General features: G+C 40.2%; 3 protein-coding genes across 5 annotated transcripts; 2 read left to right on the top strand and 1 right to left on the bottom strand.

Moving 5' to 3' along the window:
- Positions 1 to 18,190: 18,190 nt before the first annotated feature.
- On the top strand, positions 18,191 to 26,947 carry SLC24A5 (solute carrier family 24 member 5). Its single transcript, XM_050903131.1, has 9 exons — positions 18,191 to 18,268; positions 18,599 to 18,778; positions 20,189 to 20,272; positions 20,364 to 20,467; positions 20,789 to 20,889; positions 21,702 to 21,985; positions 22,738 to 22,944; positions 25,880 to 25,981; positions 26,537 to 26,947. Exons 2-9 carry the CDS (start codon positions 18,712 to 18,714, stop codon positions 26,857 to 26,859), a joined length of 1,272 nt encoding a protein of 423 aa, XP_050759088.1. The 5' UTR covers positions 18,191 to 18,268; positions 18,599 to 18,711; the 3' UTR covers positions 26,860 to 26,947.
- A 239-nt stretch (positions 26,948 to 27,186) lies between these two features.
- On the bottom strand, positions 27,187 to 45,811 carry MYEF2 (myelin expression factor 2). The gene is made up of 17 exons (XM_050903438.1): positions 45,627 to 45,811; positions 40,883 to 41,112; positions 39,616 to 39,668; positions 38,347 to 38,354; positions 38,144 to 38,237; positions 37,079 to 37,270; positions 36,237 to 36,390; positions 35,768 to 35,817; positions 35,618 to 35,681; positions 35,366 to 35,467; positions 35,117 to 35,167; positions 34,974 to 35,042; positions 34,589 to 34,687; positions 31,151 to 31,222; positions 29,709 to 29,917; positions 29,547 to 29,598; positions 27,187 to 27,734 (listed from the first exon to the last, which is right to left on the bottom strand). Exons 1-17 carry the CDS (start codon positions 45,809 to 45,811, stop codon positions 27,571 to 27,573), a joined length of 1,848 nt encoding a protein of 615 aa, XP_050759395.1. The 3' UTR covers positions 27,187 to 27,570.
- An 8,832-nt stretch (positions 45,812 to 54,643) lies between these two features.
- CTXN2 (cortexin 2) lies at positions 54,644 to 59,725 on the top strand. 3 transcript variants are annotated; one of them, XM_050903439.1, is made up of 3 exons: positions 54,644 to 54,698; positions 57,530 to 57,585; positions 59,408 to 59,725. In XM_050903439.1, the coding sequence occupies exon 3, from the start codon at positions 59,465 to 59,467 to the stop codon at positions 59,708 to 59,710; it is 246 nt and encodes an 81-aa protein (XP_050759396.1). In that variant the 5' UTR covers positions 54,644 to 54,698; positions 57,530 to 57,585; positions 59,408 to 59,464; the 3' UTR covers positions 59,711 to 59,725. The 3 variants fall into 3 exon arrangements, with proteins under 3 accessions (XP_050759396.1, XP_050759397.1, XP_050759398.1); XM_050903440.1 differs by lacking the exon at positions 57,530 to 57,585 and having other exon boundaries at positions 54,652 to 54,698; XM_050903441.1 differs by lacking the exons at positions 54,644 to 54,698; positions 57,530 to 57,585 and adding an exon at positions 55,960 to 55,992.
- The last annotated feature ends 5,969 nt before the right edge of the window (positions 59,726 to 65,694 follow it).

Genomic DNA, 65,694 nt, shown 5'->3' on the forward strand with positions numbered 1-65,694 from the left:
AGTACCTAGCATTTCAGAGGGACAATTTGAAACTTGCAAGAGAAAACAGACCAGCATTTACATTGCTAGTTACTAACCTCAATGCATGGGTTGGGCTCAATGCCCAAGCATGCACGGGTTTTCCATTTAAAAAAAACAATAATAAAAAAATAAATTAAAAAAAACCCCACCACACACAACACAAAAGCTTTAGAGCTACTTTCACCTGCTTGGATACTCAAGTCTCCCTGACCACAGAGCAGTTCAGGGTTTTTCAAACTCAGGTAAGACCTTGTAACAGAGTGAGGCTGTTTCCTCAAACATACACAACTACTATGTAGGTAACTAAGTGCACTGGTACCACTTTGGCCTGTTGTTCAACTTTACAAAAGAACGAAACTTGTCCATATGTCTACTGTAAATATTTACATAAGACGCACATTCTGCAGGCAACAGAAACCAAGCAAGATAATTCTGTAATATGGAACTCACCAAGGCTGCACACGCTTTCAAAGCAAGATTCTGAGAATACAATATTTTTGACAGATATCAACAGCCATTCAACTATTACAATTTATATTACAAGGGAAAAGAAATGCAAATAAAACAAAAGAATTACTTACCAATACTACTGACTGCTTCTGCCTTAAAAATGAATTACCTTTAGGATCCAGAAAGGGTATTAGGCAAGTTCTGGCACGTATCCACTGTGCTGGCCAACTGGGAATTAGCAACACTTAGTCATCTACATAAAAAGCAGAATGTTTTAGTTTTTTTTTCCAAAGGTAAAGCCCACCATTTAAACAAACTACAGTCACATTTTAGGTAACAGTACTGCTGCTGCTATTTCTGCCATGAGATTTTAATCAGTTCTTAGCCACTTACATCTATAAGGAATCCATAAGATGATAACAAGCAATGCTCTCCTGGACGTGTAATTAACAAAGCCGTGGTCCATCTAAGTTACAAATACAGATTGTACAGAATAGAGAGTGAGAGTGTGTGAGAGAGAGGGAGGGAGGGGGAGAGAGAATGAACTATAAATGCATCTAATTTGGCTATAATACAAGCTGCACATGTGGACTGAGAAGAGTCCATGGCCCACAGTGTGTAAGCTGTCACCAGATTGCATTTTGCTAATAATTCATATCTGTAGCCAGCAAATTAAGCCAGCCAAAGTGCCACCTACCCATGTAGCTATGCTGACAGTGTTTAGATATCAGTTAAACAGCTACAGCTTGTTTTTGCTTCATATGGTTTCTCTTAAAATTTTGACAGCTGGCTGAATGCTCTAGTAGTTTTTAGCCAAATTATTGCAAGGTTTCAATTTTCATCTTAAACCCTGCAGATAGGTATGTAATTATATTATGCTAATAAATAACCAGTGCTTTCAAGGTCAACAGAGGAAAGGGATCAAAAAATTGTACAAATCAAAAATATAAAGAAAAGTCTTAAGCTGGCACAAGTTCTAATTTATTTCACATTGATGTTCAACACTGTTGGTCAAATAAATGCTGTTTTGCTTTCATTTCTGCCATTCATTTTGATATCCTGAGGTATTGTCACCAGCAGGAGGAGAACATTGGTTGTGATGGAACATTTGCTTTCTGAGAGCTTTTAAATTCCCCAAATGTCTTCACTGTGTATTTGGGTATGCAATGGTAGAGATATACCTGAAGTAAACAGAAACCTCAGAAAAACATCATCTGTTTTACATGCACAACCTTACTGTCTATTCAAACAAGCTAGTCACCTGAGAACAAAATATTTAAGAGTATCTGGCTGTGATCGTTTCTACTTCAGAGTATTATGGTAGTAAGTATCATTTACACACATAGATAAATTGCTAGATCCACCATGACCTAGAAACTTAAGTATTTTATTAACAGAGTAGATTACATCCCTTCAGAACTTGATACAACATCAGAGCATGGTTCTTTCTGCTGGAAACGCACAGGACCTATCACTTCAGTTAAAGGTGGACGTTCTCATAATGTCAGAGTCTGATATACACATGTAGTATAAGATTCCAGGCAACAGAGGAGAGCAGTATTCCCACACTGGTCAGCTTATAAATCATATTAATGTCCAAACGAAAAAAAAAAATAATGCTTTGCTACCTATATTAATCCAATGTGGTTAAAAAGTCTGATTTTTTTACTACTTAGGCTTAGGCAAAAAAAAAAAAAAGGAATAACTACAGATGTTCATAAGCATAGCTGCTGATTAATAACCACTCTGCTTGCACCTGAGATTTGTCTGCAGTTGGATGTGGCTCCCAGACATCTGGATCTCTATTGGCAGCTTTGAGATTAGGAACTAAAGGTCACCAGGATTTGGTTTGTAAAATCTTCTCTCATGAAATATTTTAATTATATAACGTATCGCTTTCAGTGCAGAAGAAAATCGAAGTAAGGTACTCGAATGCACGAACCTGATCATCTGATCATCTTTTTTATCCACTATGTATATTGTATCTCTAAAAATATACATGTATAAGTGTCCGTATCTATACAGGTGTATCTATCATCAACATTGGTATGGAACTAAGAACTTAATTTTTTCCTTAAAACTGTTAGCAATAATTAAATATAATTTGCACACTGCACTTGTATGCACTCCAGTAGGGAACGCAGAATGAGGCAGCATGTGACAGCAGCAAGCTCTAGGGAGACAGGGTTACTCCACTAATAAATCCACCCGGACTTCAACAGATGTCATCTCCTGTGAAAGCTATTAGAAAACACTCGATCATTTGCTCCTGTTTTGTTTGCCATGTACAGCATAATCAAGAAAATTACTTCTCAAGTAACACATCTTTAGATGTTTTTTACCCCTACACAGGACATTGACACTGTACTTGCTTTAAAGGCCACGGATATGGGAGGGAATTGCTAAACTCATCCAGCCAGGCATTAGCAGAGCCAACTAAAATGCACCATTACTGGATGGGACCTAGGAGCATAGTGTTTGTCACACTGCTCTCTGTGCTTTGCGTGGTCAGTCTCCAGGTATCTGTGAAGTATCCACCTGCACACACGTACAGCCTCACACAGCACATATCTGTGTAGCCGTTGTATAACAAAACACACAAGGAAACAGTGGGGTGAGCTGCTGAAAGGCAAGGGGAAAACAGATCTGCTCAGGAATAAACAAGATAATACACATGTGCCTGGAGCAAACACCAAATGGCTACTACACCACTTCAGAGACCCACTTCCCACCATTCATCTGCCAAGTGAAGGCTGCTAATAGCACAAACCCTAGAAATCACAGTGGATGTAGAAGAGTCACAAAGAATAGTATGAATGCTTTTTCACCCCCCTCCAGGTCATCACAAATCTTCGATACAGAAAACTCTTCCCATCTTATGAAAGTCAAAGTACACTAATTACGGTTACAGAAACATTCACCCCACATTGTTGCTTTACCTGTCGTAAGTCTACTCCCACCACTGGGTTTTAAAGACATGCTTGGCATGACTGCTCAACAAGATCTGGCTCAAGATCTTAACACGCTCATTCTGCATGAGTACCAGCTGAACAGAAATTGCAGCCACAGCACTCAGCCAAGCATGAGTCATGCCCATCACACTGAGAGCTTGCTGCGTTGAAAAGACAAGACTGCAATAACCTTGGGCCTTTAAGACAACAAATACTAATCACCAGCTGACACCAGCAAGTCCTGCTTTCTAGCAAAGTGCTTTCATTTTTGTACATGTCATCTCAAGAATCATCACATTTTTAATTGCTTCATACACTGCAAAGATGGTGCCAAGGACCCTTATCTTGAACTTGTAAATCACTGGTCTTGCTATGCAATAACATCACGAGGAGACATTGCTAACCATGGCTAAACACTACCCACAGTACACCTGTCAGACAGAAAAATCACTTCAATTTTTTATATGAAGCAAGAACAAATTTATTGAGAAAAAAGGAAACTGTAGGACTTTATTGCTTCCATAATAATTTTCTGTTATCTGATTCTTTCCTGTTTGACTGCACACACAACTGCCTATAAACATCAATGGGAAGTACATGACAACAACTTGGGGAGAGGGGGGAACAACCTTCCACTAATCTTCCCAACAGCATTTAAAGTAACCCTTTTTTCCCTTAGTTTTGGATAATCTATGTGGACATAAATTATCTGAAAAATAGCTGTAGCCTTTAAACTCTCAAAGTGTAAGCTGGTATGTATTTCCTTATAGCAATGCATACTACCTCATTTAACTAGTTTTTAGACCAACATACATTAATGCCAGCAAATATTACAAAGAAGGCAGATGGTGTAGTCAGTGACATTAATGGGCATTAGGGAATTGTACAACATAGGGAAAGCACAAGTGCTCTATGATCAAGTTTGCACCTAACCACAAACACCTGGATAAGAGATTCTCTCAACCCTGGGAAAAAAGGTCACCAAAAAAAACCCCGAACCCAGCAAAGAACAGGGCAGCTGTTCTACATATGAATTAGACTCAGCTTGATTTATCACAAGACACCAGAGGACGGTGGCATCAAAAACGTGTAAAAACAGTCAGAAGTGGAAGAGTGTGGTTGGCCTGTGTTGCACAGATGCACAAGGTGTCATGCACTAGCTATGCAAGATAAAAACATGCACAGGACACTCTGAAAGAGCACGGAGCTCACAGATGATACACTAAGGGCATCCACATCACTGGAAAATTACTCCCCAGTTGGTACAATTTCAGATTGATAACACAGCCAGCTATAAACCTCTCTCAGAATTAGATCTATCTTTTACTTCTCAATTCCAATACAAATAAAAATTACACTGTTTTCTATCCCTGTGACTGATGTGGGTTTCACATGGGTCTAACGCTCTACAAGACTTGACAAAGTGGGAAATATCTGTATCACTTTATGAATGTTTTGCATAGCTCTGCTTGACTGTTTGAGACAGCTTGCTGTAGGTAAGATCAAAGAGCACTGTAGGAGGAATCTGACAGGAAAGAAAACTATGACCTAGATAAGGAGCATCCCAACAAATGTTCAAACTACGACAGGCTATTAGTTGTGAAGAAACAACCTGCCTGCAGCCAGCAGTTACATGGCTGTTTTTCCAAAGCTAAAGGAAGAGATACAAGATAAATAAACAAACAAACATAACATTGGTCTGTTAAAGGAAGGGATGAGCACGGCCAACACACTGACACTTTCAGAGAATGTAGCAGTCAGCAACCAATCCAACCTGCAAGAGCTGGAGTCAGCTGGCATGCAAACACCACAAAAAAGGTCAAAGATGCAATAAACGCACAGAGGCCCTTCCTTTGGTTACTTTTTACTATTGGGTGAAGAAATAAATTAATGTTTTAGGCTTTGCATGGATAAATCACTTTGCTCACCCTCCTAGGAACAACTGCTCTAGCAACAGATGGCAAGGCACCTAGGCAGATGAGAAAGGTAGTCTTTGATACAATGCAAGAGGATATTAGCACTACAGACAGCATCGTAACAGAACATTAGCAACCAGGCTTGAGACCCAGAGGCAGTCCAGCCATGCAGAGCAGAGCTCAGCCACAGCCAGTTAATGTGAAATACCACCCTCACGTGCACCAAGGCTAGACTGTGCAAGCCAGTCCAACCCACAGCATGTCCCATGAGCCCGTCAGGAACCAAACCATGGTTGTAGGCACTCGGTTGAGTCCTTGTAACTGTCTCCATAGAAGCTGTCACAGAAAGGGGAAAGCAACATTAATCTCATTTCTTACACATTTCCAAGGAGGTGTAAGAAGCATACAGGTGTTAACAGCTCTCTTCCCTACCTGCTTGCCTTCTGCAATGAAAAACACTTTATGCAATGATCACTTCATGCCTCCCTCGGCACAGAAGCAACACGATGACTGTTATCTGACCAACAGGATCAGTCAAACACATCCTAGAAATCTCTAGAGTACTTCTCAATGCAGTGCAGATTGATGCTGCCCAGGACAGTCAAATGTTTAGCCAGTTTTATTTGTATTCAAGCTTGCATAATACAAATTTTATAAAATGAAGCGTTCTTTTTCCCCAAAAATATATATATGAAGTTCTATTGGAATGTGCTTCCTTGTCATGTACCCCCTTACCATGCTCTTTGCTGCTGGGCCCAGGGCTGTTCTGCTTTCCAGATTCCAATCTTGTTTTTCTCTGGATGAATATCGGAGCGAGCAGATTGACAAAGAACAACGCAGTGAAACCCTCTTTAGGAGGAATGAAGGTCAAAGTGTTGCACGGCAGCAAGTTTGCTGCTCCACCAGTGGTAGTAGAAACACTATGACATGTTCTGCATAGATAATGATTGCAGTTTTTATTCACATACTCACATTTGCAAACACTGTCCTGGTAATACAATGAACACCGCATGCGGTTCCTCTCAACGAACGATGTTTTGAAAGTTGTCTTCTCTGAACAGCTGGAGGAATGCTGGTCTCCCAGTCCTCAGGCAGACCATAAAACATAAGACTTATTGACAGCCTAAAAAAAGCTCTGTTGCAGTACTACACAACAGAGCCAGCTTCTTACAAGCCATTGCCAGCCCCATGTTACAGGGAGATGTTTATGCTGTCAACTTAATAATGCAATAAAAGGCAGGGGAGAGCTTTAGTTATAAGTATCAAAATATAAAATTCTATCACAGATAGTGCTGGGAAGATAAAGTCTCTTCTCGCAGACTAGAAGTGACAGCATTGCATTAGAAAGCAGCAGTAGATATTCAAAAGCTCCAGGAAAACCTGTAGTAAAGACACCAAAAATCAAAGTGCAGCTGCTCTTTTTACTGTTTAAATCATTATATATTAGCAACAAATCTTGTTGTTGGCCAACACTCAGAAATGGCATATGGCCAATAAAAGGTTCAGTGGAGTTTTCCATCTGTCACTGAAATCAGCTATGGCTCCAGCTCATACATAGTAAGTTTAGTGTCATAATTATTTGTGTACTAGACGTCAACCATTCAGTCTAACATAATCATTTGACTACACAATTTGCTAAATATACTGCCCAAGCAAAGCACTACATAATCACATAACTGAAATGCATGAGATGCATTTAGAGTATATAACGCTAGCACTAACAAGAGGTAAGCATGCGAATAGAGGGTGCTGTCTTGCCACAATAGGTTATGCAAATAGAAACACACTAATGTATCCTCTTGATATGTAACAAAGACAGTAAGAGGCAACCATGCTCTTATTAAAATCAAAGTCAAATGCATGCAAGATAGCAAGACGGTGAGTGATCACCACATCTTTTTTTGTACCCCTGCTTGTTCATTACAAATACTAAGCATATGGATTTACTTTGCTGTCTTCACTGTTCTGCCAGCACAAGAAGGCAGACAGATTAAACTTTAAACTATTTTGTTTCACTGTAGATTCAGTAAGTACCTTAGTAAGAGCATTGTCTGAGTTTTTTTTAAATTCTTCCTACCGCGTTTTCCATTAGTTTTTAGAAACTATGGAAACAACAATGATATTTTTTTCTCCCTCCCTCCACAGCACTCCGGTGCTGTGAATCCTGCACTGATAGGTCTTTAGGGCTGTATTTAGATCTGGATTTTCCAGACACTGGGATTTATATTTCAATCAGCCAAGAGTCACAGTCTGCTTGGCCCCAGATTTGGGTGCAGGCACAAGCATATTTCTACTTTCTAGTTCAGTCAGAAAAATGTGTAACATTCCCAAATGCAGAACTTTAACAAAGTGAGGGGGAAAAAAGTGTTCTAAACTGTGCTGGAAGTCAAAAGCAAGAACATTTTTGTTTGTGCAAGTTTGCAACAGTACCCTTTCTCTTCCCGAGGCCTCACTGCTCTGCATCTGCTCCAAGAGAACTGCCAAAGTAGTTTAGAGCTACTGGATCTGACCTGTGGCTGGCTTTTAACATTTAGAACCTGGGAAGCTGAGAGCACGGTAAAAAGGGATGCAGGAATTCACTCAAACATTTTATAATATTTAGTAATCCCTTTGTGGTTTGGTCAGAGCTGGCACAACTTCACAGCAATAAACTGATTTGCACAGAAATGGGATCATGGCTCCGACAGATGATAGCAGTTCACAAGAACAATTTTCTGCTGCAAACCAGGTCCTATCCGTAGTGCTGTTTTGCTCATCAGAACAGGGGGGAGAGTAAAAACAGATTATCTTTTAAAAAACAACAAAAAACCCACCTCAAATAATGACAATAACTTAAGTGCTCAACTCAGATGCCTAAACATTAGTTATCTTGATTAGCAGTGGAACCTTAGAGTACCCAAGACACTCATGTGAGGCTAGCAGACGTAGCAGGACCTATTTCAGGGCAGCAGATGGAGAGCAGGTAGGATACCCTCGAGTATCCAAAGGTCAAACACCCACAGTTATGGAACTGGAGTCTGTAACACATTCAAATTCTTGGACAGCAGATATCCCATTAAGCAGACCCAGTATTCAATATCTCAAGGACAATTAAATTGAACATTTTTAAAGCCTGTTTAAATTTGCATAGTTATCTTTATTGCTTCTGTAAAATTGAAAGAAATACTTAAATCAGAAAGCATATGAAAAAAGCATTTCCAAGCAGGGCTTTTAAAAGCCTTGAGTCTTATATTGCCAATTGTTTGTCCTGTCTTGAAGGTTAGAGATTGTGCAAGGTATCTTACCAAGAACATCAACTCATTAGACAGGCAGGAGGTTAAACTAGAAAAAAAGTTCAAGGAAGTCCTTCAGGAGGATACAGCTTTAAACAGATCCCAGAAAGGAACCGAAGAATACACAGTTCATGCTGTAAGGACAGTGTCCCTCACCTTGAATTAGAGGGGTCTTCAAAACTAGGAACTGTTAAACTGAGTAGAAGAATCAGAGTGAGCATGCTCAATGGTCACTTGAAGAGAAAAAGGAGGAAGAAAGAAAGAAAGGAAAAAAAAAAAAAAAGACCACACACTTTATTTGCATAAAACATACATAAATGCACCAATAGTAGAGAATTAAAAAAAAAAAAAAAAAAAAAAAAAAAGGCAGTTTCCACTGCCTAGAAAGTGACCAGTTCTGGGACAGCTGAATATTGCCGAATATTCTTCTACACTTCGTTCGTTAGCAGAATTCAGGTTGGTGTCCCTAAATTCCAAGGGAGCACAGATGTACACATTCAACTCTTCTCTAGGAGACACTGCTTCCTCCTTCATGTTGACCAGAGGATTGTATTTGATCTCTCAAAGTTTTCACAGGAAAACACAGGAACCCACCTAAAGCTATTCCTTGATTTCAAGTGATTTTGCCTTGGCTTCAGTGGACTTGAACACCAGAAAAACACAATGAGAGGCTCCACACAGTCTTAGCCCAGCCCAGCCCAAGCTCTTCAAACACTAACAAAGAAAGATGTATTTCCAGCTAATGGAAATCATATAGTTGGGGAAAGTGTGGCGATAGTTCACAAAGCTGAAGCTGTCATCACTGCTTCTCCTCAAACAGATGGGAAAATACAGTGGAAAAAAAATCTGTCCATTTAACTACAAATTTCCCAGTGTGGCAGATGAAATTCAGCAGCAACAGACTTGAGAAAGGAAAATACTAGCTTTACATTTATAATGACCTCTGAACCAGCTATTCTGATTCAAGTTGAGAGTGCAGAGGGTCAGGGGTGGACATAACAGGTTAGAGCCAAAGCACCTGAAAGCAGATCCACTGGATTCACCAGTTGTCATTAACAGAGTGTCTATTCCATTTCTAGCTGACCCGCTTCTTTATTTCCCCACCATTTTTTAATCCCTGCTGGTGGCTTCCAGCCTGTTATGCTGAATCAGCTACTCCTTCAGTCAAGCTCTAGCTGAGAAATCTTTGGCAACGGATGGGAACATCTAAAAAATGATCCAGGAAAAGATAAACCAGGAATTGTTTGTAAAAAATATTTATCAGTAAACCAGTCAGTACTGAAATAGCTTTCTTGGAAAGCAGGAACAGGACAGCAGCTGGAGACCCGGCTGCCATTTCCATCCCCTGCTTACAAGGAGAATGGTCCATGGAAGACGTCGTGCAAACTTGCATATACTATGCACATCGTCTCCATGGTTGCTGATTATTTTTATTAGTGACAACTGACCACAACAAAATGACGCTTCTAGTGGCCAGGGAACAGATGCATAAGCTAGAAGCTTTTAAAATGGATGAGAAAACCCTAAATCATAGAGAATTCATGATATGTGAGAACATTAGAAACCAGTTTTAGTGACATAAGGATATAATAATTGTTCTATCCTGAGGGGAAAAAGCTTCAGCTCTATCACATCAGTTCCTCTGTCAGCACAACACGCTTCTCGTGAAAGATACGGTATTATCTATATATTCTGTGCTAGCAATTAAGACGTCAATATGTTCATTTTTTAAGGTCTGATAAAAACTTAAAAGTTGCCTTAGAATATTAAAAACATTATGTTCCAGCATATACAGCAATGACAGAATTACTATTAAATGTGTGAGGTTTTAAATATCCTCCATTTTGCAGTGGAGCTTTTTAAAGTTAGCATTGTGAAGGAATAATCAGTAGTAACTCACCAGCAGTTTATGCGAGCTTGGGAGAAGCTAAGTCCTCTGACAAAACACAAACTGCATTTCTGGTGATGAGATATCTCATGAGGAAGCAGTGGGGGCCTGCACCAAAGCTCTCTAAAGAGACACATTCTCAGAGTCTGCAAGAATTTTATGCTTCAGTTGTCTGCACTGCTCAGTTTGAGCAGTAATAGTTCTGTCATCTCCTCAACAGAAGCACAGAATTGATTTTGTTCCTTCATCCTCATGTAGAGCTTACAGTGTTTCCGGAGGAAAGGCAAGCATCTGCACACATGTATAACTTGTATATTAGTCTGGATATAATTTACATGAACTCTACCCAAAGTATAAACTGGGAGAACCAATTTATCAAGAAGTTCCCGCTGAATTTCAGCCAGTTTTCTAATACCCCAGGTTCACAGAGCTATCTATCTAGACCATCTTTTTGGCATGCAGCCACTCAGCTATGTTTTACCAGAAGTTTCTGCTCTTCAATTTGTTGCCCCCCCTCTTCACTGCAGAAGACACAACAGGCTTATGCTTCACTGTCTAGCCAGGCTGCCACAAAGGCCCCTTCTCCCACTCCTGAGAAAACTGTTCTCTACTCCCCCCTTTTCACTTGCTCAGCAAAAGCACAGCCAAAAAGCAACCAAGCTATTGTTTTCCCTGCTGGCCTCACCCCTAAGGCTGCACAGGGGTGAAGGGAGGAAGAGAGAATTTCCAGGAGCATATCACAACATGCACAAAGTAACAAAATGTTAGCATGACAGATACTGCACCAAAACCTGAATGTACTTTAAAATGCAAGGAGTCTCCTCTAGACTGATGCACAGTAACATAACCCAACATACACAAGTAGTATTTTGCAACACACTGTCTTTTAGCAATCAGTTTCTGAAACAGAGAAACATCCTCAAATCAACAACACCTATTACATTGTAAATAATGTTAGTACATGCTGATGTTATCTGGTGAAACAACTTGGTAGCCTATAAGATAGAATTAAATGTGTCTCTTCTCTAGTATGTCAATAACAATTATTTTTCTAATGCTTGTTCAGTTATAGAAATACATGAAAAGAAGCAATTGCATTGGAGAAAACATGATTTGATGTTGTTTATATACAGACACTTATGTACCGAGAGTTTGTTTTATCTCCCAGGATATCACTGAGGTTAGAGAACTTGCAGGCAATAACCATAAGAATAATATTATAGTCATAAGAATAATAATTTCCATTTTATTTATGTAGAATGTAAATTCCTAAGTACTTGCAGACTCAAGGTCAGCTGAAAGTTGCCAGAGCAGCTAGACTGTTTCATTAGCAACACAATGAAAAACAGCAAAACTTTAACAGACCCAGCAGGCTCACTGAAACCACAGAGGCTGTGACACACAGCCTTCAACACACATCTTGATCTCCAAAATGGTTCAAGAGAAGTACACTGAAAGGATGGCAGGCCACAGATGAAGCCAAGTCTCAAGACAGCCAGAGCAAGAGCTGAAGTAAAAAAAGTCATAGAAAACACAGATCTGAAAGAGTGGGAAAACCAAGTGTATACTCCAGTGTAAGTACAAGCACAACTGTTTGTTGAAGTGTCTGTGTCAACAGGAAGAGGAAAGAAAATAAGTGGAAGCAAGTTTCACTGAGAGGACCAGAACTCCTTGGTGCACAAAACTGGCAGGAAAAGACAAGCTTAGAAATTGCAGGCAAGGAAGCAGTTTTCTGCTCTTTCGTTCTCCTTTGTCCACAGAAACAAGACCTTGCATAGTGGGGGGGGGGGGGGGACGACACCAAAAAACCCAAGCTTTTCTCAAAGAAATATGTGACTCATCATTGCCAGCATCTACTCTCCCGTATGTTTTGTGGTGCATTTACCTGCCCCACTGACATAACAGTGTATAAGAAATAGAAGAGGTGGATGTTTATTTGGTCTATACACAAACTGCTGGAGGGATGGAACAGAGCAACCTCAAGTGATCATGGTGCAGTGTTACTACTATCCATAGGACTCCCCTCACAAACCTCAACATTTTGCTCCATTCTTTGACCATCCTGCATGCAAACACCTGACTTAGGTGCTTGAAGCATGCTGGCTCTATTTGCAGAGCATCCACAATTTTCTATCCTTTTTAGACTATGTGCAACCTTCTAAGCTTCACAGCCTTAAGATGTTTTAAAGGCACTGGGTATATTGAGATACCAAACAAGAACCATACAAAGAAGCTTCTCTATAGCATTGTTACTGGCTAGCAACAGCCCTGCTCTCCTGGTATATATAGGTGTATTTATATATAGGCAGTATATATAGGTGTATCTAGCCTTTGCAGCAAGATTTTCTGATGTGATCTGTCTAGACAGTCAACCACCATCAGACATTCAGTTTCGTGATACCACAAGCACTGACATTTACAATACATTCCAATTGTCTTCATGAGGACTTTTAACCAATGGAAAGTAGTTAACATGGAGGAGCATTCAAATACTACTGGAGAAGTTCTTACTGACTTAAATCTCAAAAACATTTAATCTGGGACATGTTTCATTTTCAGTTTAAGAGATTCCTTCAACGTCCTGAACAGATGATCAAACCACCAGTGAGCAAGCTAAGACCATGAGAACTACTGCAGAGCTTCACCAAAGAGACAGCAGATGAAGTGAGAGAGGTCTTTGGGCCCAAAGATGGGAGGCACAATTTTGTACGCTTTAATTACTGGGAAAATAGAAATCCCCAGGCACCAAAATGAACAGATTCAATCTTCTCCAACTAACAATAGTACACTCTCCTTTCAGCAGACATTCACTTGAGAACAAGCAAGCAAGAAGTCCTGCCAAGGAGTTTCTAGCTTTTTTGACATTGTGGGTAGCCCTAAGTCAAGCTATGCCTTTGTCAGGCTATGGTCCATACTACCACAGGGAGTGACTTTACTCCACAGCTTACATGAAAAATACTCCACGACTGCAATCCCCGCAGAATAGAGTAGCCTCAATAACTCCCCACCCTCACCTACCTCCCCTTGAGTACGTAATCTAAATGCTTCCATGGTCTGCCTGCCAAAAATAACCTCGTCGCTCACTCTTAGTGACTGAAATACAGCTGGAGGCAGCCAGACAGCACAACTGAAAAGCTGGAAGCTTCCTGCATTTAGCTTACAGATGCATGAACACTGAAGTCTAATTACGAACCACCTAAAAACATACACTATTCACAGCTTAGAGTCAATAAAAACCATTCACCACAGGTGCAAGGTCAGAACATGAAGGCCAAGAGTCCTAAAATAAATTTGACTCACACAAGCTTGTGCTGGCTACCACACGCCATTCCCTCACAGCTCAGCAGCTTTCCTGGTTGTCACCAGGGATTGCAGTTGAGTTGTATCTTCCAGTGATCTTCAGAGGTATTCACAGCAAGAGCATTTTCCTCTTGTGTACTTCAGGGAGCTAAGGGTCAGAAATCAAATCCTTCCCTTTGACATTGTTCTAAAGCCATGAATTAACCTATCAGCCCTTCCTCAACTCATGAGATTAGCTTGAAAATAATATTGTCATGTGTTTATTTGCCTCTAGCATCAGATGTTCAGATTCCTATTTTCAAGCTTTCTCTACAACTATTTATTTGAAAGAAAGAGAAAGCAAGCTAGGATTCTTGTGTGGCTAATATACATCAAGCTGATGCTTTAAGAAAAACAGCAGCCATCATGAGAGTTGGCAACTCTCAAATCGCTGGTTATGGAGGAAAGAATATTAAACAGCTATCATCAATCTATCTAGATCCAGGAAGTGAGCCATGAAATGCTGACAAAGGGGAATATCTGGTCTGACAATGACGGTATATTTATCTTTTAAATGAAGAATAATGGAGTTACACTGAAGAGACTCATTTTAACTTTGCAACAGTAAAGTATCCATCTCATCACCTCAGGGTGATATCTGAGCACCTCAGGGTAAGAGAATTTATTCTATCAGCTCTTTTAGAGACCACCATTTTGCACAGATAGTTACTCTAGCCTCTGAAGAAGCCACATGAGCAGCATGAACAGAAGAAAGGGAGTGTGGAAACCAACCTTTTGAACAGTGCTAGCACAGCCTCCCATCGCAGCAGTAGGCCAGGTAGTCAGTTCCCTTTTCATCCTCAGCTTCTTTTCTGCCAAGTAAGGATAATGCCAGATTGTCACAAGAATGTTGGGGTTTGGTTGGGGTTTTTTTTTCTGAGGATGAAAACATCTTCACTTATTTTGTTTCCCAGCACATTAGGCCTTGTGACTGGGAGCATAAATGGTGTATACATGCACAGACCATCACATGAGAAAAGCATAGCTGTGCATAGGGTCCACATACTGGGACAGGAGCCATAACGCTAGGGTACAGCTAACACCAAGCTGCACTTCTATCAGGATGAGTTTAAGCACGCTCATCCAAACCCAGACTGGGCTAATTTTCTACAGCCCACTACCAAAAAAAACCCCAGACAAACAAACAAACAAACAAAACCCCAAAAACCAAAACCACAAGGAAAGCATGACACAGACACTGAACTGTGATTGAAACAACAGGTTGCAGCTTGAGTTAGAAGAAATATTGCAAGTGCATTTATGATTATGGAAGCCAGAGAAATTCAGCATTCCTGTACAGGTACATACGATCACCTATACCTAAGCTAGCTACAGATCCCCTACTAGGCTCTCTACCTCCTTTTTTTTCCCCCAGCAAGACTGGAGCCCAACCCACGCAAAAATTTTGTTTTGTTTTGTTTTAAGCTAATCATGGATTCATCATGCCATCCCCTTATCTTTTCTATCTGAGGACTGGATCCTACCAACAAGGACTCACACTCGCCTTAAGTTCTGATAAACTCACCTGCTTTTTTTCCTCACTACCCGTGTCCTGTCTGCTGAAATTATGAAGAAAGTGGGAGAGAAAAACCTCAAACAATACTAAGCAAATTCACTGCTTATAGAAAAACTCCTTCTTGGACTTGTACAGAAGTACTGAAGTCCTACCCCACTCACAAGAAAATGAGTACCTGCTGTGTGGAGATGCAACAGCTGGTCCCAATGCATGTTTTCTCCCACCTGTCCCCTAAATAGCACACAGCTGGAGTCAGACCTCTAGACAGCCCAACCTCCTTTTGCTTTAAGGGGCACCAAAACAACTCCCTGTCCTCAACTGAATGAGGCATTCAGATGTATAGTAGCCAGTTCACACCAGAATATCGTCACTGGGAAAGGAGCTACAGCTGCTATAGTTTGATGCTACCTCACCCTTTAAGAGGTTTTTGCTTGGGCAGCCGTAGGAGCCTTCCAGCACATCCCCATGGGTGGCAGAGCATTAGTGTTAGCAACCTGACTAGCAAACAGCTGCTCTCCTCTCTCCTTCAGAAGCTCTGAAAAATTTATTTATCTATCATTTTTACTACTAAGGAGAGTAGGGCTTTATCTTAACAGCAGCTAAAAAATGCAGCAGCATGCGTTAAGTCTGCACTATTAGTTGACGCACCCTGGCTTTGCAGAATGCTCTCTTAGACTGAAATAGCCCAGACCAGGTAGCCAGCCACGCTGAGGCCAGGACACACTCTGGCTGTCAGTATTTTTGCACTGGGTCAAGCATGGAGATACATAGCTTGTGGTTCCTCATGCTGGGAGACTATGGGGTTTTTTTCTGTTTGTTGCTCTCTCCAGGGGTGTGCTTGGCAAGGAGGGTGTGAGCACAGCAACCTCACTCACAACTTCTCAGCAAACTAAGTGGGCTTCAGTCTTCAGTAAAATCAAAGCTCTGGCTTTGCTTCAGCTATGCAGGGAGAGGGGGTGCCTATAGAAAGGAATTAGAGCTTGAACACAGAGTAAGAACAGAGCATAGCGAAACCTTCAAATCCTGAAATCGCATGACTGAGCTTTCCTAACTACACAACAAGCATGTTGCTGTACCAGAGAACTCATTCCCATCAGAACAGCAGGCTCGTAAGTAATTTAAAGCAATAAAAAAAGAGCACATCATCAAAAAATATCTAAATTGAAATGAAGGAGCTGATATTAGAAAACTGTGCTGAAGTTTTAAGAGTAGGCAAATGATAAGCTGTAAGGAAGAGAGGCGGTGGCAAGGAAGCCGCTTACCTTGATAACGAAACTCTTTCTGCTGGCCTATGTAAGGAAAGAGCCACCAGTAATGTAGACAGGAAAATTCGTACAGTTTTACTCTGGTGGAAAGTGGGATTCAGAAGAAAATCCTTAAATCTTTCAAGACCAAAATGATTTATTTTCTCCTGTAAAGCAGGAGAAGCAGCAGCTGCCATAACTCTGCTGCAGTCTGCTTTTCAGAGAGCATGGAGAACTCATTTCTGAAAGTTAGGTGTCACCTCTAAAAATCTTGACCGTTAAAATCATTCTTGCTCTGGTAAAAAGCATTCTGGGCCACAGAGGGGTCAGAAATAGGCAACAGCAATTGCTGCAGAATTTGTTGTTCCAGAAGATTTTTCTCTGAGAGCCAGTGTTCATATTCTAATGGTGGCCGTATCATTCTGTTTTATTTAATCCAGAAGAAAAATATCCACTTTTTCACTTTATCTCATCTCCTGTATCCTAGAGAGAGGCTGATCACGTATTAGCCAAACACCATGGATACAAGGAACAAGAAGAGTTTAGAGGGATTAGATGCAGTGAAGCAAAACAACATTTTCCAGTTTGCACTTCTTTCTCACAAATATAAGCATCAGCCCTGCACCTAACAAACGATTAGTAATAACACGGGCACCTCAAAATGTCATTTGGCATAATGGGGTTGAAAATGTTTATGGAGATCTGTCTATAAGTGATTTGATGGAAACACAGCGCGCTCTCTGAGAAACCAGTGACTGGGGAGGAGCAGGGGGAACGACTTTACAAAGCCATCTTGCTAAAAGAATGTATTTTACTATTTAATCCTCAATTATACACATGACTTCATTGTGGAAAGGTCACCAGACAAAGAAGTTCAGTGAACTGGGTCTGAAGGGAGGGATTGTGTGGTAGGTCTCAGCTTTGCTCTTGCTGAATTGTTCACCTAAACAGCATGAACATCTCCTGCCCCAGCAAAGGACGAGACCGGTTCTCGCACAGCCTAGCACGGGAATTTTGGTAGATCAGTGGAAATAAACAGAAATTGTCACAGCTGAAAAAAGATACAGGGGAGTAAGCTTAAATTCACCTTCTACCACTCCAAACACTCGCATGGCATCTGGGTAATGCGGCTAGCAGCCTGCACCACAAGCACACTCGTGATGGCCAAAACCTCGCGTTCTCCCCACAAACACAAAGCAGGAGATGGTGACAGCCGCAGCCAGAGCGCGGCACCCTGCCTGCCTCCTCGGACACGGTCCAGCCGCGGGAGGTCCTGCCCGTAGTCCCCAGGAGCCCGGGGTGAAAACTGCCCTCCCAGGCCCCTCACGCTGCCGGCGGCTGGGCTGGCGGGACCCCCGGGAGGGGGGCGCAGAGCTGACCGCCCGCGGATCCCCCTGAGGGGGAGCAGCAGAGCGCGCCGCGGGAGGGTGGCCGGCGCCCACGAGGCGGGGAGGGGCACAGGCGCGGCCCTCACGTGACCCCCCCGGCCCTAGCGCCGGCTGCCTCCTGCCCGCGCTCAGAGCCGCGCCGGGGCCGGCGAGATGCGGGCGGGCGCGCGGCGGCGGGCGGCGCGGCTGCCGCTGCTGCTGCTGCTGTCGCTGCTGTCGCTGTCGGCCTGGCAGCAGCCGCCGCCGCGGGGAGCGCGGGCCCAGCGCCTCGCCGCAGACGCAGGTAGGGAGCCGTCCGGCGGGGCGGGTGGGGGGGGCCGGGGGGCCGCTCGCACGCTGCGCGGCCCGTCCCGCGGGCGGCTGTGCCCCCGCACCTGCGGTCAGCGCCTCCGCGAGCTGCCCCCCCCCCCGCCTCCCCAGGTGTGCAACGTTTTGATGACATTGCTGCAGCTTTATCGGTGTTGCTGCAGCTGTCCTCGTCCCTAAATGAAAAACAGATCTATCTGAAAGACAGAAATCCGTCCTCCATTTATAGTTCTAATCCGCAGAACTCCTACAGCCTGAAAAATGGAAAAGTATTAGGATGTGTAACACCTTTGTACTCAATTTTCAGAGAACAGGACAGGTTGTGTCCTTTCTTCTTCATCGGAGTTTCCTGAAGGATTTTTTACACCGCAGGAGAGAAAGGATGGAGGAATTGTTATCTACTTCATAATTATACTTTACATGTTTTTGGCCGTGTCCATTGTGTGCGATGATTACTTCCTACCTTCTCTAGAGATCATCAGTGAATGTAAGTGAACGTCCTGATCTTTTTCCTGTAAAACTAAGCAGCTTGGTGTAGAACATTCTCTTTAAAAAAAGCTTCAAAGTTAGAGCGCTCTGGAGACAAAACTAAAGAAATTTCAGAGTCTCCGTGCATAGTTAGACTTATCAATACAATATTTAATTTGATACAATGTATCAATATTATATCAAAAAAACATTCTGATTACACTCTGCACAGGCATTCATTTAAAATGTGCTTTCCTTGTGCCTGGAGGAAAATCTTAAAACTCACTCAGTATTAACTAAACTGACGATACAACTTCGGGGTGAGCAGTAATATGTCTAGGTCACTAGTAAAAGAAAGAAAAACAGGGGGGGCGGGCGAGGCCAAACCAAGAAACCAAAACTCTCCCTATATTAAAACATGGGAATTAAGTACCTTGCTCAAGTTTCTGTATTTCTCTCGAAGTAGTGAACAAGTATCAGGACGAGCTACTGTTTACATATTAAAGGTATGACACAGGAGGAAAAGGAATACCACAGTTACAACCATTCTATGAAATCTAATCAACCTGTAATAATGCCCCTGGCTTCAGCAGCCCACTGAATTACAGAGATGGTCTTGGCTGAGAGTTCAGCTTTTCATTGCCAAGAATTAAAAAAAATTCCCCAGGGAAACTCATCCCTGAACACTGGAAAACATTCTCCAGACCAGAACACTTACAGAAAACGTAAGCTTAAACATTGCTGTAGAGCTGATATTTTTTTTATTGATGATAAATAAGCATTTGTCAGACTTTTTCCATAGCCACGCGTCCCTGTTCTTAGTGTGCAGAACTTGATCCACAGAGTGAGTTACATTTCAGAAACAGTCAACTTACCAGAACAAATATCTCATTTCATTCAAGCAAGACACAGGCTCTTATATTGTCCATACGAAGTGAAAATTTGATTTTAAGATCGCAGCACTGGTTTGAATTTAACTAGTATTTCTGGTATGTGAAGACACAGTAGCATGGATTTCCCTGGAAGATAGATAGACTTGACATGGACCATGTAGCGATATCACACTAGAGTCCAAGGAATTCCCCCACAATTATTACCCGTACGAAACAGAGTTAAAGCCCGCATACATACACCTACTTTACATTTTAAGATCATGCCCAAATCTCTTGTATTATCAGTACATTTTTTCTGGTATTTAAGCTAATTTCTGTCATAAAGTTAGAAATAAATTAGCCCAATAAATGAGGCTATGTTTTCAATATATTATTTTACCAATTTCAAATAAATGCATTAACTGTATGAAAGCAAGTAAAGTTCATTCTGTTAAACTGTAGTAGCTTCTAGTGTTATATACTAATGCAAGTAAAGGGTCTAGACTACTGAAGTTGTTTTTTTTTTTTTTTAAGCAATTCTTTTGCTCTATCCTCAGGCCTTGGCCTCTCTCAGGATGTTGCTGGAGCAACTTTTATGGCTGCTGGAAGCTCTGCTCCAGAGCTTGTCACTGCTTTTCTAGGTAAGAGACATATATTTTGACTCCTCAGAACCTAGAATTCTTTTTCTTGCATGCCAAAGAGAAACGTACCAGAGAGTAATTTTCCTTACAGGAGTCTTTGTGACAAAGGGAGATATCGGCATCAGCACCATCCTTGGATCAGCAATCTATAATCTTCTTGGTATTTCTGCAGCTTGTGGGCTGTTTTCCAGCGTGGTATGTATCAACTTTGATAGTTCTGCTCCTAAGAGCCAAATGGTTATCCTTTCTGATTTGCCAACAAAAGCCAAGAGAGACTTACTATGACAACTGCCAAGTTTATTATTTAGTAGCAAAACCAGCATTTAATCAGTTTTAAGATAACTTGCTATGAAAGTTTTTAAAAACACTAACTTGTTAAATATCATACTTAAGTCATTCCTAAGAATCTTAAATTTTTACATAATATAGAAACAACATATTGATGCAGCATTTACAGCACTTAGTGAAAGTATTACAGACAAGTTTAAGAAAAGTAAATGAATCTGTGATCTGCAGGTTTCGAGGCTATCCTGTTGGCCGCTGTTTAGAGACTGTCTGGCATATACAATTAGTGTAGCGGCGGTCCTTGCGATGATATCTGACAACAGAATTTACTGGTAAGAACACAAGTAGTGTTGAATTCATGTTGACTGGAGATTAGCGAGACAGTGTTTTGAAAAACAAACAAACAAAAAAACCCCAAAACCCAAACTTCAAGTAGCCTGAACTGCCATTCACTAGCAGAAATAAACATCCTGTTGGCTTTAAAAAACGTAGAAAGTCACAATGCTTGTAAAGATTATTACCTAAACATTCAAACCCTGCATATTTATAAAGTTTGATCTGCATAGGTTTGTCCATACAGACTTCACAATTTCTGTAACAACTGTTTTGGCATAGCAATTAGTCTTCATACTTTACTCCTTTTGAGCCTTTCCTTTGATAGCATCACTGTTAAGAAAGACATTTGTCTGCCAGCAGCAGATCATGAGCTTCTGATGTTTTAACTGCCTTCCCTCAACACTGAAACTCCTGTTGCCTCAACACATCAGTCAGGTCCAGCCCTAAGTCTCTGAAGTTTCTAACTCAAAACAGCACATGCTATCCCTCTCTTTAACCATCACATGAAGACTCAATTTTGCAAACATCAGTAAGATGTTCAATCAGCAAGATCCCCTGGAAAACATGCAGCTATACAATACACAAACAAGATTCTGCAGGGGAGGGGAATTAAACTGCTGAAAGACATGGGGACACTCATGAACTTCCATGACACCGGCCATGCAACTGCAAATAGATGCTTTTGTATGTTTTCCTTTTGCTACTCATGCAAATTTTCTCTCTCTCTCCTTACGCCAGCCATTTTAATGAGTTAAAGAGTTGGGTTTTTTTATATTACCCGTTATGTAAAATCTATCTTTCATTCTAGGTACGAAAGTGCATCCCTATTATTGATATATGGGTGTTATATTCTGGTACTATGTTTTGACATTAAAATCAACCAATACCTCATGAAAAAGTTCAGTCCCTGCTGTACGTGTTGTACAAAAGCTATGGAAGAGAACGCTGAGCAGCAGCCACTGGTTGGATGGAGGGAAGAGAGTGGACCTCTCATTCGCCAACAGTCAAGAACAGATAGCGGAATTTTTCAAGACGAGCTGGACTACTCTCAACTTTCAACAAGCTTGCATGGGCTTGATGAAATCTCTGAAGGTATAAGTATTATTACAGTTGTCTCTAGCACTCTGCATGCCTGTCTGCATCAGTTCTAATCAAGAGTAGATTCTGAGATATTATTAAGATTTTGTTCACAAAAGAACTCCAGCATAGTATTTAAGTAAATCATTATTCTTCCCTGGAATATAACATTAAGCAAAATCAGAGTGGTGGTATTCATACAAAGTTAGTTGCTAGAGGAATGCTAGGATAGTTGCTCATTTGTGTCATATTAGAACAGCAGACTTCCATCGGTCTTTGCTGTGCACATTTGAAACTTCCTAGCAACACTGCTTGTAAAATGCAGTATCAGCTAAAAGACACACTGGTACTGTACTAATATATACTGTTTTCTTATGACAATGGCAGGTTCATAGCCCAAAACATGCATGATCTCAGAAGTAACGGAATAGCTATGATGTGGCCATAGATCATCAGTTTCCTCTTCACTTAGGCAAAAAACAGCAGTTGGTACTTACTCTTCGTAAACATTTTGTGTAAACCTTTATAGAAAAGTTCATTTTTCATCCACCTTAGGTTCTCTCCTGGTGATGTGGTAATAAAAGAACATTTGATTTCAGAGTTTTGTCCAGTGTGATGTAGGTACTGGGTAAGACTACAGCTAGAACTTGAGGAAGTATTTTTTACCTTTTTTCAGTATTCTCACAAGTAGAGGCCAGTAATATGACTGTATGCTACAGATTCAAACTTAATGCTACAATTTAAAATAGTTACTTTTTCTTCAACAGATCATCCAAGTGTCTTCACCATGCCTGAAGCAGATATGAAGAGAATTTTGTGGGTGTTATCCCTTCCTATTATTACACTACTCTATTTGACTATACCAGATTGCAGAAGACAGTTTTGGAGGAACTGGTTCATGGTGACATTTTTCATTTCAGCAGCATGGATTTCTGCAATAACTTATGTTCTTGTATGGATGATAACAATAGCAGGTAGGTACCTAAAGTGCTGCTGCTATACAGAATCAACCAATCAAGAATCACTGAAAAAACAGTTTTCTCCCTGTGAAGAGTTTTCCTTTCCACAATTAACAGTCTGTTTAGCAACACATACTTTGCTGTAAAAACCACAACAAACAAAACCAACAAAAACTTATGTTTAACTGCTTAGTTTGCCACCTTCTTCCATCTAATGAAAACCACTTTAGAGTTTAGCTGCTTCAGACTGCTTACCATCACATGAATGAGAATTTGTTTACATAGCTACAAAAACCAGCCTATATTTAAAAAGAGACAGTTTCATTAAACTGCTTCATGAAGTGAAACAATTAGATACACAGCAATAAACTTGTCAAGCTGAAGTGTGACAAACATGGAATCCACCAAGACTGGAATTAAAGGTTCAGGGTTCTGTAAAAGATTCATTATTTCTATACCTATATTTTTCTTGAACACTACAGTAAGAGATTTGGCATGAAATTAACTGCCAAAAAAACCTACCAAATATTTGTACTATTTTATTTCAACTATAGCATCATGAGTTTATTAAACATTCTTGGGGTGTGTGTGTATGTATACCTCTTACAAATCTGCATCATAAAGTGAAGCAGTAGAAGAATTGCGTTTAAGTGAGAGAAGGGGTATGAACTTGTGGGTAAAAACATTCTCTTAAAAATATCTTAAGGTATTAAAGGTCTCCTCATTTCACTGTTTCTCCAGTCAGCTTGAGAAAAATCCAGTTTTTAATTTTAAGAACAAGGAGAAAACAAATCTCTAAACAAGAAAGAAACGGTACAAAGCTTGCCATTTCCACATTATAGCTCACTAATCCTACTCAAGTATTCTGCTAGTTCAGCATCCTAAACTTGTTTTCAACATAAGTTCAATGAATAACTCCTTGTTCAGTGCGGAAACAGACCTACACATTTGGTAAACCTTTGAGAAATTACTGGTAGATCGCTGGATGTAACACCCACCAGGTTTGTTCCCTGGTCAAATAATTTTCCACTTGTATCTAAAGAGCAAGGGTTTACTGTCTGAATGCTAGAAGCCTTTGAAACAGGATTCAAATGAAAGTTATCGCTGTTCTACTAGACAAAGCACTAATTCATATGAAAGCAGGTACACTGGAGATTCAAATAGTGTATTAGTGTTAGTCCACTTTGAAGAGTCATCACAAGCAGTATTGGGGTCTTTGGCCCACTACTTCTAGGTCAAATATGTTCTATTTACATGTTAAAACACTAAAAATTACACGCACATTATATTCAAGTCCAGGTTCTTTCGTGAAGGGTGACTCAGATTCTATCGTTGCATAAACAGGCTATCAGAATGTCACAAAGGTATCATAGCTGGGGACTAAATTTTGATGGTCAAGAACAAACCTAACTTAGTACACCTTTTTGTTGCTAGCAAAGAAAATTTGACTACTTATAGCAAGATATTGCTACTGCTACACAAAATTAACTAAAGGCTAGAAAAATAAGACCATTCTCTCTTTATGGTCAGTTGCCAGAAAAAAACCCTACACATTAAATAGAAGATAAATCTACCTAACAAAAAGAAAAATTAGATTCACGTGAGTTTAAATTCTATCTTATAACCTTCAGAGGGCTAGAAATTACTGTTGGGTACATAAGGCTGGTTCATTCATATTTCACCTTGGTTTGCTTGGCTTGAACCATTATTTTCCAGCCTGAATGGTTTATAAAAGCTGATCTTGTTGGTCCCTCATCCCACAAATCTCTTACATTAGGAGTGATGGAAGAATAAATACCAGTACAAATTCTGCAAGAGGATCATGTTAGTCCCTCTGAACCAACAGTTTCAAACATAAATTTACTGGGCCGATACATAGACTAAGCTGGTATGTACTAGGCAAGCATTGCTGACCTAGTTTACAGAGTACTGCCTCTTATTTTAAGAAAACTGTTCTTATTAGTGTCCAAATATTGCAAGTAAGAATTCAGATTTCAACAACAACAACAAAAAGATACTTTTTAGTGAACAAAAAAGTTTAAAACTAATTACTTAATAGTTTGAATAGAGGTATCAAATACTTCAGTATATTGATGCTTGTGAATGGTACAACTGCTAAAACAGTTTTGAAGATCTGAATCCCTGTATTTTAAGTGAGAAATTAATATGTTTATACGATATGTGGGGCTAAAAAAAAAAAAGTGGGGAAAAATAAGCTGCTGTTTTAGAAACAATTTAAAACTTAATTTAAACTAGTATTTACCTAAAGAAACTCACACTTCTAAAGGATTACTTGCACTTACAAGTCATATAAAAATTCTCCATTTTGATTTTCCAAATCCAACAAAAGAACTTTCTAATTGGAGTGAAATGGTAACACCATGTAGTTGAGATAGTATTGTAGTAATGATCTTAATGAACCTCTTCCCCAAGAAAATTCATGTGCTTTTTTTCCTCCCCCTTTAAAGAATGGGTGATTATAAGAGTTATTGCTTCATGAGACTTTTGAGCACTAATGATGAACTGCCCAAAACCAAAGACGACTATTATATCTTCCAGAAGTTAAGGAAAAAAAAGGAGTAAATGGTTAGACATTTAAACTTCTACTGTATCTGAAAGAAAAATTCATAATTGGTATTGTCTTGACCACTGGAGACGTTCCGCTCAGGTCTCTGAGAAACTTAAGTAAGATGGTTACTATACTACAATTCCTTTTTTATTTGAATGAAGAACAAGGACAGGATGATACTTCTTTGTTGTTGTTCTTGTTTTTAACTACTTCATGGTTCAGTCACTTCAATATTTAGTCAAGTTAGCTGACAGATTCCTTCTGAAATTACTGTACAATTACTAATCCTTTCTCCAGCAAACAAAGTCCAAAGCAATTTCTTTGGATGAAACTTAAACTAAAAACATACTTGCATTTTTTACCATTATTTATCAACTGCAGGTGAAACACTGGGAATTCCAGAGTCAGTAATGGGTCTCACATTACTAGCAGCAGGAACAAGTGTACCAGATACAGTTGCAAGTGTGCTGGTGGCTCAAAAAGGTAAAGATTTTAGTATTCAGGCTCATTCCAATGGATGCGTTTAAAAGGTACTATGAAGAAAAGAATTCTAGTCAACATTTCCAGAAATTCAAGGAGTAACTTCAAAATTTTTGCTCCAGATTCTAGAGCTTAAGTTTACTAATAATAAATAAACAGCTCGCCTGAAGAAGCTGTGGCTCAGACATTTAAATACCTCTCAGAGTATCTCAGAGAAGTATTCTAAATTGGTTTGATTTGTTGTTGATCAAGTGTTAGTTTTACTAAAAAACACAACTGTAGGTCTTGGTATTTTAAACATGACTGGATTTTATAATAACCTGTCTAGCTTATTTTAAGTGCAACTGTGCAGATGCTGGTGATTTAGGGAGACTTTTTTTTTATGCTTGTGGTACCCAAAAACATGTTCTGTAGAATCATGACTATAGTTCTTTCAATGAAAAGTCTGAAAAGGGTGCTCTGTGAGAAACTGAGGGCTGATAGTCTGTTCCTCCAAAACAGTTTGGCAATTTCATACAAAACAATTAAGCAGACTTATTTGTATTTCTTCTTTTACAGGAAATGGAGATATGGCTATGTCTAACATTGTAGGATCCAACGTATTTGATATGCTCTGTTTGGGAGTACCCTGGTTTATAAAAACTGCCTTCATAAATACATCAGGACCCATAGAAGTGAACAGCAGTGGTTTGACATACACAGCCATTTCTCTTATCTGTTCTGTTGTTTTTATTTTTCTGGCAGTTCACCTGAATGGCTGGAAAATAGATAAAAAATTGGGAGCAATTTGTCTTGTACTGTACTTAGTATTTACTATATTATCAATTTTATATGAACTTGGCATCATAGGGAACAATCCTACAAGGGTCTGTGGTAACTAGTTTTAATCAGTGATTATACTGATGAAAAAAATAAAAGCAGGACAGAAAGATCAGTTTCTTCTTTAGTCAAAATAAAAAAAATTCAAAACTCCCACTGGGCTCTAAATCTTATTTACAGAACTAAGTCATGTCATTAAAGTAATATTAAGTAGAACGAAAACATCACAGCCTAATTGGAGCCCTTTCTTTTAGAGTCAAGAATTACAGTATGACTACAACGCACATATAAAACCAAAATTCTGAAAAAAAGACATCTAGTTTTTACATTACAATGTTGATACACGCTGGGGGGGGGGGGGGAATCAGAAAACACTAAACAAATCCCACTATGCAATCTTGAGATTAACAGAGAAAATGGCTTATTTTATTAAAAACAGTATAACCATTCATTTAAACTGAATGACTAGAGACACTTGGCCTAATTTTCCAAAGGCGCTGAGCATCCAAAGCTTCCACGGTCTACAGGGACCTGCAGGTGCTCAGTGCCTCTAAAAAAACAACAAAAATCAGGCAAATTGTCTTTAAAAACCAAACATAGTAAGATTCAGTTAACAAGTATCACAGTATATTAAACACTATACTGTTAAAGGCTGGTGGGATTTAAAAGTTCCTTTTTACAGCTTTTGTAAGCATACAATGTTACTAAAAATGACTTACTAGGATAGAGAAGCTAAACAGACATAGGAATGTTCCTGAACACACAGTTTTAAATTATGCATTGCGATCCAAGCGTACATCAATTTCTCTGCCACTGATTTTTATGCCGTTCATTATCCTACAGGCCTTTTCAGCAGATTCTGGTGAGTCAAATCTGACTGTTCCACAGCCCTTTGATTTTCCATTCTCCATTTTTATTTCTGCAAACATTACATGACCTGAATAAATAAGTTAAACAGCAGTTATTTCAAGTCTTCAGTGCACTAACAACTTAACTCATCAGAAGTGATAAAAAAGCATTTTTAAATATGATCTAGGGGGACATATGAAATTAGCACTTACAGACTGATGGTATATTTGCTCAATTCAGGGAAGGTGACACAGGTCAAAACAGCAGTGAAGAATTCAAATTAAGATCCACTGTTTCAAATCTTTCCTTCACACTAGCATAAGATGAAGTATGCCTATATTTGACCTCAGGTTCGAAACAAAGTGCCCTATAAGGCTAAGGGAAAGTTTTGTGTTTCATTTACCAACACTGCCAGAAGTGTGACTACTGACAGGCATTAACTAAATTATAGTTCAATCTAGTGCACCATGTTCATCACAGCAACATATCAAGAAATCAAGCAATTTTGTAAAGAAGCTGCAGAGCAAAATTAGAGCCTTTAAAACAGTAAAGTTACCAGGTTAGGAGTGGTGGAAAAGTAGCATGCACTATTCAATTCCTGCAGTGTTTTCTTGAGGCTGGACACTCAACAAATAAGGCAACATTTTTATGTAGATGTCTTGGTACCTCAGAGAATGTTCAATGCCTGGAGCTAATGAGTTTTTGCTTATGGTATGTTTTATCACGCCACTCCTGAGCCTCCAAATGCCATTAGGAACAAGAAACTTTTCCCTATAGCTTTTTATTTTTAAATATCATATAATAGAAGACTGGCCTTACACTGAAAGAAATTGAACATATGGAGACATGGTCTTTGTATTTCCTTATGGTACCAGCGTGAATACAGTCTGTTGCTCATATTTGTGCTCATAATTCTTAAAAACAATTCAACGTAATTACTACATCTGTTAGTTGCCAAGGAGATAAAGAAAAAAAAATTTCTGAACTATCTGAAAGTTGCCCAGGCAGTTAAGACTTAAAAAAAGAGAGAACCTGTTTTGCTACATCCTCCAGCTACAAAAAAAATTTGTTCAAATTTTTCATAGTTGAACTGCAAGTTCTAATTTGTATCAAATCTGCAAATACCTGTCTTAGGTATCAGTAGTATGTTTTAAATTATTTGTCTTTTCTGTCTCCAAAATAAGAAAAGCCATCCTGTAATTCAGTTAAAGCTTCCCGTTCTGAAAGAGTGTTTTCAAAACAAAACAATCATATATTTCTACACCCAAGCTTCATTTTTCATTCACTTCTGTGAAAAGACAACTTTTCTGAATTAGGTAAAAAGAATTACTGGATCTGTGTAGCAGTCCTTTATCTTACACAAAAAAGGCCTTTATTTCCTAACATAACGGGGAAGCATTACAGCCTGCAAATATGCTAATCAGGATCATCTATTTGCATAAAACCCAAATCTGCCACTTTGGCAAAATTACTAACTCTGATTTGATGCAGCACCATTTCTGGAAGTAATGCATAACCTGGACAGGCCCAGGCCCCTGCATGCATTTGTCTCAAAATAAATGCTACATTATCTACTCTGTGTTGACTAGAGGATACATAATACCTGCTTCAAAAAAGAAAAACTTCAAAGAGTAATTTTATTAATGGAATGGGTTAAAGTTTATAGCAGATGAGCACTCAGAGCCAACATAGCCCATACTGTACCTTGGTCTCATATGTTATGTCATGCCTAAAAATTATTTATATAACTCAGGACAGGTGGGGGAAGTAAGAAAGATTAGGCTAGCCAGACTCTTCTTCAGGATAAAGCAACAACCTTGTCTTCCTGTCCTTATCTGACGAACACCATATAAAACATGAAGTCGATGGAGCTGAGCAGGGATAAGATTCATATACATACCACATTGACTGAATTTCTCCTTTAGCTTCTGCCAGGTCAAGTCAAAAGGAAGCTAGAATATAAAAGCATTATTAATAACAAAATATTACAAAGAGAAAGAGAGCATGTCATCAAACATGCACACAAAATAAGCTCATGGTTTCTACGTATTCAAATGCTTACATTTCTCACAAATATCTGGTTGCCTTTAGAGCCTAATCTCTCTCTCATGCCACTTCCCATTGGGCCAGGCACAAATCCTCGATCGATATCGATGTTCCTGTCCAGGCCTCCACCCATAGCTGGTCCCATTCGATCAAAACCAGAACTCATCCGATCCATCCCCATTCCCATTCCTCCAGCCATACTGTTCATACCACCCATTCCACCACCTACACAGAGAAAGAAAAGGAGGATAAAATAAAAATCTCTTTTTAGTAATAAATGCACAAGTATTTTGTTTTAAAAAAAAAAAATTTCTTTTGTGTCAGGAGAAAAAATAACTTTAATAAAACTGCTATAATACAAAACATAACTTCATACATGCACAATGATTTATCTAGTAGCAAGGCTAATATTTTAAGTCAAAGTATTAGAAGATACAAAGTGTCAGTTCTAAAATAAAAGTAAAAACCAAACTGCATCAAGCTATTAGTCACACCATCTAATGTAGTAAAATGTTGAACACAAATAAAGAATGAAGATTTAGAGGCTGTCCAGTTTAATTAATAAAAATCTGATACCCTGTACCAAGAAGAGATCAAGTAAATAACTGTGGTAATGTTAAGATACAGATAACTTGACCACATACACTATTGTTTATTTTGCTTCCTTCATTCACATTCAGCTTTACTTAATGCAGCCACACTTAATGACACAATCTTCTAGAGAAAGCATATTTTGCAGAGAACAGATGTTACTGCAAGTACTGTGAAGAGCATGGACTTTCCTATGATACGGGTAATGAAATATATTAATGTATATTATATAAAGAACTAAGATCAATGGCATTCAAATACCCTATTATAATCTTTCTGGATTCATAATTAAAAATTAATGTAAAGCAAAACTGTCGAGATCATTCATGAGGGACCTTCTCTTTAAGCCTTATGCTTCTCAAGATTAAGACTGCCACTAGCAAGATTTTAGTTTCTCATCTGCTCTAGCCTGAGAAACTCAGACATTTGCTGTAATACAAACTCAGTATTGGAGCTGTGCACAAAATTAAACTGAGTGATAATCTGAAATTCATGGCTGATTTTTTATTTCAATGATGAGAGATTACTGAAGTTCAGCTTCATGAAGTTCACACAAATAACTGTGCCTATTCGTCTTTTTTTTGGAACACAATTTTACTTGAATCATTTCTCCCTCCAAACCAGAAGTTAAAACCATTTCAAAACTGAGATTAAGGAAAGACTGTATTAGCAAGTTTTCCTCTGAACTTTTACCTCAACAAAACAGCTTGAAAAACTGTTAGACTTGCAGTCACATGCAACAGATTTCTACTTCTTCCAACACTGGCAAGACACTACACTACAACGAAATCCTCTGATACAATTACATGTACACCATATCATTACATTGCCTATGCATTTACATTCTATTGAAACAAGTTAACCTACTCATTCCAGATCTTACTGGGCCCATGCTAGGTGCTCCCATTCCTCCTGCAAAAACACCAATCATTGCACCACCTAAACAGAAAAAAATAATAAAGTGACATACACTGAAACCACCAGTTAGTGACAACAACAACAAAGCACGCGCTGCTGAAGTGCACTGATCTCAATGTTACCTGGCAATTCTTTTCGACAGAACACTTTAACCTGTGCCTTTATTATTCAAAATAAATAGGAAACACCCAGTAACATTAGTTTCTCCTTCTCTATTATGGGATTTAAGCTACTCTGATTTCTTTCTAGCTTTTCTCCCCTCTGACAGCCTGCCAGCAGCACAAATATCTTAAAACTAAATGAGCCGTTTCCCACATTGCGAAGAACAGCCTCAAAACTGAAGGGTTCATCTTATCTGAAATGCCCTAGTTTCTCCCATTTTTAAGAAACCAATGCAAAAGCTAGGAGCAGCTCTTCCAATGTCTTTCTTTACTGCATATGAAGAGTGAATTGATAAACTTGTTGGGAAAAAGGGAGAAAGAAAGGGAATCCATACTTAACAAAAGCTATTTGGCAGAACCATGGAATCTCCAGAATGGTATCAGAGACTGATTATAGAGTGGGGTAAAAATAATTCTTTTCATTGAAGTGCTAATATTCAGGAAAGTAATCCCAAGGGAGCTTCTAGAATTGTAGAAACTCAAAAGAACTACATTCCTGTCACTGCAGAACAGAGTGGAACAGTCAGCTGCATTTTTCTTGCTTGATTTTCATACCTAAAAGAAACAGCTCAGTTTTTACTTACGGCAAAACAGATCAATAACTGTCATCTTTAGGCTAGACACCGTTGTTTTAATGTCTAAAAAAGATCACTGCTGAGTCTTCCATTAGATTCGTTTTCTCCACACAGTTCAAAACAGCAACAATTGTTCCCTGCCAGTCTCTTGTGGGAAATATTTGTCTCCTCTCAGACAACAGGCTGTCATAGCCATATCAAGACCTCAAAAAATATGGACTAGCCTGTTTGAAAAAAATACCCATTTTCAACACCAGCAGGATTACTCCCAGTACTTCAGCCAACAGTTTGCATATGAGGAAGATCTTAATACTTATTCATTAGATTTTGAGATTGCTGTCAACATGACTGGTTTTTGCCCTTAAAAAGAATTGTGGAAAAAAAAAAAAATCCCCACTTTTCCAGAGCTAGAAAACCTTAGTTGTTTGTGAGTGCATCCCAGTTACACCCACTCTCTTTTAAAAGGAAAAAAAGTCTCCCCAACAGTCTAAGATGCACTTAAAAAAAAAAAAAAATCCCCAAAACAAAACAAAACCAAAAAACCAACCTGAAAGCTCAAATAATCCTAATAAGCAAGATTTCAGCTATTTCTGACCTTAGAGACATCCTTTGCCTGTACTTTTTCCCCCACTGGCTTTTCACCAACAAAAAATTATATGCTCAGAGATGCTCTATGACACAACCTTTGATTTTTTGGATACTTCAAAATTTTGGCAATTTAAATGGCAACTCCAATGATTCTGCTGCAAATCAAACATCCTCATTTTCACTAATTGATGCCATAGCCCAATCAAAGACTGTCTTAAGTTGTCCTCCTTGAAACTGGCAGGGTACTAAAGGCAAATGCACTCACAGCATTTCCTTTTAAGATATCATTAACCTAAATATTGCACCAGGGTCTTCCCTGATTAAACATGGTATCTATTAACTATTATATTTGTAAATCCCTACAATTTCTTTCCATTATTTAAGGATAAACTGGGAAACTCTTATCTTGGTTCTCAGAACAGTATTTAAGTGGTAAGATTGCTGACAGGTTTTAAGTTGAAGCTTGCTGGATCTACTGAATGAATGATTCCCACATCAGTTTCTCACAGTGGCCATGTTTATGTATTTCAAAACCAATGTGTGTTACCAGAAGACTCGGAAGTCTATTGCTTGCATGAACATTTATAACTGAAGTGGTGTCCTGGTTTCGGCTGGGACAGAGTTAACTTTCTTTTCAGCAGCTGGTACAGTGCTGTGTTTTGCATTTAGTGTGAGAATGATGTTGATAACATGCTGATGTTTTAGTTGTTGCTAAGCAGCGCTTATCTTAAGCCAAGGACTTTTCAGTTTCCCATGCTCTGCCAGCAAGCAGGTGTGCAAGAAGCTGGGAGGGAGCACAGCCGGGGCAGCTGACCTGAACTAGCCAAAGGGGTATTCCATACCATGGAACGTCATGCCCAGTATATAAACAGGGGGGAGTTGGCCGGGAGGTGCGGATCGCGGCTTGGGAACTAACTGGGCATCAGTCAGCGGGTGGTGAGCAATTGCATTGTGCATCACTGGTTTTTTTCCTCCCCCCCCTCTTTTTTTTGTTGTATTCCTTTTCATTACTATTATTATTACATTTCATTATTACTATTGTTAGTATTATATTTTACTTTAGTTATTAAACTGTTCTTATCTCAACCCACGAGTTTTACTTTTTTTTTCCTTTGCTTTCCTCCTCCCCACCCCACTGGGAGGGGGAGGGGGAAACGGCTGCGTGGTGCTGAGTTGCTGGCTGGGGTTAAACCACGACAAGTGGCTTTGGATTTTCACTCAGGAAACAGATGTTTATCCCATGTTGCAAGTAGACAGAGTGAAAGCACACACTTGATTTCTAAGACATTAATTCCAAGACATTAAAGACTAACTCAACTGACAAACTTACTATGTTCTTATCACTTCTACACAACTACCAGTGCTTGAAGAGAAGCACACAAGAGTTACCCTTTGTTATGACTTGCCCAAATTAAAAAAAAAAAAAAAAAAAAAAGGAAAGGAAAGGAAAGGAAAGAAAAGAAAAAAAATTTCAACTTTTAGACCAGGTGAACCTTATGCTCTTAGCAGCTCTTCTCTTTCACAGTGGGGAATTAAGGGAGGGGGAAAGGGAGAAAAATGGGAGGAAGGAAGAAGAAAACCTGTCTCCTGTAATACGTTCATCCAGGTAACATTATAGTTGTGAAGTGCAAGAAGGCTCTACTGTTAAGCACTTCCAGGCCTCTTAAGTTAGAAAAGTATCTCATTTGAGGGAACCCAAAAGTAACAAAATAAGCTCTGTCAACAAGACATCATCTATAAATGCTGGCTCAGTTACAGAAGAGGCCAATAAACCCCGTTCTGAGCTGCTTGAGCTCAGAAGGCAGGAAGAAAACAGAGGGCACCAAAATTCACCGTTCTTATCCCAAAATTCACCGTTCCTATCCAATACTACCAATTTGCAGGTATCCAATAATACCTGATTTGCAGTAAAAACAGTTTTCCAGCAAGGTGACTCCTGGAAGTCACCAAGGTGGTACATGGGCAGCTTGTTCAGAATTACTAGAAGCAGACACTTCAATACCCAGAAGACTCTTCCAATACTGCATTGCAATTTGCCACAGGAAATTTAACAGTTACCATACCCATCCTTCCAAAAGAATCTCCAAAACCACGGTTCAATGCCATGTCACTACGACCAAAATCTCTGTCCATGTTTCCTGCCATTCCACCACGGAACATTTCTGTAGAGAACAAAGCAAAAACACAGAAATATTCTGTTATATACATCTAAGCTGACGTTCACACAACACTTGTTTCACAGCTGCTTGTTTAAATAGAAGTGGGTTTAAAGCACAACTCAGAGGCACCTATTAAATACTTAACTCCCACACCAGTTCCTATGCCTTCATTTATGCCACTGACTGTATTTCCTTTGAACTCATCTATATTACCCATCCCTAAAGGAAGAGCTTTTAATTAATAAATATTAGCAAACTTAGTAAGTGTACGGGAACAGTGTTCACCTACCTCCCATTCGGCTGACTCCAAATCCTCCCATACTAGGCATTCCTTCCATTCCACGAAATCCAGCAAGTCCTGTAAAATAAGGAAGAGTGTTTTCTATACAATATTAAAAAAATACTTAATGCAAAGAACTTCACTGCACGTACCGCCTCCCATTCTATTCATGCCGCCAAATCCTGGACCGTCTATTCCCATACCTTTAAATCAAAAAGACACAACACCATTTAGAAGACAGGTAAGATCCTAATGGATTTAAAAAATGCAGACAGTTAACATCTCAAAAGCACACTACACAAGGCTTGCTTTGTCAAAAGTATGTCATTCTTCCAAACACAGAAATGACAGTTTTAAACTTAAAGCTCTGTAAAACTTAAAAATGAAGAACACAGATTTACCTCCTGGACCCATGCTCCCCATTCCACCACCCATGCTCAATTGTGTTGCACTGATGGGCTGTCCACCTGGTCCAAGTCCCATACCAATGCCACCAAGACCACCTTGAAAACGAAAGTAAGTATCACCAGAAGAAAGATTTTCTTCTGTTATCATAAAGAGACCACAGTAAGCAAAAGGACTACTAAACTGTTCCAAGACTGTATATCAACATATATTAAGTGCAAGGAATAGAAAACAGAGTGTGCACTCACGAGGTAATTGTGAGGTTTTGCTGTCTGCAACACGGAAATCTTCATGAGGAATTGATTTGTCATCCTGATAAAAAACAGGGATGTTATGCTATGATCCTTTCAATGTTTTGGCAGAGACATGTAAGGTAGAAAGAAATGTAAGCAATTTACCATTTTTACATGCATGGGTCTATCAAACAGGAATTGTCCATTGAACATAGCTGAAGAAATGCAAGTCAAGGAATCTAACTACAGAAGACAATGTAACTATTTCAGAAGAATCACTGTAATAAGTTATTTTATTTCTGTACCATTTTTAGGAGTCTTATTGTTCCTTATCTAATCTTTAGAATGCCAATTCAGAGGCCAGAAGAGACTACACAAGCTGTTACGTATATAAAAGTTAATTTCACACGTCACATTCCCACATATTTTAAGCTTGTTCGACATTATCAGGAACACCTTTTTAGACTCTAGCAGTAAACTCAGTCACTATTAAAAAGGTAATCTGCACAGTATTATGCTCTAGTCCCAATATACTAGCTATAAGGCAAATAAGCACCATTTGCAAAACTACGCTATCAGAAGCCATTAAAGACTAAACCATATTTGATCAATTATTTTTCAAAACCAAGGATACATATTGCTTGAACAGCTTCAATTGCTTGTTCAAAGGTAACTGTTCCCATTCCTCGACTCTTGCCATCTTTATCTTCTTTGATGTCTGCACGCTTTACAGTTCCAGCAATGCTGAATACCTCCTTCAGTTTCTTCCAGCCAACTTTGAAGTCAAGCTTACACACAGAAATACATTAGTGATACATTTCAGTGCACATTTCTGTTCTGCCACTACATTTGGAAGAAATTTTCTGCAGTTGTATCTCTTCAGCTTCACAAAATGCTTGATATATGTAAATAGTCAGGATTTTAATATACACACACTGCAACTGAGCACAAAAATGTCAGCTAAAAGCAAGAATTTATACTACGTATACATATTTTACTTTAATTAACACATGAACATTGACAAATGGATGGGTTCTTGTCAAGAGCAGCTGTACTCCCACAAGTCCCCTTGCAGACATAGTAGTCTTTCGTGCAAATAAAGAACTTATGAAGTAAGCACCTCCAACAAATATAACAGTTTAAGTTAATCTAAAGTAACTGGCAAGATAAACTGAAGTGTATATTTAATTAAAAAAAAGAAGAAATGCCATTGTAAATAGATAGCAAAAACATGTATAAAATATTTTTTTGAATCAACAGATGACTGCAATAATTAAAAGTGCACATCAGCCTCGAGAGTTTAACGTATCTTTCATGTCCAAAATCTGAATACATAGCCAGCATTTTTAGTTGAATATACTAATTGTGAACTAACATTTTCAATTTCCTTTTTATATTAAAACTGAACTATGCAGGAATATAAGATGTTTTACAAAGATCGAATATTACAGTTATAAAATACAGTTTTAAACTTACATTAGCAACAAAAATAGTGGACCCAAGCCTGCCTGCCTGCAAGTTACTGATAACCTCAGGAGGAATGTTTGGATTATTGAGAATAGAAGGTGGTAAATTCATTATTCCAGGTGCCACATCAGGTCCATGTCCTCCTGGAAACTGTCCTCCTACACGCTGTAATGCCCTACGAGCATGTTCACCTTCAGGATCCTGAAACACGGGCAAAAATAAAGCCAACTTAATCATCAAGAGGACTGGCAACAAACAAAAAGGTACTATTTGAAATTCTACATAAACCCATCAAAATTATCAACTAATATCCTTGTCCATGTCAGAGGGATCAAGAACTGAATTAGCATGGAGACCTAATTCCCTCACCTCTAGAGGTGGGTCCTTTCAGATGAGGGTTGAGGCATATTGGCAAAGCACTTGTTGAGGAAGCGTGCACTGCCACTTCACATGCTGTACCTAGCCTATGGACAAGTAGAAAAGATTTCAATCTAAAGGACTGTCAGTCTAGCACCTTCTTCCAAGAACTGAATTAATTTAATTAGTGTTTTCATTTATTTATTAATACCATTATTAAAATTGTAACAGGACAAAAAGAACTGCATCAGACACTGCCATATACTACAACACTACAACAGAAATGTTGACATTAATTTCACTTTCCAGTCAGCACAAGTTCTCTACTTCCAGCCCCATTTTTGCACATATGTAGTAGTCTGATACTCTGCTCATTCTGCGTCATATTTTGAAGCATGTAAGCAATGTAAACATAGAATCATTTAGGTTGGAAAAGACCTGATGACACTAAGGTAAGAATATGGAGTTAAAGATAGACTTGTTTTAAAGAAAAACAGTATTAGATTATTTTGACTTTAGGACACACTTTTTGTCAGTTCACTTGGCATAGTATCAAGACCTTCTGCAAGCCAACAGGCACTTTAGCCCATTAAGAAAATGTCATAAGAAAATTAAACTGGAAATTACACAGCTAAGATGCTCTAAACACTGTATTGTCATCTCAGTAGTTATAGTATCCTCACTATTTCAAATTAAAAACAGCAGCAATAACCATACCTCTTTAATATTCAGGGGTCTTCCACTAAGATCATATTTGTTCATAGTTTCTAACGCTTTCTTAACAAATTCTTCATCTTTGAATTCAACCACACTTAGAGGGAACAAAACATTTAGAGTATTAAAATAAAGTTTAAAATGTTAAAATTAACAGAATGTTTGGATAGTAGTGTGTTTCTACACACATAGAAAAAGAAACTTACCCACAACCCTACATCCATGATGATTTGTCATATGTAAAGAGAAAAAAAAAAAGTCAGTCAGCACATATGATAGAGCATTTAAGATTCCAGTTAAAGATCCCAGCTCACTGTTAAATAACTATTGAAGTTATTTCCAGCTTCAAAATCCATAATACGTGCTCTTTACTGGTAGCCAAGGTGAATTTCTCCTACTTTCTCAAAATACATACCTTTCAAATGCAAGAGAATATATTATCTTTTATTCTCTTTGAGCCAAACCAGAATTGGAAAAATGCCACACAGATCCATGTAAGGACAACTGGGGAGAGGAGGTGGGGGGAAAAGGGTGGAAAGAAAAAAAAACCCAAAAACATAACCAAAAACCAATCAAGACACTCATTGTGTCATTAAAAGCTGCCCACTGACTGCAGAATTCAAATCTACCTACATCAAGCATACCAGTACGATGAACAAGGAGTCTGCATACCTCTTCAGTATTACTAGCATAATCGAGGAATTACTTTGTAAGAAAATAACCTTATTGACTGCACCAGAATCCTTCTAATAAAGCAAAGAGTTGAGGATTGCTTTAAGTAAAGCAAAGCTGACAACATGTTTTAGTTTTAACAAGCGTTAAAGAAAGTCATTTACAACAATTGATACAACCTCAGTTAATACTCAAACCTGCATTTCTCATGTTCTCACTGCAGGTTCGGAGCTACTATTGGCCAAACTTTTGACTATTTTTAAGAAGACAAAGGAGCTTTAACAATCTTCACTCAGTGCCTCATCACTGGCACTCCGTTGGCTACCAACCATCTCCATCCATTTAGTTTTAAGAAAGCAAATATATTAATCCAGTGTTTAGAGTACCAACCCTGCAAAGCTGTCAAATCAGGCACTTCAAACAGTATATGCTTAGCTGACATTTTATACTCATTGGCCCCAAGAAAAGAATACTACGCTAACAAAATTTAAATAAAATTAGTGGTTTATTGAATGTCCTTTATATGAAACAGATTTGTACCAAAACAAAGATGTTGGCTAAAAGAAGAATTAAGTAAATGCCATTTGTTAACATTTACAGAAGTATTTTGTCCTTTACAGCCAGCTAGTTTGAGTTGCATGAAAGTGTCAGACTACTTCTAACACAAAATCCTCAAGGCTATCTTAATGAAAATCAGTGTAAAAATGAAACTTACTTTCCAATAACTGGTACAGGTATTATACAAAAATAAAACTGCTGAGGAACTTTTAAACCTCTAGCAGATTGTTGCCCACGGCACTTACCCTTGATTTTCCTTCAGCATCCTTAAACAGCTCCACGTATGTAACCTCACCAACTACATAAGACATACAAAGGGAAAATACCAAGAGACAATGCATTTAAACACCAGTATCTTTCTTTACTGTGCCCCTGTGCACAACTCTACAGAGAAGCACCTATTATTCACCAACAATTCAAAACCAGACCAACGTACCTCCTGTCAATGGCTATATAATTTAGCTAATTTTCAGAAATATGCAGCAGCCACATTCTCAAAAGCTAAAAACAAACAACTATATTTAACCTAATTCATACTACAGATCATATTTTGGCCAGTATGATATAGTTGGTGAACAAATTCAGATATACACAGTCCCTTAACCTAACAAATGAAACGTCAACGTTCACTGGAAAGTGTTACATTTATCATCCTACTCACAACACCTGTTTTAAGGTGACTTTCTACCTGAATATCTTCAATCATAAGTTTGCCTTCAATAATAACCAAATTTACACATCAAATATTTCACAGCAAGCCACTCACTTTCTAAAGTAGGAAGTTTCAGTAAATAAACCAATCAAATAGTCACGTCACCTTACAACAGATAACCAGCAGTTACAGAAGGGGGGTTTTGGCATTTTTCACAGCCTAAAAGCCAAGTGTGCTTTGCATTACTTTTGAAGAATCAATTTTTTCAAGGAAAACACAGAACTAACTTTTTACAGAATTCATATATTAGCATTATTTTACCCCAAACTTAAAATAAAATGTTTTGGGGTAGTAAGATCACTCTATCAGAACTGCAACAATAATAACAAGCTTTTAATACAAATCTCCAGACAGTCAGTCATGGCAGTAGTGACAATGCAGACAAAGTTAATTCCACAGCCAGATTCCACCAAAGAAATACAAAACAACTTTTGAAAGACGTCCTTTATTATTCATGTTAACACACTAAATGTGTTGCTTAAATACAATAGCCCTTAAAAAAAAACATCTACAAAGACTACAACTAGACGAAACACAATCTCTTTAACAAGTCATGAGGTCATGCATATACTCTCTACTGTCACACTAGAATGGCAGAAGATTGTAAGCACTTCATTTACCCATCCTACCCTGCAATGCAATTGCCTCAGATGAAAGAGGAGGAAGGGAGATAGATGTACCAAGTAAAGGCCAAAAAACCAAAAAGAAGTCAAATCAAATCTGGGTGGCTCAAAGGACATATACATTGCATTTAAGTTCTACCCCTTTCTATGTGAAGTGTATTATAAGGAATAAGTTACCTTTCTCTCTCATAAGATCTTTAATAGCTTGCCATTTCATGTCATACGGGATGTTGCTAATAAAAACTCTATTACGATTAATAGTCTTCTTCTCTCCAGTGCCTGCATTCTTGTCCTTTGAATACGGGTGGAATCTATTCTTGTTCCCAAGAGAAGGGATTGCCTTTGGTTTTGCAACATACTTCTCTTTCACAGGTGCTTTCTCTTCTTTTGCTGTCTCATCATTATCCCTACATTAAAAAAGAAAAAAACACCAAAGAAAAAAATATTAGTCTTGTGTTGGATCCTTAGGTTATTATACCTCCTAAATACATAGCTGTATACCTCCTATGCTATTAGGACTCCCAAAATGTCAAATGCTGCTTTTCAAATCAGGAAAAATAAATTCATGTTATCAGTCTAATTCCAAAATACGGTGCTTTATCTGGAACAAAAAATAATGTTATAATAGATTTATTCACTACTGTAAGTAAAGAAAGCCCGTCTTGCTACTTCAGTTGCATTCCATTTCCATTATGTCTGTCAAGATTCAGCAAGATGGTACTATGAAACTACTACAAATATCAAAATACAAGGACTCTGCTGAAAAATAAGCTACAGCATCCATGCTTTGGTGCTTCAGTAATTTTCACATCAGACTTGGCTAAGTTACATAATATTCACCACAGAAGTGAGAGTTGAAACAGTCTAACTTATGGAACAGTTTGGTATACTTCATTCAATGTAATAATATATAAAAATCAACTCTAATAGGTTGTAAATCAAACTACATTTTATCTACCACATAAATAATTTTTATTCACAATTTGTGCCAGACTGCTTTTAGACAGAAATTAAAATTCAATTAAGAACACCAAATACTCTTTCACTTTCATTGCTTAACACTACTAGAATTTGAAAACTTGCTAAATGCATAGGAAATAGTTGTATTAAGACATGCTCTCCATCTAAGACTAAGTCACCAGGTATTATCCACTAGAAACAACAACAAAATAGACTTCTGGCCCTCAGTCTTTCAAAAATTTAGCAACAGCAGCTGCTCTCCTTTTAAAATCTTTTTATTTTTAGATAAAGATGCAGGAAAATTTGCTTCCTCTCTTTTAAAGCAGCCCAAATCTCAACTTTGATAAAACTATACACTTTGAACAGAATTAGATGAAATATCCAAAACTCTTTAGCACTTTTGATAGTGTTACTATCACGAGGTGATTTAGCATGCTGACAGAGGATCAAGGTGCCTGAATTGTTACTTTAAAAAAGGTGAAGTGCTCAACTGAAAGAATCCAGTGATAAAGGCACACAAATGTGATCCACTAAACAGATGCTACTTAGAGATATACATCAATGTCTAGTTCAAATCTCACCACAGTTAATGAGAAACTTAAAAAGTACTTTTACACAAACGTTTATTTTAAAAAGCCAGCATTAGCCACTCGAGTTAGAACAATTACAAGGAAATGTCCTACAGGACTGTCAAAAGTGATTGATTGTGAATCCTCCTTCTTAAATTACAGCACTATCTTTACAATTTTTCCCACAATTCAGAAGGCTTAGTTTTTATCTCATTTTGACACTTTGGAAGGTTTCTGGTGTAAAATTAGCCAAAACAGAGATTTCAGTTTTATAACCACAACGTATGGCAAGATCACTGATTTTGATTAACTGAAATGAGTTTTTTCAGCTCTCTGCATAGTTACTAACAAAACAGTGAGTAAGTGGCAGTCTTGCACTCAAGAGCACATGCAAGTAGCCTTTCATGAAGCTAAACGTATTATCTACTCAAGCTTGGGTACTTTTCAGGGAGGAATAAATTCAAATACATCCATATCTCTCCCATGACTTTTTCCCAAATTCAAAGTCAACAACACGTTATCTGGTTCAAGCACCCTTCAGCTTCCCTCTGCGTCATCCCTCCTCCACACCATCCTGTCTGTTGTGGCAATATAATTCTTGTGTGGCTGTGTAATGAAGTGAAATGGAGGGAACAATGCAGGGAACTGGACGGAGCCGGAGGGAGAGGGGAGGGAAAGAGCAGAGTATCAGGTTTTCCAGTTACATCAGTTCCTTCCAATCCAGTCCCATTTGCGAATGCAAAAGTCATGCTCAATGAAACCCCTAGTAAAATCTGAGTTCTTCCTTAAGTTTTAGGATTAGAGCAATGGATTCTCTTTAGCCTTTTAAGCCCTTTCCTGCTTAAAGGATTATGAAACAGCCCCTGGGTGCTCAATGTAGTACACAGGAAGAGCCAGGTCTCCAAATATGGAATCCACATGCTCTACAAGACCTGGCTGTACAAACCAGTAGAGAGCACAGAGGATATGAGTCTGGCATAAACTCTTAAATCTGGGAAACAAGAAGACACTTCACTTAGTCTAGAGATCACAGCCAGTCTCCTGAACATAGAGGATTAATTAAAATAAAAATTCTTTCTTGCAAAACTCATCTGCCAAAACCAACACAAGCCAGTGAACAAGCTGGAGGCAGAGATTCTTTTGTGGATGTAGCTCTTACCCTCCTCCTTAAATATTAAAAAGAATTTCAATCAAATAATACATTCGAAGCAATGTCACATTAGTCACCTATAGACCACAGAAAAGACAGTCTCAGAAATTATGAACTGACATTTTTTGGGGGGAAAAACAATAGTAATTTCTACTCTTTACCTTTTGTATAAACTAATCATTTTACACATTTAATTAATATTTGCCTGTGAAATCACTAGCAGATTTCTAGGGTTGAAAAAGAGATGTCTACATTAATTTCTTAAAAAAAGCACGTCCTCAGTGATTAGAAAGAGCAATTTTTACCTTTTGAAAAATAATGCCTTTGAACTTCCGTAAAGTTTTGGAAACAAAAGACAAGGTTTCCATATACAAAACTAGAAGCCTAAAAAATAAGCACAAGATAAATCAATATGAAAGCCCTAAAATTTTGTCTGATTTTAAACAGACTTCTACTCCTCCGCTCACAAGTGTCCATACAAATAATAAGATCAGCAGAGACAGAAATGCAAGAAGTCCTCAACATGTGATTCTAAAGCACGTAGATCAGTTTAGCTTTGTTGCGCTGAACAGTTCCACTGCCCAATACAATAAACTTAGGGAAGTGTGCAAATTGAGACCAGGATTCCTCTCCAATGTAATGAGTGCTAAGCAAACCTGGTTACTGAAATACTTTAAGTAGTACATTTCACCTGCACACTGACAGCTTAATCCTTTATACATGTGTTTTGGGAAAGACTGGAAACTGTATGTGAAAGAGTAAGATTTGAAACTCTGTTACCAAGAACTTTGCATTATTTTAAAACTTAAAGTTGTGATTTCTACCATGCAGAACAACTGGGGTTTTTCATTTGCTTGTGATTAGTTTTGGAGAGAAAAGCAGAAAATTGCTGACAGAAGGAGGGATACAGAGAAATTAAGTCATTATTTTAATAGTAGCAACCCCAAAAGGCAATAAAATGTTATATGCCTCAAAGGTGCAAAAGGGTCACAATCTTCCTGCGAAAATTCAATCATAATTTGTGTAGTTTGGAAGCTGAGGGCCAGGCTCAGGAAAAAAAAATAAACTGCTGTTTTATGGTAATGTGAAATTTATAACTTCTAAACTACTTGAATTTCACAGGGAGTCAAGTAAAGGCATGAAGTATGCCTTTATTCCTCCAGCTTTATATTGAACTTGATCCCATGTGCATTTTTTAAACACAGCAGTATCAGACCTGGGTTGCTTAGAACATGTCAAAACTTCACAGATCTCAACAGCTTTGATGTACTGCAATAGCAAGTCTACTATAAATGTATTTTCCCTCCAAGATGTGAATGAGATTAGAAGATATATTGAAATTCCAATGATATGAGGCCAAAATCTAGTTCATGTGAAGAATGATGACCCTCGAAGCCTGCCATCAAGAACAACCAAACCCATAAAAGGTTATTCACAGTATTGTTCTAGAGAGCTGATACTTCTGGCTCCCTTACACTATGTTCCTTTTAGACCTGCTATATAAGGTACAGTTTACATATTCCATATATGATATTGTTACTATTTACAAGAAAAGTTTGTGCACATATGTGGGGTTTTTTGTTTGTTTGTTTTTAAAAAGTATATCACTATCGGGCTGTCTTACCATTCTCACGTAAACAAAGATTAGTTCAAAGGCTTTGCAAAACATACCACTACAGTAAGAAGTGGAAACGTAAACAAAACCAGAAACGATCCAGAACACTTCTAGAAACGGCCCCTGTGAGAACTGGCCTGACCAGAGCCCGTTACAGCAGCCCGGAGGCTCACACCAGCGAAGCGGTTAGAGCTCAGCCTCCTGCCCGCCGGTGCGGTTTCACACCGCCAGCACCTGCGGCTCCCCGAGCAGACGCCCAGCCCTCAGCGACTGCGAGTTCACCAAGAAACTTCACCTTCCCCCACACCCAGGCCACGGCCTCCTCCCTGCACCCTGCAGGACCTTACCGCGGCGGGAGATGCCTCCCTCGCTACCCCACCGCCTCGGCCCCGGCCACCTCTCACCGCCCCCCGCCGGCGCACACCGGCGGCTCCACGCTCGGGCCGTACAGCGCCGGAGCGACTCCGTCCCCCGGCGGGGGAGGAGCCCGGCGGGGCGTGGGGGAGGAGGGGGCCGGCCGCCTTCCCCCCGCCGCGGCCTAGGCGGGCCCGCTGCAGGCCCGCGCTTCCCCGGCCGCGCTGCCCCCCCCCCTTCGCCCGCCCCGCCCCGGCCCGGCCCGGCACACACATTTTGACGCCATTAGCGCTGCCCCCGCCGCTCTCGGTTGCTGCCGCTGTCGCTGCCGCCGCCTCCTCATCCTGCGGCGGCTGTTGTTGCTGCTGTTGTGGCGGCAGCTGGCTGGCGGCGGCGGCCTCCTCGGCTCCGCGCTGCGGCGCGGCGGCCGCAGCCTCCGGCTTGTCGTTCTCCGCCATTTCGTGGCCGGGCCGCGGCCCCGCTACCGCTGGGTTTGAAAAGGGCCCGGAGCGCCTCGGCCTCGCCGCGCCGGGCCGGCCCAGTCTCGCGAGAACGGGGCTTGCGGCGGGGGGGAGGGGACACGCCAGGAGGCTTTACGGGTTGCCATGGCGACGCCGGTGGGCTGCTAGGCCCGCCGTCGCCATGGCCGCCCCGCAGCCGGAGTTTCTCCCGCAGGAGCGGCGCAGCGCGGCCGCGTCCCGCGGGATCCGCTGCTCGGGTGCGTGACCCTGCGGCCCCGGCTCCGGGTGGGCAGCCCTCGCCCCAAGCGGTGACTAAGCCTTAAGTGCTGCTGCCCACCGCCCACCGCTGGGCAGCTCTGCCCGAAGCTCCGGCCTGCTCCCGAGTATTTAGTAATTCCCACCCCAGACAGGCTATCTCCGCTACCTGCCATGTGCAAATTCCCCTAATTTGAAACCATCCACCTCTTGCGGTGGCCACTGACCCCCGGCCCAGAATAACTGCAGGCTGAGCCCTCAGACAAGCAGTTGGCGGGGGCACAGGCATCTCACAAAAGCCAGTTTCCTAAAGCTTAAGAATATCTGCAAAGCCGTAGGGTGCTAACAATAAATAAGCTATTGCACATTTTCAGCTCTTCACCTTTATTTTTCTAATAATACCGTCCACCCCAGCAAATGGCTGCTTGACCCTTAATTTAATTGAGGAGCATCCCACCCGTTGTTTGGGGACCATCTGCATTCCAAAGCAAGTCACTGCGGTCACTGCTTTCCCTCTATTTCAGAAAATAGAGTGTAACTTATTATTCAAATTTTATGCTAGGAATACTCAATGAATTGAAGTCATGATCTCTTAAAACAAAATTTGCCTTGCATTTTTCCTACATTTATAGTCTCCTTGTTCCTTCAAAAATCAGTGTAGTCACAAGTAAAGTACTCCTCCTGCCTATAAGATGTTGTATGGTCTTTTTCCAAACATCTCAGTACCTCCATCATTAAGAAGATCCCCACATTCATGAGGAAATGAAGGCTCCTGCATTCTGTGGACCCAAATCAGCCCTTAACCTGTGTTGAGACAGCTCGCAGACCAAATATAGGGACAACCCTTATACCTAGCCTGCTCGGGGGTGCTGGGACACTCTTCTAGTATTGGCTAAAAAGCTACCAGCTTGCACCTAAAGTCTCCTCCAATTGCAGATATCTGATTATTTATACACATATAAAGCTACTGGGCAGGTTAAGCCGCAAGTTCAATTATAGTTACAGCACTGGAAGCTTCTAGATGGACATTTGTTTTATTCATAAATATAAATAACAATTAAATATTAATAGTTGTAATTCTGCTATAAAATTTCAAAATTACATAGGTCCATGCCACACACACACACTACTAAACATTTTGCATTCTCTATCACTCATCCTGGAAGATGTTCATTTACTTATGAGATAGAATCTGAGACATATTCCTCTCAGCTTCCCTTGGCTTCTTCAATCCCAATTTCTATCACTTGGGGGAAAAAATAGGTTTTAAGCAGTATTTTTAAAAGAAAAAAAGGATTTCTATCATTTGGACAAAGTTTAATCATTTCACTAACCACAGCTACCAATATTTCTAAAGGGGTCACCAAATGGTATGTCAACATCTATTATATAAGGAAAACCACTCAGTCCTCTGCAGTGAATTTAGATCAGTGGCTTCTGGTTGCTGACCCACAGGAATCCATGCACTTCTTTTAAGAAAACCATAAATGAAGATTAAGAAAACCATAAAAGAAGGTTAAGAAAAGCTGAGCAGTACAAGAGGCTCCATATCTCTACTGGAGTGTGTTTCTAGCAAGAGACAGTTAAGAATCACTGACCTGGACAAATGTAGGTTCTGGAAGTAAACTCCTTACGAGCTGCTGGGACTCTCTTGTCTGTCTGTCCTCATGACTGTCACACCAGGTGTTGGTAACACCTGAGATTTTGGAGAAAGCTCAAAGATACTACGAAACCCCCTAATAACCTAATAACCTACATCACAGATGAAGGTAGAAAGGCATGTCTAGAGGTCTGATAAGAGGTGTAATTCTGTTCACACATTAACTAGAATTAGATAAATAACTTGGTATTTGCGATAATAATCATCACTGAAATAGTTAATGTTTGCTTGAAATTGCTGTCGTTACATTTTACAGCTCTCACTTCTACAGGATGAAAGGAAGTAATTCGCATGTTCAGGTTCCTAAACCCTGTTACCAGACCTCTGTTCGATTGTGCTTTGCACAGAGCATCTCAAGTGTTGGAATCCTATGCTACCTAACCCAGTATTATGGCACCAAGCAGCTGACGCTGAATTCCTATGCCCATGGGCCCATGGGTGCTAGTAACAGGAAGAATTATCAACTTTCTTACACACAGTTTGCCTACTTGTTCTGAATAATCTACTGGCTATTTCAACTGCTACCTTCTCAAGTTTGTATGCCTTTTTGGCCCAGCATACACACAGTTTTGTACCAGTAAAATTAGTTGTCACTCAATGTGTTTTGTAATAAATACTGATAACTGTACAATCCATACAGTGATACACACCTATAAATGTAGATGTGTTTTGTATTAAGAGTTGCATAGGGACATAGTTTAGCTTAAAGCCTGGAGGAGTACTACTAGCTTTGTCCTGTCCCCCTTGCACCACAACTCCTATTTATAGCATTCTGTTTACCTCAGTTGCCTGTTTCAGGATTTTTATGGGAGTCTTGCATCCTTTTCTAGAAGTCTCACACATAATCACTCAGTATTTCTGTCTTCAGAGAACTATAATAAAAATGGGAGAACAATGCCACAAAGAGCTGTTAGGGAGCTGACAGGGGTGAATTGGGATTAAAAAGAGGGCTTTCTTTGGTCTACAAAACTGTTGAAAAAAGTTTCAGTTTTTCCCTAGGAAGATTTCTGCATATAAAATGATTGAAATAAAAATAAAAAAATCTACCTGGCACAGTAAGTGAAAAAAGGAAAAACAGTATCTTTCTATGCTTGTATTTGTGCTGAGAAAGTCTCCTTTGTCATACACTACTGATCCCTCCTGAGAATATTTTAAAATTATCTTTTGATACACAGGCTTCCAACATCTCTTCCACCTCTGTTCATGTCCTTACAGGAGACAGACGTGGTCTCTGAGGAATGTTCCTGTTACAAGGGGAGCCCTCATTTAGTACAAAACTGTTAAAAGTGTTCTTGATCTCCTGTCCTAACAAATTCCTCTCGTCGTCCCCTAATGTAAATAGTGTTTCTCAGTTATGGGTAGAGTGTATGGCATTATGGCATATATTTTTGGCAAGCAGAGAGCTGACAGCACTAATTTACACAGGGAGTTGAGGATAATGGCTTATTATTAGTGTTCTTACATATATATATAAATATAAACAACTGTAAAGGAACTACTCTTGGAAGTCTCTTGTACAAGTAGTAGTTATGGAGCTAAAATAATTACATGTGTTCTAAGTATCAGCATTCTTTTCAATACAGTAACTCCCCAGTAAATTCAAGTCTCAAGTCCTCACTGACAAACAAGTCATTGCTCTCAACTTGCTGATGACCAAATATGTATCACCATCCTTTTAGAAAGGATCATTTTAATTGGTCTTTGGTTTATCTCAATATTGTTTTTAATTTTGTTTCCAATTAAGTCATGATAAAAAGCAGTTCATCAACACTTTCACCAGGTGGGACTTGTGAAAAAGTTCTATCTTCCTGAAAGTCAGTTTGTATGGAACTTCAGCAAATGGGACTTCTGAGCCTCATACGTTTTAAATCCATTGACTTCTTTTTGTAAATTACTGTTTTCAGTCAGACATTTTTCTCACCTATATGATGCCTGCATAGTGAATGTGTTGCACATATTTTTTCATGTTTTGTTTGCTATGGCACCTACACGTGCTTAGCATTTTCTAGACCCTGTCCCTTCTCCAGAAAGCACTGAGTACAGCTGGAGAAGGGTTGCTTTAACAACAGATTTGGTTTGTAAATCATTTGACTTTTGCAGCTCATTTAAAGATTCTTTTGCACAGCCACAAGTATTTCCAAACCAGTCTGCATTGCCTAAGGCTGCACCCAAGCTACACTGCTTTACTTTGTGCCAAAAAAAATTAACCCTACTCTGCAACTGACACCCTCTTTTGCATAGCTATAATGGACCTGAAGTAAAGCAAATACTATCTTCCCCAAACGCTCTCTTTCCAATTAAACATTATCTTTCCAGTCTGAGAAACGTCTTGTTGTTTTTTTAACTTTGGAAAACAAAACATTTTACACTTCAAAAGGGCAAACTATCAAATGCAACAGCCTGTCTGCTGGCAGGCATCTTCCAGACTCACTGCAGCAGAGCACAGCCATTTCGCAGCTAAAGCCCACCTAGAGCACAGACCTTCACACCTGCAGCTGCGGTGCTGATTGCTTCTTCCATCGCTCCCATGTCCTTTCGACACCTTTCCAGTTTGCCTTCTCTGTCTTTCTTGTTCTCCCTTCCCCATCCCGAATAAGTCTTCAACAGCACTAACTGGCTCAGACCCCCCCCCCCAGATAAAAGATTGTACAGATGCCTGCTACAGCAACAAAACTGTGTGTTGAAGCTTCTGTTCTGCGTGTTGTATATTTATAACCAGAAAAACTGTGCAGCATCCTATACCCACAATGTGGGATCAGTCACACAGGAGACCTGCTCTACTTGGTCTGCAGGGATCTAACCTCTCTTTCCCCCACTGAAGGCTTAAATCTCCCTAATTCTCATCAAATTTTTTTTTCCCAGTGTTATGCAACCCTTGACCACAGCTTAAGAGCCTAAAACTTAATCACGTATTTTTTACCCCTAAAAGGCTGCATAACACCAGACTTTTGGTAGCACTTTTACTGGTCCTATATTGAAACAATTCACATTACACTCTCTTCCCCCAAATCATTACTCTAGCTGCTGAAGTTACCAAAGAAAAAAATCTGAGCAACCTGCTTGCATTTTGGTCCTTCCTTCCACAACACGTGGTCTCTAATGACAGGCTGAGTCCCCCTAACATACCCACCACCCTCCCCCTTTCACAGGGAGGCAGTAAACACCTACCTCCTGCAGGTCTAAAGACAACCCATCCCACCTAAGGCCTTAGAAGCCCTTTGCAGTCTCCCTGTTAGCCAAGGGCTTGCCCCAGCCCCAAGGTGGAGCAGCTGGGGACACATCTGGGGACATTTGCCCTCCTCATGGACGAACTTTCCTGTCCCACTCACACCAGGTGGCACTGTTGGTTTTCACTGTATGCATGCACTCTTCCACCTTCCCCAACACTAACACTGATGTGTGCTGGACTTAAAAGCCGTGATTTTCAACCTTCTTCAGTTTCTGAATCCCTAAGCTTTTCCTATTTGAAGAGTGGGCCTATTCAGATATTTAACATGGGGAGACTGCTTTGTAGAACTTGTTTTTCTGCCTCATTCCTGGCAGTCACCAGAGGAGTACCCTATGGACTCCCAGGACTGTAGACCACACATTTAAGCCACTAGTGAAGTCAGTACCTAGTAAAAGCATGGCCTTTGGACAAGCACAAAGAGAGATTCAGATCTTTTAAAGACTACAGAAAAAAACATGGTAGAACAGAGGTGTTTATCCTTTTTAAAATGTTAAATACCCTGAATTAAATTACATAAAATAATTCCCACTTGCAACTCTGATCAATACATTAATATACAATCCTCCTTCTTTCACTGTGCCCCTCTATTACTGCTTTTATCTCCCCCATACACTATTGCCTTCTGATGATGTACGTTCTCATAAACTTGCTTAGACTTCCTTGAATTTGCTTAGGAGGGGAGTTTCAACTTGATCTGTTTCTTCTGTTCACAGTATTCTTCACTGACTCTACCCTCATCAGCCTACTTTAAATTTCTAGCAACTGAAGGGAAAGTTTGTTTGCTTGTGAAGGAACACTCAAAGAGCTGTTTAAAGCTAAACTGAAAAGCAAGTTACAATGGAGTTAGTTATCCCTCACAATAGTTACATTTTCTTGACACACCACTCAAATGATCCTTAAACATCAAAAATTATTAACCAGCTAATAGCTCCAAGAGTTCCCTATTACCTTTCATTCATTGACACCCACTTCGCTTTAAGTGTCTTGCCCAATCTTAAATTAGGCCAGTTGAATTTGCAAGGTCAACGTACCAAATTACGAGATGATTATAAAATCTCTATTTCTGTTCAAGGGCTCTCCTTTGAGGACATACAATGCTCCCTAAAATAAGGACTGAATCAACGGCAAATATGATTTAAGTCAGGTGGAAGTAATAGTTATTGTTCTGTTGAATACAAAGAAGATGGAGCCTCATAACGAAATGGAAAGCGAAGAGCAGTGAACAGTCCATTTGTCCATGTATCCAGAACGGTCGCACATACACTGCTATCCCATTTGCCTTACAAAAAAAATCACTGTTCCTGTGCAAGAGCAAAACTAGTGACTTTCAAGTGAAAAAGAAATGAAACACAGGAAAAGATTAAGTCATTCCATCACTTTTCCATTTTAAAATATAACATCTCGAACAGAAACAGTGTTACTTGTCTGCTGGCAACTGGTACCTGAAGGACACTCATTCCCTGTTGCTGGCTACCAGTTTCTTTTCCATGAAAAGTGGATCTCCAAGACATAAAAACAAAAGTAAAGTCTTTAAAATAGAACATGAGTGTCAGATTCCTAGAAATAATCACATGATTTCAGCAACCTCTGTCACACCATAGTACAAGAGAGGCAATTATTTCACGGTTAAAAAAAAAAACTCTTAACATTCACTCCTACAAGAATAATGAGAGGAAAGGATATCATATCTATAGGGAGGAAGATCCCACAAGTAAACCTTTTCCAGGAAAAATGGTAGTGAAAGACTCAGCATCCATGACCAAAATCTGACAGAAGAGGCAAGACACACCCACTCAGAGGTTATGTACTTCTCCTGTCAATATTGCCCCTCATTCCCAGCCAGAGCAGACACAGTGGTCCTGGCTGCTCCCAAGACCTACTTACAGTAAGGTTCTCCAAGTATAGCAATGCTCAACAATTATCGGAAAAGTCTGGATTTATGTCACTCTCCCAAGACAGTTGTGCTAGGTTGAAGGGGCACCATGAAATTCTGAGCCCTTGTGTGTTTGCTAATCCCAAAATCCCAAACCATAGCTGTTTCCCTCTAGCAAGAGACCTTCATGGGGCCCCAAGTAAATCAGTGACAGGGCTAAAAAAGAAAACTAGAGCTTCTTAGGAACAGAAGAGGCTCCTTATATACATATTCTGAAAGCACAATCTTATCCTATTTAAAACAATCTATTTATAAAGTCTTCATGGATCTTTAAATGAGAGGCACTTCAAAAATTAGCTTGACTTACAATTTCAGCAACAGACATTGTTTACCACGTGACTGATGCTGCAACATTAGAAGATCAAACTAATAACCATTAGCGAGCACATAGTTAACCATCAGTTTAACCATTCATTCTACTAGTAGGAGAAAGCATTTTTTTTTGAGACTACCCAGTGCTTAGAAGCCCATTGCAGACCCAGCAGAAGAATCAGACATTAAAATGGCAGGCAATGCAAAACCCTTTTCCCAGCTCGTGTTAGGAAGACAAAGGTTTAACCTATCCTAGTATTACTGCATGTAGCAAGAAACGTGGAGTTTTAAAATTATTTTCTACAGAACAAATTCTGCTAGTAGCTCTACAATAGCCTCAAAAATCTCATGATGCATGGCACTATAATACAGTCCTGTTCCACTGACCCACGTGCATCCCTGCAGGGGTGTATTCACCAGGGTGGCATACAAATATGGAATCACTATCATTTAAAACAGATTTGCTGTTTATTAAGCAATATACAGATCCAGCTTTGGGGAAAGAAATGCTCTTTCCTTATCCACCTTAAACACCTGCTGTTGTGGCAAATGGAAGCCTCTCTAATATACAACCAGCATCAGCTAAACATAGCTAATGAAAGGATGTAAAGTGAGGTCTAGGCTTCCCCACCAACAGCGGCTCCCAGCTATATATCGCCACATGTTCTATGCTTTAATCGTTATTACTATTAAAGCTACTGGGAGGACGCAAGGCCACGCTGCAGGTGCAGCCTAAGAGGCTTTTAGCTCACCACGCAAAGCAGCTCAGCATCAGAGTGTAAAACCCTGCTCGCTGATTGCACGGTGGCTGTTTCACGGCGAGCAGAACGGCCTCGCTGCACCTAGCACGGCTCTACAGGTCCTTCTCCGCACCGGCGGCGGGGCTGCGCTGCTCGGCAACGGCGGCCCGCTGCCGGCCGGTACCGGGGCTCACGGCTCCGGGAGGGCGGCAGCCCCCCTCCTGCGGGTACGCAGCCCGGTCCTCCATCACTGCAGGGACCACCCAGCCTTTCAGGCCTCGTTACCCGGCCCGGGCGGTGGGGGAGCAGAGAGGAAGAGGGCCGCTCCCGCACCGCTCCGCAGCGGCCCGGGGCCGGGCCCTTACCGATGCGCCGCACGTAGTGTTTTGCAGGAAGTTTCCACGCTCCTCAGTTTAATCCTTGCAAAGGGGGGTTGGAGAGGAGCGCGGCTCAATAGCAATGCAAGGGGGCGGGCGGGGAGGAGGCGGAGGCGGTAGCAGCAGCGGCCGTGGCCGTGTTTAATTTTTTAATTAGGGCGGTTTGAGCATCTCCCGGCGGGGTCGCATCGCCGGGCAGCGAAGGGAGCCTGGGCGAGCCTCCCCCGCCGCCCGGGACCACCGCCCATTCCCCGGGGCCGGAGCCGTGCGAGCCGTCGGGGCTCCAGCCTGGGCTTTCGACAGCTGGCGAACCGGGCCCGGAGCCGCGGAAAGCTCCGCGCTCCGCCACCATGGGCAGCGCGGGCGCGGAGGAGAAGGGTTCGTAGCGCGGGAGAGGCGGCGGGCCGGAGCGGGCGGGGAGGCGCGGCGGGGCTGACCTTGCGGCACCGCCCGGCCCGGCCCGCACCTCCTTGCGGGCGAGAGGCACCCCGGGGCGGGGGGCGGTTGGCCGGCCGGCCGGCCGAGGGCCAGGGGGAGGTTAAGCGCGTAAATCTGCCCTCCCAGGGAAGCGGGGCCGATGCACGTGAAGGCTGTGCGTGCAATCCTACAGCAACAATTGCTTTGCAGGTGCTCGGTCTCTCGCAGCCTCCATCCCTGGGGGAGCAGGCAACGCTTTTCCACGTTCACAAGTTAAGGATGATGCTAGTGAACGTTTTATTTTCCTGCCTCTCTATATTATCCAAATCTAGACCACATATATGAATTCACAGCACAGGAGCTCTTGTCCAATGGAGACTCCAGGCTTGTGTATTTACTAAGGATAAAATCTCAGTTTTGCAATTCATTGCTTGTCTGACGGCTGGAAGTGTCACTGCCCAGCTGCTGCTTCTTTGCAGGGGAATGCCGTTTATGTGAAGAAGTGTTGCCTGCACCCTGACTTACTGTGCTGCAAAAGCACTGACTTTTTTTGTGGCGCTTTGCTCTCCTTGCAGAATGGTTAGCCATGCCTTCATTTGCTAGGCATCCATGCCCTGGCCTTCCTACCTTACACCTCCCTGTATGTTGTCTTAGAAACCTTACCCTGAAGAGACAGTCTTCTCCCTAGCAATTTAGAGAATACAGGCGTGCAATGTGCACATGAGCATGACAGGTTGGCTGTGTGGTCACAGAGCTGGTTTTGCAGCATTTCTGGCCGTATGTTGTTAATTCAGATAGCTCAGACCCTTTGGAGAATTCCAAATTAATGCTGATTTCTATTTCATTAGGTCTTCTCCATTGCTAATCCTTTCACCCTACCACCTCCTATGCCCGATTCCTGTAATAGCATTCCTGGAATACAGTTCAGTTTCCTTGACCAGACAGTTAAGTGCAAATGAGATGCTTCTGAAACTCCCAGAGGATGCCTCATTATGTCCCTAACCACACCAACACCTTTTCAAGTCAGGTTTGCTGTCACTCAAACACAAGCCCGGGACTGAAGCTATTTGAAGTACCTTCAGAATGACCAGATCCATGAACCAGCAGCTGGACTGCAGAAATCCAAGGCAAGAACAGATGGCAACTGATTTAGTGCATTTTGTTACACACTATCATTTATGAAGTCAGTTTTCAGGCACCTGAGGCTTAATCATGCCAAGAGGATGAATGCTCCCAGCTTGAGCAGATGTTAAAGGTACTCATTTCCAGTACTGAGCCATTACAAAAAAAACCTATAAGGGGTTCTATGAGGGAAGGACTGAAACCCAAAATACAAGGAAGATTACTGAGGAAGTCTTTAACACTTACAGGCTACTTTCTTAATCTTCTCAGTATCTCTGAAAACATGAGGGTGAAGGCTAGGTCTGAAAAAAGTGACACCCAATCCACCAAAGAGCTGGGGCTGGGATCTTCAATCCACACCAAACATTGGCAGAGTTGGGCTGGTGATGCTGCTAGAATAAGAATTTCAACATCTTTCTTCCAGCTGCCTCACAATACTTAGTGCCCATGGTGTTCCCCTTCACTCTCCATAGGTGCAGCCAGCATCCCCAGCTCATACCTCCGTTCTCCTTACCTCAGTGGTCTATGTGCTAAGCTATTTTCCTCATTCCTATTTTCTCTAGGACTCCGATTGTTTCTTTTGGCCTCACAAGGGCCTCCAATGGCCTTTTATTTCACAGCAAGATGTTAAGGAGCCTTTCTTTATGCCAGTGTTTTTATAGGGCAATGAATCAAAGGATGAGTAGAGTCCTGACCTATAAAAAAAGTCAAGAGAGATCAGTCTGAGGCCAGCCCCTACAAAATGACTCTGCAGATTCTAACTGATATAATGCCTGTCCCCATCATACTGCCCTAAAGGTTATCTTCAAGGATTTCTGGATCCAGGCCATGTTAGTTAGTATTCACAGTCTTCTGACTCACGACTTGACGCATACACTGCAGCAAATGAAAGGATATCTGACTAACTGGGAGAGGACATCTAACCTGTATGCAGCACTAAAATGTGAAAGCAATAAAAAGGCGCTCAAGGTCAGTCTTGGTACCACAGTTTTGGTGATACATAATTAGAGCAAATCGTTCTGTGAACTTTAAGGCTTCAATTACAATTTCTGAAATTCAGAACAACAAAGAGAACACCACAAAGCTGCATATTAGAGTTTCCCAGAACCAATTCCCCCCAAGCAAAATGCCCACTGTTTTCTCATGCAGCTGTTTCAGCCAAACTCTTGCCAAATAAGACTAAGATGTCCATTTCTTACCACTCCATGTGTCAGCACCAGTCAAGCTTTGCACAGAGATCTGTCACATAACATCTCCTGAGAAGCACATAATGTACAAACAAATCCCACTAATTCCAGTCTGTAACCTGCAAAATTAGTAAGACTGGAAGTCATATTCTTGGAATATGACTCTCTGTGGTGAAGAAATGTCACCTCAAACACATACATATTTCTCTGGACTCAGCTCAAATGCAGGGTTCTCCATGGCCAGCCTGTCCCTAAGATTTCTCTCCATGTCTTTCAAGATAGCAATCAGGGTTTTTGGGTCTGGCTTTCCCAGGTAGTGTCTACATATCATTTTCCCGTATAAGCCTTTAATTTAATTTTTATAACCCAGTGTTCTAGGACTTTTGGAAGGTAATTTTTTTACTTGACTGGCTCTTGTTCAAATCAACTGATTTGTGACAGAAATTTGTGATATTGAACTTTCTGTGATTTTTTTTCCTACAGAAGGTCAAACTTAATAGAAAAATTGGAAGTATGCCCAATGAAAATCTATACTGCAGGTGGGCTTTATCTATGATATATTTTCAGAAAATAAATATTGATTGTTGTTGACATTACTTCTAATTCCCATAGGCTCTGGATCTTTTTTCCAACTTAACAGGAATTAAAACAGCATGACTCAAAGCACAGAATATAATTCAAAACAAGGAAGGATCTCATACACAGCTCTACAGAATAAACAGAATGTTGGTTGTTATGCTCTGGCAAATGTGTAAAGACTGTAATAGGAAACCATATTATTTAATACCTACTATATTGAGGGTTATTGCAAAAAGAAAAAGACTTGTGCTTTGCCCTTTTAATCCTTGTTTTAAAATTTTCATTCTTTAGGATAATATTAAAAAATCCCACAAATTCTGAAGTGAGAAGAGACACCAAACAAGATAAAAGTTCTGTCCATTTCTGTCTTCTCAGGAATACCAAATCTTATTTTTACTTTTTCTGTTGTTATAGTCAGTCTGTAGGCTGACTCAGGATATGGCTAATTTCAGCCATGACTGCAGTACAGAGTAGAGATACTGGAGCTCCCTTTAAACTGGCTAGCAGTGCAGGTACCTGAAGCAGTGTAGCCATGGCAGCACAGAGCTCTGAGTGGCCTAATTACTCTGCCAAGAAATAAATGGATACTGGGAATTCCCTGGGGGGAAAGACGGTTGAATTGTTAACAAAAAGTTTTCCCCTGAGGCGTGTTAGTTAAATAGGTGTTAACAAGAGCCAAAAAAACTCAAGCTCCAACCTTAGAATAAAAATGCCTTTGTCCTTTGGCACTGCTGATGTCCCAGTCCTTCCAATTCTCCTGCTGTCTATAGAGACAAAAGAAAGATGTGATTTCAATATCTGATGGAAAACCTAAAATAAAGCAAAGCTTTACTCCCAACTAAAATCTATACATAAGATCTCCTTAAAAAGACAAAAATAAAAGTCTCTCCTGGCTGGAAACACACAGAGCTCTCCTGGTGGCAATGGTGGGGTGGAGATGCTCAGGCATTCTGCCTCCATAGGACACTCATCAGGGTCAGTCCCCTGAGTTCCATGAGGAGCATGTTCAGACCTGGTGTTTAGTATGCCTGTAAAAATGGCAGGATATGTATGTAGTTAATGGGGAAGACCAAGGGAAGAAACAAATGAGAGCAAGATTTAGGGGAAAGGAATTTACTTCTGTTATCTCTTCTCCCACCAATCTTTCCTCATATGCAAGAGTGGACATGCATAGAGGAAGGTGAAAGGGCAATTTTACCAGTATGTTCACTTTCTTACAAGCCTAAAATGCACACAGCATTTTTCTGAAAATGGAGCCCAAGACTTCACTAAAATTGCACACACGATGTTTTATTTTACAAGTTGGATCTATTTATTTAGATTCATAAGCTAAATTACATAAGCAAAATCCACATTATTTGGCTGAAACTCCCTTTGAGGTCAATGTGAGTTTAACTGCTTCAAGGACTGAAGTGTAAAGTCATTTCAGAAAACATACTGGTTTCTCCAGGTGGAGACCTTGGTGAGTATTGCCCAATCAGAATCTGTAGGCTTGTGCCCAGTCTGACAAAACGCTGTTTGCAACAGCCATGTGCTGAAATCGCTCTGTTTTGAGGAGACAGCCAGAAAATTGTGAGTTTGCTGTCTCATAACAGAGGCCAGTAAGTGGATGGTGTGTAGAGGCTAAAAGTTGCAATTTTATCACATTAATTTAAATGTGAAAAAACAACAGGACACTACTAAAATCCAAGCTGGTTTTCATTTCCAAATGTTTATAGGCTATAATTCAGATATACACACTCCATTTAGAGCTAGCCAAACTGATTCTACTTTTCTATGCAGGCAAAGAAGCAATAGAGGTGAAAATCCCACGGAGTCACCAGGATGTGATGCCCAACGATGAGCAGTAATTACTGCAGCAACACTTCAGCCAGCATGAGTGTCAACGAAATGTCTGCCTTCCCTCTGACTTTAGAGCAAAAAACTGGCTTTGCCTTTGTGGGGATTTTGTGTGTTTTCTTGGGACTTCTAATTATCAGATGCTTCAAAATCTTGCTAGACCCCTACAGCAGTATGCCTTCTTCTACGTGGGAAGATGAAGTTGAGGGGTTGGATAAAGGAACATTTGAATATGCTCTTGCATGAAACCTCACAGAATACCCTGCCTTAAATTTGATGTTGATTTCATTTTGGAAACCAACTGTTGTTACATTTGTTATACATACCTGCATTCTAGAGATATGTTGGTGGCTTCCATTTTGTTAAATAAATATTTGTTGCAAACTCAAAAGGCACTTCATGTTGCTTTTATTTGAGGAACAGTGGAATGGTAGATAAGAAAAGGTTAACAGCAAAGAAATACTACAATAAACAATTCACTAGAAAGTTATCATGGCCAAAAAGTATTTGAAGAATCAGACGATATCTGCCTCTTGAGAGGAGGATCTCATTTTTACTGTGTCTCATGATAGGCTGGAGAGAAAGGTGAAGGACAAAAGACAGGCTCATGAATGGTGAATGCTTAAGTGGTAACTCCCTCCCCTCCTCACCTGACACAATTTTCTGAAGCTCAGAGACTGTGCTTGTATACTGAGAATACAAAAGTGGAGGACAACAAATGGTTGTGGCTCAGAGGAGGTGCCTGCAAGAGGTGTGTGTCCATGTTGCTGAGATGAGAGGAACAAGGGTTGGTCCACGCACTACCAATAATAACTAACAGGAAGGCTAAAGATCACATCAATTGCTAACTCACCTTTCACCTTCCAAGAAGAGCAGGTGCTGTACTACTGACTGTTTATAAGGAAAGTCTACGTTGCTTCTCCTGTGCGAAACTTGATGTGGTCCTCTGCAAACAGTGCGTAGCTCATATAAGAGTATTTTTTTGACAGGTCTCCCTTCTCCTACTCTACAGCAACAGAAAGTCAAACAGAATTAGTGGAAGGGAAACAAACATTAAGGAAATTTTTGATTCTACAAACATTCAGCAATACAAAACATATTACCTGCTCAGAACTCCAGTCTGAACCAACACCACCACAGTCCCAGTCCACCAGTGTCTCTCATATCGTTAAAAATTTTAGGTGAAAGAGAAAAAGTGAATGTTAAGTAACCAATCTTACAGTCTAGCTGAATTGGTCAAGGCATGCCAATTTTTTACTCCACTTGGTTACAGAAGATGATTCAGTTTAAACTTAAGCTGTCTGGTTAACAGCTGCCAGCAGCAATTACACCAGCTTGGCAAAGCCAAAGCAGAGACAGTCATGCTGCATACCCATTTGTACCCAGCCCCTGAAAGGGACAGGGGTCCCGAGCTGACTGGAGTTCTCTGTACACTCCAGACCCTCTCCACAGCTGGTTCTTCTGTTTGTGCTCCTACGACTGTGCACAGTGTATGATCTGGACTGTCAAACTGAAGAATTGGTCATAGGAGATCCTATCAAGGCAGAAGAACTAACAGTGAAAGCAGAGACTCAAATCTGGGTATTCAAGGTCACCCTCATATACACAGCTGTTTAGCAAGTGTGACAGTACTTGACAGAAATTCAATTCAGTTTTTAAGAAGGTTGGTATTAGAATTTTAACCACTGTCACTTTTGCTAAACAGCTCTGCAACAAGGAGCAAAGACAAGGAGATCAGTTACAGCAGTTGGTTTCTTTTGCATGTATTCTGAAAAATACATATTGTCCCTTTTGCCCTATATACTAGGCAGAGGCAGCCAGTGGAACAGCAGACCTCAAGTGCCACTTGGAACATGAAGTACTTGATTGTACAGGGAAGGACATGAATCTCCTGTCTGAAGAATATAAGAGAGGAACAGCCAACGCTAATCTACACTGGTCCACTTGAATTACAAAACATAAACAATGTTGTGAATGTAAGAGCTTTTAAACTGTTTCAGATTCTGCATAAGAAAAAATGCCAGACCCTCAGAGATGCAGTATATTGCATTTATCCTAGTTAATTTAACCACAAAATCAAAGGTAGATATCAGTACGCTGATTCATGTGATCTGTTATTGCTGGATAGGATCATCCACTGCAGAGACCTGACACTGCCATTCTTTTTACATACACCTAATCAGCACAGCTGAGCTCTGTGCTGTCAGGTTAGAGTGCTGAAGGTACTTAAGTTATCTGGGTTAAATATAGTTCAGTTATCTCTAAACTACACAGCAAACACAGCAAACATACCCAAAAAACCCCAATACCATCTTACTACTATTGTTCTTGACCCAATCTATTGCTGGAAGCAATTACCAAATTCCCTTATGATTACAAAGCTTCATTATTTCCTGCCCGCCCTTCTCTGCAGCCCCAAAGACAAGGGAGTCATCCTTCCCAGAAAGAATACACAGAACATAATTTTTCGAAGATTTTCCTTAAATATACAGAGTAAAACTTTGAATGGGGTTAGGAGCAAATGGTTCAAAAACGCACGTAGGACAAGGGGACCCACCAATGACTGATCTCGCTGACTTCACTGGAATCTCTTCTGCATAAAATGCGCTGAGCAGAAGCCTGAACTTGTTATCTCTGTTACTATATATGCAGAACTGAAAAATAGAGAGATCATGATCTGTGCACAGAATCAGGCATAGCTGGGAGGGAAATGAAGATAACAAAAGTATTTTCAGGCCCCCCTAGAAATTTTGCAATACCATAAACCCAGTAATTGTCATGGATAGGTACATTTGCTGGTTAATAGTTAACAAGCTAGAATGCCTCTCTAAATCACCATCTAGAAATGTTTTGAAAGAGAGGGATTGGATGGTCTATTCAGTATATTAAGCAGGAGAAAAATCTGGCCAATAAGGCAGAGCCTGTAATGCCTCAAAGAGAGGGACACACTATATGCATGAATAAAAGAGGCAGATTGTCCTTCCCTAAGAACACAGGATTGAACGGTAAGTTAAATTATCCTGAATAAGGTAAACTTGATTATCTATGCATAATGCTAGAATACTAAACATAAAATTAATGGCAAATAACAGTTGAGACACCTCTGGAAATACACTGTGAAAATCAAAGTATTATTTTCAAGAACAGCAGAAAGGTAAGAGACTTTTCTTTTCCTAGCAAAATAGTAATATTATGGAAATAAGACAGTGAAATTACAGAATCATTTTATTTGGTAGCAAAAGTCTGATTGTCATCAAAGAATCAGGATTTCATTCAGTCATGGAGATAGAAACGAACCTAGTTTCACTGACCTTAATGACAAAAGATTTGTTTTTGCTCCTTCATGCCTGAAGATGAAACACTTCCTTACAACTTTAAAAGGCTGAAGGAAGCAGAATACTATCTATGATCAGAAATGTGTAGTAGTAATAATATTGATCATCCAAACCCAGTAGAAGTAAAATAAACTAAATAAATGTAACATGTTGCTGTGAGGCTTACAAAACATTAAGCAGGAAAACCAACATAAATGTGAGAGGGTTATAAAGTGGTATCATAGCAGAGAAGTGACAGCAGAATATTATCTATAGCTGATGGAAGAAGTGAGAAAATATGCTTTAGCTATATCTTATACTGAAGATGGAGGACATTTGATTATCAGCTCTTCAAACTATAATTTTGATGTGATTTTAGAGAAAATGTATATTGCTGAGGTATAAATATTGATGCAGTATTTTATCTTTCAGTGTCAAAGGGCCAAATGCATTTCACAAAATCACTGAGAAATTTAAATTGGAAAAAATCTCTGGAGGTCATCCAGTTAAACCTCTTGTGAAAACACAGAACTTCAAAAAATGCCTCTAATGGGCTTATTTACCCAGATTTTCAGTTCATATATTCCTTTATATAGATATATTTTGTTTCTAAAACTTTCTGCTTTTACATACACTTGCAGAGTTTCAATGTCTAAGCATGCTCTGTTTTAGTCAGTTTGAACAGACCTGGACTCCTACTGAATTATACAGGTCTATACAATCACACTCCCTTATCTCCTTACAAGTATGTTTCAAGACAAGGATTGCCATTGTTTCAATAGCTCATTTCAGGGCCATCTAGGCCGTCCTGTAAGTTGCTGCGGAGGTACTTAACCCACTAAAGGCCTTAAATATAAGTACCCCTTTTGCTCTTGGGGTTTTTGTTTGCTTGTTTGTTTTTTTGACGGGGTCTATGTGGGAAAGTGGAGGTGGGAAGCAGATTGTACAGCTATCGTATGTTCACCTCTCTATGGGCTGCCACTCAGAGGGAACTACACAGGCTAGAGGAACGGGCCAACAGGAATCTCATGACATTCAACGAGGACAAATGCAAATCCTGTACCTCGGACAGACTAAAACCCTGCACCATACAGGCTGGGGCCTCACTGGCAGGGAGCAACTCTCCTGCAAGGGACGTGGTGAGCAGCAGGCTACAGAGGAGTCAGCACCATGCCCTGGGAACAATGAAGGTGAACAGTGTCCTGGGCTGTGTTAACAGGACCATAGCCAGTAGACCAAGCAAAGTGATCATTCCCCTCTATTCAGCACTCATCAGACTGCACCTGGAACCCAGCTTCTAAGTTTGTCTACCTGTCCCCCCCACACCTGCCCACGTAAGAAAGATGTTGATAAACTTGTGTGTGTCTGATGGAGGGCCACCAAGATGGTCAGGGGTAGGAGCATTTGCCCTATAAGGAATTGGGGCTTGTTTAAGCAGCAGAAGAAAAGGCATTAGGGGAACCTAAGCAGCCCCCTCAATACTTACGAGGAGGTTACTGACAAGGCAGAGCCACGCTCTTTACCGAGGTGCACAGCAGGAGAGTGATTGCTGATGGTCAGAGCGACACACGGAAGGTTCCAACTGGATATACAGGAAAAAAAAAAACACTTTGAGGACAATTAAGTATTAGAATAGGCTGACAAGGCAGGTTGTGGAATCTGTCCTTGGAGGATGTCAAGACTTGAGTTGTAAAAGCCCTAAGTAACCTGATTTACATTCAATGTTCCCTCTGCTTTGAGTGGGAGGTTGGACTAGATAAGCTCCCAAGGTCCCTTCCAACCTGCGTGATTCTATGACTTGCTACAATGTCTTTCAAATCATCTTAAAGGGTGTTTTGAGTGTACAAATGTAAAATTGAGTGTAAAATTCTATGAACCTTCCAATGCCTAGGACTATTGTTAATATTTCTCAATAATTACTACTTTACCACAGTCATTTATTTCCTCCATTATAATTTAGGAAACCCAATGCTATTTTTGCATCTGTTTCAGTTGTCTGTTTATTCCTTCATATTACATTAATTTTATTTACATAAAAAATGAACAATTTGCTGTATCTTAATTGCCTGCTCATAAATTGTCACCATCCTGGAACCACTGAAAACTTAAAGCCTAGCTTTTATAGTTAATTTAAAAAAGTGTATTTGATTGAAGCTTTTCATGCAAATTTAATTCTAGACTATGAGAAAAATATACATGGTATCACAATACATAAGTGGAACATAAACAGTAAATGGACTTCATGGAATCTTGTGTCATATCCCTTGTATTGCCTACACTTTCACTGGCTTCAATTAAACACTGCATTATTGAAAGAAATACTATATTTGAAAATCAATTTTAGGTACTTAGAATCTGATCGAAAGCCCATTTTAGATAGATGGTGTTGCGAATCCTGATTTAGGATCCTGCCAACTACGCCAATTTGTCGCGAATCCTGATTTAGGATCCTGCCGACTATGCCAATTTGTCGCGAATGGGTGATTTAGATCGCTTAAAGAATCACTGTCAAAGGTATTAGCAAAAGTGGTTTTAATATGATGTTGTAAAAGTGTGACTTAACAAAGTTTGATGGCAAGGTTCACTCTATTACTGTACAGCACAATCGGTTGAACAATGATTCAAAACTACCAAGGCACAATTCAAAGTTACCATACTACAAGGTTATGCATGATATCGGTCACTTACCAAAGATCTGCTGCTGGTAAAAGGTCTCTCTGCCTTGAGGAGCAACCTTGAGAGGCGTCCCAGCTCAAGGGGAGATCACCGCCATGCAGCCAGGCTGCTTAGCCAGGAGAGCTCAAAGAAGACTCACTTAGGCTGTCATATTTATGGAAGAAAGTGGTTGGCTTGTAGTCAAATTACATGCGATGGAAAAGGTATGCACGAGACTCCTTGTACCCACAACTTTCTTTG

This window comes from Gymnogyps californianus, chromosome 11 (genome assembly GCF_018139145.2).
Source record: "Gymnogyps californianus isolate 813 chromosome 11, ASM1813914v2, whole genome shotgun sequence".
NCBI classification, from domain to species: Eukaryota; Metazoa; Chordata; class Aves; order Accipitriformes; family Cathartidae; genus Gymnogyps; species Gymnogyps californianus.

Coding starts and splice junctions, on each gene's coding strand:
- MYEF2 (XM_050903438.1), bottom strand. CDS start 45,811: ATGGCGGAGAACGACAAGCCGGAGGCTGCGGCCGCCGCGCCGCAGCGC. Junction 39,669..40,882: donor AGATCTTATGAGAGAGAAAG/GTAACTTATTCC, acceptor TGTCTTATGTAG/TTGGTGAGGTTACATACGTG. Junction 31,223..34,588: donor AGATTCTTTTGGAAGGATGG/GTATGGTAACTG, acceptor TTTTCTGTTTAG/GTGGTGCAATGATTGGTGTT.
- SLC24A5 (XM_050903131.1), top strand. CDS start 18,712: ATGTTTTTGGCCGTGTCCATTGTGTGCGATGATTACTTCCTACCTTCT. Junction 18,779..20,188: donor TCTAGAGATCATCAGTGAAT/GTAAGTGAACGT, acceptor CTCTATCCTCAG/GCCTTGGCCTCTCTCAGGAT. Junction 25,982..26,536: donor TGTGCTGGTGGCTCAAAAAG/GTAAAGATTTTA, acceptor CTTCTTTTACAG/GAAATGGAGATATGGCTATG.
- CTXN2 (XM_050903439.1), top strand. CDS start 59,465: ATGAGCAGTAATTACTGCAGCAACACTTCAGCCAGCATGAGTGTCAAC.